We start from the raw sequence: 53,492 nt of genomic DNA, 5'->3' as shown, positions 1-53,492 counted from the left end.
TTCCTTTAGAGCTAAGCTTCTAGAAAGAATACAGATATCTACTATCTCCACTTTTTCACCTTTCATTTACTCCTCAATCTCCTGCCGATTCCTACCTTATCACCTCAATGTACTAATATCCCTGATCTGACCTCTCCAGTGCTATTCCTAGTGGGTATTAGTCAGGCCTTACTGACCATTCCTTTCAATGTCTCTCCTCATATGGATTTTTGTGATACTACTTTCTCTCTCTATAAATAAAATCTTTAAAAAAATAAAGCTCATAAATCTGATCACTACAGTGTGTTAACTTGTTTCTACATAGGAATACCACCCAATAGTGCAGGAGAATGTAAAAATACACTACCATGGATTTTTTTTTGGCCAACTTTTGGATACATAGGATCCTTTTTTTTTTCTTTTTTTGAGAAATTGGAATAATATAAAAACACTATTTTAAACTGCACTATTGGTAACAGTTAAATGAGGTTTGATTGCTAAAGACTCACCAGACTCAAAATTACAATGCATAAAATCTATAATTTACTGCAAGAAAAGGATACAGGATACAATATAGCAACAGCATTAAAGTAAGGACATGCATCACAGCCAAAGGCTACCTCAGAGCAAAGGGTTCAGGGCAGCCAAGTCCAAGCTCCACTTGTAATCCCTCTGTAAGGGGCCATCTACACACACTTTCTCTCAGATCAGGAACCACCAATGTGGACATGGACCATCTCAGAACCAAGAAGCTCAAGATGGAGTCATGACCGGGGTTTCTCAGCCCCTGTTGGTCATGTGGGCACATACTTGTTATGTAACTACCTCCAATGATAGGACCCTCTGGGTGTCTCAGACCAGGTGCAAATCATCGATATCACTGTTACCAATAAACAATGCCAACAGCTTGCCCTGAAACTCTTCCCATCTATGGTTACAAAGCAGCACTAATCATCTGTAGACTTTATGCCTTGACCAGATGTCAGGGTTATGTGGGTACATTTCTTATTTTAGTAAAGCAGTTCAGGCCAATTTTAGTCCTGCAGGAATTAACCCTCACAGTACAGTCTATCCCCCTGATCCATGCTCAGGGTTTTTTTTTTTTTTTTTTTTTAATTTATTTATTTGAGAGAGAAAGAGAGAGTGTGTGCATGTGAGTGGGGAAGGGGCAGGGGGAGAGAGAGAATCTCAAGCACACTCCCCACTGAGCGCAGAGTTGACATGGGGCTCAATCCCACGACACTGAGATCATGACCTGAGCCAAAACCAAGAGTCTGATGCTCAACCAACTATGCCACCCAGGTGCCCCAATAAGGCAACTTTTATTATGAGTTTCAGCTTCAGCAGGCGCCACATAACAGTAAGCAAATTCTTCTCAGAAAGCTCCATAGTCAATCCTACAGGAAAAGAGGCTACTTGCTTATGAACATAAGTTTCTCCCATGGCAACTCTTAGTAGCATGCTCCGTTTCCATATTAGGATGGGCATTGTCCTCCATGTTGGAGTGCTTTTCTGACGTTACCCGTGACATGCTGGGTATTTCAGGTCTTAACATAATCTTATATCCTTCAGTTTTTGGAGCTATTTCATAAATGGTCAGTAACAAGCCTATAACTGTCTTCTAGAAGGAGTATACTGGAGGATAGCAATTGGTGCTTTTCTAGTTCAAAAGCCCAGAGGTGACCATTGATCAGTGGCCATGGACTTTTGCCAGAGACTCCAGTTGACATGAGTGCGGGCAGAACACTTCTAATTTAATCTCATCTTTAGGATCTGATAGTCCTAATGCCATAATTTTAGTTACAGCTTTCTGCAGTTCTAAGAAGCCTTGTTGCTGTTCAGAGCCTAAATCAAATGCCTCTTCCCAGGTAATTTTAGATTTAAGTTAATAGTATCTATCCCTAAGTGAAGGATATGATTTTTCTAAAAGCCAAATAGGCCTACCACGTGTTGAGCTTCTAGTTTAGTCTGGGAGGTGGGAAGCAATGACATATTCCTCGTTGTCTGCGGTAGGCCACAGGTTGCTCCAGCTCGTGCAATCCCCCCAAATTTTACTGTCTGTGTGGGACCCTGGATTTTTTTGAGGTTAAACTGATCATCCCCAATCAGTCATATGATTTATGACCTTCGTAAGGTTGCTTTTAGCTTAATCCTCAGTTTCTAAGATAATCATAATATCCCCAAAATAGTGTACTGAAATGTTGTCCAGTTGTATTAGATCTCGGTCCCACCTGACCAGACTGACAGTACATGGAAGAGTTCAACATCCCTGAGGGGATCCCATATATGTGTGTTATAGACCATAACATGTGAATACAGATTGTTTTGCCTCTCCTTGGAGACTGATAATAAGAACAACATATTTTCTGTGGGGTTCTGTGGGGTGAATTGGCTCACTTCTCATTGTCTATCTCTGTAGACACTCAGGCTCTGCTTCCTGCACCCTGCTATTGGATCAGATATCACTCCCCCATCAACTGTCCTGTCTCTCAAAAATGTGTGGACAGCTCTCATTTACTATTTTCTCTTTTCCCTTCTCTTCATTCTGGTGAGTTTTGATCTTGTTATTCTGCAACTATCATTTTAGGGCAGTTTCAGGGGGAAAGTGAAGATAAATGTTTGTGTTTAATCCACTCCAGTCCCGAATTATGTGGAAGTCTTTAGACCATTAATCCTAAATTGCATGATAAAGGAGGAAATTGAGGGAATACCCCCAAAATCTTTATGAGATTTTATAGGAAGTTGGGGGGGACCCACAGCTTTGTCTCTTCAGATTTCTAGGATGTAAAAATCCCAAGGCTGGGAGTACAGTGAGGTAAGTGAAGTACTCACCTTGGACACAAAATTCAGGGGGCCCCAAAACTTACTAATCCATATAAATAATACTTCAATGCAGTATTATTAAAATTCATTAATAAAATAATGAAAAATCCATGATGAACAAAATATCAAATTTTATTTTATTTTATTTATTTATTTATTTTTTTAAGATTTTATTTATTTATTTGACAGAGAGAGGGACAGCGAGAGAGGGAACACAAGCAGGGGGAGTGGGAGGGGAAGAAGCAGGGAGCCCGACGCGGGGCTCAATCCCAGGACCCTGGGATCATGACCTGAGCCGAAGGCAGACGCTTAACGACTGAGCCACCCAGGCGCCCCCAAAATATCAAATTTTAAAATAAAGATAGGATCAGTATTACTGATGCTTCTTTTGCCTCGACTCCCATGTGGCTCAGCATGACACTGGTTATACACTAGGAATTAAGGTGAAGTAGAAGTAAACCAGCCCTTGCACTGTCTTCAGCCCAGCTTCCAATCATCTGTAGCCCAGAAAATCCTCCCATCATCTGTAGCCCAGAAAGCTCTTCAGATTTTCTGTAGCTCAGAAAATCTCGAGCCTCCTAATGGATTAAGATGGTACTTGATTGCTAGTACTCTGAGATGCATGAAAAAAAGCAATCAGAATTTTTTTGAAGAAATATAACATCCATTTGGCTTCAAATTATTTCTAAAAATAAAATTTCACAAAGTCCCACATACATCCAAAAATAGATGCAGGAGGAGAAAAGACCCCTTAAGCAAACAACATTCAATAGAAACATATCCACAGGGACTCCTGATATCAGATTGTCAGACATAGACTATAAAGTATCCTCCCACACAGAAACCCCATAGCCATTAGCAGTCACTCCCCATTTCCCTTCCAAGCCCCAGGCCATTACTAATCCACTTTCTGTCTCTAGAGATTTGTCTACTCTGGATATTTCACGTAAATGGAAGCATACACTATGTGATCTTTGTAATGGGCTTCTTTCACTTAGCAAAATGTTTTCAAGATCATACACTTTGTAGCACATATCAGTACTTCATTCTTTTTATAGCTAAGTAAAACTCCACTGTATGGATATTCCACATTTTATTTGTCCATTTCTACTTTTTTGGCAATTATGAATAATGCTGCTATGAACATCTGTGTACAAGTTTTTGTGAGGATATATTCATTTCCTTTGGGAATAGGGTTGGAATTCCTGGGTCATGTGGTCACTTCAAGTATGACTTACAGAAAAAAAAATCACACTAAGAAAACTAATAAGAATGAAAATAAGCTCACTAATATACCAAATCAGTGTATAATTTGTGTGATCCATTTGTACAATCATTTATAGGATTGTATTATGGTTTAAAAAAAAAAACGAAGGGGCACCCGGGTGGCTCAGTCGGTTAAGCATCTGCTTTTGGCTGGGGTCATGATCCCAGAGTCCTGGGATCAAGTCCTGTATGGGGCTCACTGCTCAACAAAGAGGCCTGCTTCTCCCTTTCCCTCTGCTGCTCGCCCTGCTTGTGCTCTCTCTCTCTCTGTCAAATAAAAAAATAAAATCTTTTTAAAAAAGACAATGATCTAAGGGAAAAAGTGGCTCCCATGTGAAGACAGACTAAGTAAGTTAGAACCCAGCAGAGGAGAAGGAAAGCTGAGGAAGTTACAAAATTAAAATTATTCAAGTTCTAAAATCTTTTTTTTTTTAAGATTTTATTTATTTATTTGACAGAGAGAGACACAGCGAGGGAGGAAACACAAGCAGGGGGAGTGGGAGAGGGAGAAGCAGGCTTCCCACTGAGCAGGGAGCCCGATGCGGGGCTCGATGCGGGGCCCGATCCCAGGACTCTGGGATCATGACCTGAGCCAAAGGCAGACGCTTAATGGCTGAGCCACCCAGGTGCCCCTCAAGTTCTAAAATCTTGATCAACTGGTTAACTTCTGATTTATTTAACAATTTTCAAAACACCTCAATAGGGGTACAATCTTGATTTTAATAAGTTAGTTGAAGAACCTAATAACAAAGTAACATGTGAAACACAAACTCTCTTGTTTTTTACCAAAAAAGTGGTGAACATACATGAATATTAATGCCTGTTATTAAGGGCCTACAATATGCTAGGCATCATCCTGGGTACAAAACATGCTTCATTTCATTGGACCCTTCCAACAAACTTCAGATAGGGATTATTTTCCTTATTAAAAAAGAAAATAAAGTGTTCATGCTCAAATCTCTATTTTAACCAAAAAAACTCTCTTAAATCACATCATTCCCCAGCTATATCTCATTTCTTTCCCCCTTTTTTATGAAAGAACTACTTGAGAAGAGCAATTAGCTAGATGATGAATCCAGTATTAGTGTAGGCTGACCCTCAGCTCATCCCAATGTTCTGACATGGACAGAATCCATGACAAGCAGCTTCTTCATTGAGCCAATGAGACAAGTAGAATACTTCCCTCCCCATAATGATAACTTAAAATGTTTAAATATATTCTAAAATATAGTATTACTATACTATGAAATGAAAAAGTCATATGATTTTTTTTTAATATTTGAAAGGGAGACTCCAAAAGAATGTTAGGATTTTATTGGCCACTTTGGCCATACCCCCATACTCTCCAGGTATGCATTTGCTGTCTCCTGCCCGTAAGGGGAATTGGTGGAAAATAATGAAAAGTTCTGACTGAACTGGTTTTCTCTTTGTAAGGAAAGCTAAGGAAGGGATCAATTCTTTAAAATTTCTTTAAAGCATATCTCTGGGGGAGAAATTTTTCTCGGTTATTTAAAAATTAGACTAATAGAATATTTTTACCTAAACAGCAATTTTATTATTTTCTAATGCAATAGTGTAGTAATTCAAAGTAGGCCAAGAAAACATTGATTAAAGGAGTACTTTGGTGAAATAAGAGAAAAAATGAACCGATTTGATATAAGAAAGCATGGGCTTACCACAAGGTGCTACTCAAATTGAAATTTATTATTTGCATATTCATTGAAGATAATGTCTGAAACCTTTAAAAAAATGATGCAAAATTTCCCATATAATTTTTTTAAGACTTATTTATTTATTTATTTGAGACAGAGAGAATGAGAGAGAGAGAGAGCACATGAGAGGGGAGAGGGTCAGAGGGAGAAGCAGACTCCCTGCCGAGCAGGGAGCCTGATCTGGGACTCGATCTGGGGACTCCAGGATCATGACCTGAGCCGAAGGCAGTCGCCCAACCAACTGAGCCACCCAGGCGCCCCTCCCATATTATTTTTTTAAACAGCCTTAATTTTCTATGAAAACAGTATCTCTGAGGTAAAAGGGAAAATTTTGATTTTGTCCCTTCAGATACCACAAATGGTATGAAATCTGTTTTCGTGAGGTCTTATTCTAACCTACACTATTTGGGTGGTATTTGTGTGGATGCCCAGAAATATGTAGCCTCAGGCCAAAGCTGAGCTACTGGTCATCATTTTCGTCCATACACCCTGTCCTTGGGCTCCAGGATACAGAGACGGAGGCTTTCAAATAGCTTTCTACTCTGTCCCTGCAGAAACTATTTCTGTAACCAGAGTTGCTGGCATTCATTGTGCATAGAATGAGAACAAACTTTGGCACAAGGTTCTGTGAGATATTCTGAGAACTGCTCCAGCAATTTCTCCCCTCTCTCCAATGCATTGATATTTTTTTCTTTCTCTACGAGACATTTCCATTAATATACAAATATGGTATTATGGCTTCCACTTAAACAACAACAACAACAGCACTCGACCTCACTTTTGCCTCTGGCTTCCTGCTCTATTTCTGTTCCCTCTGCAAAAAAATGCCTCACAATAATCATCTATCCCCATGCCTACAATTTCTCTCCCATTCTCTCCTGAACCTGAACCCATTCACTTGGGCCTCTTCCCCCACCTGTCCACATTGCCCTTGTTATGGTTACTAATGACTCCCAGTTTGTAAAATCCAAGGCACATCTCCATTATCCTGACTTGCCCATCAGCAGTGTTCTCAACAGTGGATCACTTTCTTTTTCTTCCTTGAAACATTTCCTTCCTCTGGCTTTCAGGATACCCTAGTCTCCTGGCTTATCCCTGCCCCCCGTGGCCGTTACTCCTCAATGTCCTCAGCTGGTTCCTCCTGTCTGTCTGACTCTAAAGGCAGGCGTGCTCCTGGGCTCAGTCTTGGCTCTTTGTCTTACACTCTATCCACGTTTTCTCCCTCAGGAGTCTCATGTGTGTAGATGGCTTCCATAGTTCTATTTCCAGCCCTGACTTGTCTACACTCGTAGATCCAACTGCCTCCTCAGTGTCTCTACTTGGATATCTAATAGGCATCTCGATTTTCACAGATACCAAACTGAACTCCTGATCTTTTCCCCAAAACTTGCTTTTCCCTGAGCGTCTGCCTCTGTTTAGTTCGTTAAAGTAACTCCATCCTTCCGGTGGCTCAAGTTAAAAACTTTGGACTCATCCCTGACTCCTCTCTTTCTCTGGAATAAAATGCTGAAAGAAAAAGTTGAAGTCTGTTAACATAATGCTTAAAGACAAAGGGACAGAATTCTCACCACTGTCTAAAAGTTGCAGAAGAGCTACTGCCACTTCTTCCTCTCCGGAAATGCCAAGCTTCCAATCCCCAGCTTTAATCACCCTTTGGACAGACAAGGAAACTTTTTTTCTTAAGATCTATTTACTGGGGAGCCTGGGTGGCTCAGTCATTAAGCTTCTGCCTTTGGCTCAGGTCATGATCCCGGGGTCCTGGGATGGAGCCCCGCATCGGGGTCCCTGCTCCGGAGGAAGCCTGCTTCTCCCTCTCTCGCTGTCAATCTCTCTCCCTCTCTGTCAAAAAATAAATAAAATCTTAAAAAATATATTTATTTACTTATTTTAGAGGGGGGTGGAGGGGACAGAGGGAGAGAGAATCTTTTTTTTTTTTTTTTGAAGACTTTATTTATTTGAGAGGGAGAGAGAGAGCGAGCACAAGAGCAGGCGGAGGGAGAAGCAGATTGCCTGCTGAGCAGGGAGCCTGACATGGAGCTAGATTCTAGGACCCAGGATCATGACCTGAGCCTAAGGCAGATGCTTAACCAACTGAGCTACGCAGGTGCCCCAGGAGAGAGAATCTTAAACAGGCTCCATGCCCAACTTGGGACTTGATCTCAAGACCCTGAGATCAGACCTAAGCCGAAACCAAGAGTGGGACACTTAACCGACTGTGCCACCCAGTTGCCCCCAGACAAGGAAACTTCTATTCAGATCTGCAAATTCTACTAATTGGATAACAAATACTCAAACTAGTTCCAGGAGGAAGAGGAAAGGAAAAACACAAGGCTGGACATCATATTCCCTTTTATACACTCTACTTATATACATTGAAGTATTTTCACACATTTCTTTTATTCTCTACTCTCAAATGGTTAACTTTCCTACCAAGTGCTAAGGGGAGCTCTGAGACACCAACCTCTGGAAAAGTTCTGTGTGGAGCACATAGTTGTCATAGGTGCTGTGGATACTTGTATGTTCCTCCTCTGAGGACAAAAGGATTCCTGAGAAATTATGGTAATGGGGAAAACTTCTGCCATAGGCTGAATGTAGAATCTAAGTCCCTCTGGGAGCTAGCTAGCCAGCTAGTTAGTTATTTATTTATTTATTTATTTATTTATTTATTTATTTATTCAGAGGCAAAGAGAGTGCAGGAGGGGGTGAGGGGCAGAGGGAGAGAGAGAATCCCAAACAGGCTCCACACTCAGCACAGAGCCCAAAGTGAGGCTCAGTTCCTCAACCCCGAGATCTCGACCTGAGTGGAAACCAAAAGTCACCCAGGCATCTCCCTCTGGGAGCTTTTTAAATGGTAAGTGTATCTTCTGCTTTTTAAAAATCAGCCCTCTGCAATTTCTTTGAAGATATGAGGTATGTTTTCTACTCTTCTGGGGGAGGGACCACACCCAAAAGCCTGAGTAAGGTGTTTTGTGTTTGATGGGTACTCAAAAAAATGTTGCTGATTTTTCTGAACTTTTTCTCCCCCTTAGGAACTGGATGAGTTCCTTTTTATTCTTTAAACACTAATCACATTTATATGTGTTTCTATCACCAAGGCCCAAAGAAGCACCTACTTGCCACACAAGCCCTAGGGAAGAAGGCGTTCATGACAGTCTTGGAAAGTTGCTCTTCCAGTGGGACGCCACTGAGGCTTCAGGCAACGAGAGACATTAGAAGGGAATTTAAGGTAGCCATGTATTCTATACGATACCAGCTTATCAAAATCCTTATAAGAGGATTGTTAATTTATCACTATTAATAGCACTACCTTCTCCCTTACAAATCAGCATTTGTACTCTGCTGTCATTCTTACTAACAATCTTGTACTCTTTGGTTTCTTAAATTCATGCAAATACACTTCTTCCCCTCCCATAATCCACCATCTATAACTAAGTATATTTTGACATAAAGGAAATGGACAGTATCTAATAGACATCCTAAAGACTTAAAATATTTTTAAAAGCTCCATCTGAAAAAAATTGTGATAGAGAAGTATGAAGAAAGCACTTTGTATCTATACTTTAACTTTACTTTCTATTAAATGTAATTTTGAAATGTTATTTTCTGGAAAAGACGAATGATAAAGTTCTTTTTTATTTTTTTAGTTATTTTTTTAAAAGATTTTATTTATTTATTTGAGAGAGAGAGACCACAAGATGGGGGAGGGTCAGAGGGAGAAGCAGACTCCCCGCTAAGCAGGGAGCCCAGTGTGGGACTCGATCCCAGGACTCCGGGATCATGACCTGAGCCGAAGGCAGTCGCTTAACCAACTGAGCCACCCAGGCACCCAATAAAGTTCTTTTTTTAAAAAAAATATTATTTATTTATTTATTTTAGAGAGAGAATGTAAGCAAGGGAGGAGGGGTGCCCATGCAGGGCTGGATCTCATGACCCTGAGATCATGACCTGAGTTGAAATCAAGAGTCAGACACCTAACCAACTGAGCCACCAGGCACCCCGAATGATAAAGTTCTGTTTAAAAAAAGAAGCTGCATAATAGAAATCTGTTAGAGCTATTACTAAAAAATGCCATGAACCCATGAAGAAATTCTTGCAAATAAATGCAAGTAATTGATGTAAATTAAAAACTCAATCCTAGTTTCAAAGAAAAAAATTGCTAAAAGTAGATGAATAACTTTCCTTCCCACCCCTGCATTTTATTGAGATATAATTGACATAGAACATTGTATTAATTTAAGGTATACAACATAATGATTTGATATATGTATATACTGCAAAATGATTATCACAATAAGTTTAGTTAACATCCATCACCTCACATAGTTACAAAATTTTTTTTCTTGTGATTAGAACTTTTCAGATCTACTCTTTTAGCAACTTTCAAATATACAACACAGTGTTGTTAACTATAGTCACCATGCTATATACATGACATCCCCAGAACTTATAACTGGAAGTTTGTACCTTTTGACCACCTTCACTCATTACCTGCCCCCCATCCCCAACCATTCTCTGCCTCTAGCAAACCAGCAATCTGTTCTCTGTTTCTATGAGTTCCTTTATTTTAGATTCCTCATATAAGTGAGATCATACAGTATGTCTTTTTCTGTCTGACTTATTTCACTAGGAATAACATTCTTATTAAAAAGTTTGTATTAGTCAGGGTTCTCCAGAGAAACAGAACCAATGAGATATATATATATATATATATATATCAAAAGAGAGAGAGAGAGGAGAGAATGAGATTGATTTTAAGGAGTTGGCTCACGCAATGTGGGGGCTGGCAAGTCTGAAATCTGTAGGGCAGGTGGGCAGGCTGGAAACAGGTTGAGTGTCTATGTTGCTGTCTTGAGGAGAATTCCTTCTCCTTCAGAAAACCTCAGTCTTTGTTTTCCCAAAGATTGATTAGATGAGGCCCTCCCACATTACGGAAGGTAAACTGCTTTTCTCAAAGTCTACTGATTTAGGGGCGCCTGGGTGGCTCAGTTGGTTGGGTGACTGCCTTCGGCTCAGGTCGTGATCCAGAAGTCCTGGGATCAAGACCCACGTCGGGCTCCCAGCTCAGCAGGGAGCCTGCTTCTCCCTCTGACCCTACCCCCTCTCATGCTGTTGCTCTCTCGCTCGCTCTCTAATAAATAAATAAATAAAATCTTAAAAAAAAAAAGTCTACTGATTTAAATGTTAATCACATCTAAAGAATATCTTCACAACAACATCTAGATTGGTGTTTGACCAAACAGCAGAGCACCATAGCCTAGCCAAGTTGACACACAGAATTAACCATCACAAAGGTCGTCAAGGAGTATTCTTCCTCTGTATCTTCTTCAGCTGAGGAAGGAAAACAACTCTGAGTATTCAGGGACGTGATCAAGTACACTAAGGTCACCAAATTTATTCAAGATTAGCAGACACCAGCCTGACGCTCTGAAAGTCTCAATGAAAGAAGTAAGCGGTTTGGGCACTTGACGAAGCTGCTAAAGGTCCCAGAACAATGGCCAGGGCAAAATAAATACAATAAAAATATATTCTCCTTTCTACTTAAATTAATCCCTAGAACTATACACTGGTACAGAATGGGCACTAGTTTTGCTTTGGCTTCAGTCAATCCCCTTGGAATTTTTACACAGGGTTCCTTCCCAGGTCCTACTTAAGGTTCCCCAGCACAGAGATGGCTACTTGCTTAGGGAAAACTGCTTCATTGCTATTAACATATAAAATTAACTCAATTTTCTACTTGCAGATATTCACCCTGAGGTCATTTATGAATTTAACTATCTAATCATATAGACTTTTTAATCTAACCACAGAGGCTGAATTAGTTTTTTCTAAGTTAATAGTTTTATTCCCCTATTGTAATGAAATCCAGGCCTCTTTGATGTATAATTATGATAGGAAATTATCGGTCTGCAGCAAGCATTCTAGAGAGTGAAGGAAGCACATGGTGTTAATGATTTCTCTAAATTGAGTCCACTGAAAGAATCAGAGAAACCTATTTACTTTCTTTTTTTTATTATAAAAAATGGCTTTCAATCACAATCAGTTGGATAGGCCTTCCCATCCACATCTCTAATAATATCCAACACCAGCTAAGGAATTGAAAAGAAGACAGTGGTTAACTATTTAGGATGATGAGTAACAAAGTCTGAATTCACCACCATTTCCCCCTAGGATTCTTTTTTTCAGAGCTTCTTCCATAACTCTCTTAAAACTCCATCTTTTTATTCTTGGAAGCCAGGAGACAGAGAAAACTCCTTGTGCCTTATACCATATAATTCTTGTTAATGCTCCTTCTACTAGAAAAGATAGTTGAAAGTTAACAGAATCCATGTGGGTCTATAGTCAAGAACACTCTATGGAAGATACAGAGAACAGTGGTGGTTGCCAGAAATGGGAGGAGGAGGGAGTGAAGGTACAAACTGCCAATTAGAAAATAAATAAGTCATGGGAATATTATGTACAACATGGCAACTAGAGTTAATAATACTGTATTGCATATTTGAAAGTTGCTAAGAGAATACAGCCTAAAAGTTTTCATCACAAGAAAAAAAATTCTGTAACTATGTATAGTGGACGGATGTTAACTAGACTTACTGTGGTGATCTTTCACAATATATACAAATATTGAATTATTATGTTGTACACCTGAAACTGATACAATGTATGTCAATTATACCTCAATAAAAAAAAGAAATTAAAAAAAGAATATTCTATGGACAATAATAACTTACATGTATAAATTACTTTGTAATTTACAAAGCACTTTCACAACCATTTTATTTGCTCCTCTTAATACCTCAATATGGCAGGAATTATTAGCTCAGATTTAAAGACAAGATTGAGGCTCAAGGAGATTAACTGACCTGTTCAAGATCACAAGGTCAAAAGGTGATAAAGACAAGAACCCAGGTCTTCCAATACCCAGTTCAATGCATCACCACTCTACGCTATACTGTCCTAATGAAATGAGCTCTCGGCTGCTAAATATACCTGCAGGATTAGCTACTGCATGAGGTCTATATCGTAGAGGGCAGATATCACACAGCTGAAGAAAATAATTATCGGTAAAGCGTGAAGAAAGAACCAGCAACAGAGTTCTATAATTTTCTCAGCGGGCTATTTCTTTCAAAAATAAAAAAGAGGTGCCATTATGCATACTATAATGAATTTTAAAGTGACTCTAGCACCCTTTCCTTTTCCCTATGACCTCATTCTTTTTCTTAATGAGTTCTGAGATTGAATTTGCAGTTCTGAGTTCAATTAGCCAGTCTGGATGGATATCTTAATACCTTGCTATTCAAGGGGTAGCATATGGATGATAGATGGGTAGCATGGGTATCATTTGGGAGCTTGTTAGAAATGCAGATTCTTAAGTCAGAGTCTCACCCCAAAGTTATTGAATCAGAATCTACATTTTAACAAGATTCCCCAAGTGATTCATGTGCACACTTAAGTTTGAGAAACATTGTTAATATATACTTGCAGATGTGTGTGTCGATATCATTCTGAAAAGACGTATCATACTAGCATGTTCATTAACAAACAAATAGAAAGGGGCTCCTGGGTGGCTTAGTGGTTAAGCGTCTGCCTTCAGCTCAGGTCACGATCCCAGGGTCCTGGGATCGAGCCCCGTATGGGGCTCCCTGCTCCGTGGGAAGCCTGCTTCTCTCTCTGACCCTCCCCCTGTTTGTGTTCCCTCTCTCGCTGTCTCTGTCTCCCTCTCTCTCTCTCTCTCTGTCAATTAAATAAATAAATAAAATCTTTAAAAAAAAAACAAATAGAAAGTCGCTTCAGTAAATGGGTAGTATGAAATGACAGATAATCGGTCTGTCAAAGATGGGTGAAAATCTATTTGACTTAGTTTCATGCTAAATCAGCAAGTCCAAATGACTGTGAGATATTAAATCATGCCGGTTATCATATTAAAATGTACAACTTTCAGTCCAAATAATTTTCTCAATTAGCATAAGCAAAAAATATGGGGCAACTTTCCATTTCCATATTCCCTTTACAAGCACAGAACAAGAAAATATTACCATCTGTAAAGGAGGCCACAGTCACCCAACCACCTATTTCTCTGCCCTGGCTATATATGAAAATTACCTGAGGAGCTTTTAAAACCTATGGGGGCCTGACCTCCAGACATTCTGATTTACTTATCTAAGATAAGGACCTGGGCCCCATGATTTGAATATGCAGCCAGGTTGAGAACCACTGACGACCCAACCCCTTCATTCCATAGATGAGGAAGTCAGAGTTAATTAAAATGGTACCAATAGAGCATATTTAAATAAAAATTTTTTCATAAATAAGTAAGTAGTGATTTCTAAAACCTGAAACTCATTGACCAAGTGAAGCTTAACTGTTCGGACAACTGTTTACCATCTCTCTCTCTCTCTCTCTCATTTTTTTTTTTTAAAGAACTAAAAGTCTTCTTTATCCTTGCATTAACTCTGTGAACATGGGTTAAATCAGCTATCCTTTCTTTGAAAAAATTACCAGCAAAATATTTACCCACAGGAGCTGACACAGGAAAATTTCAAAAGGATAAAACTTGAAATAACATGGTTGACTTCCACTTTTTAACTTATTCTCACAGAATTTCAGCACTCATTCGCATAGTGAGAAGAGCTATTTTAAGTAGTTTACAAAATTAAAAACCAAACAAAGATTAAAACCTAAGAGGTAACCTCTGAAACTAATAATACAGTATATGTTAATTAAATTGAATTTAAATAAAAAATTCTAAAAAATCATAAGAGAAAATAAATCTATAGTTCTGTACTGTAATACTGTGAGTATAATTGGACACATGCAGTTCAAACCTATGTTGTTCAAAGGTCAACTGTATTTAATGCCACTGAACTATACACCTAAATATGGTTAAAATGGCAAATTTTATGTTTTGTATATTTAACACAATAAAAGAAAAAATGGGGGTTATTTAAGGTTTAAGCACCTAAAATAGGATAAATCAAAGCCAGCCTTTGGAATACACTATTTTCTTTTTTTTTAATTAATTTATTTTTTTATTTTTTAAAGATTTTATTTATTTATTTGACAGAGAGAGACACAGCGAGAGCGGGAACACAAGCAGGGGGAGTGGCAGAGGGAGAAGCAGGCTTCCCGGGGAGGAGGGAGCCCGATGTGGGGCTCCATCCCAGGACCCTGGGATCATGACCTGAGCCGAAGGCAGACACTTAACGACTGAACCACCCATGCACCCTTGGAATACACTATTTTCATTATACTTTTCCCTTATGACAAAATGTCTATATAATGTACCAAAAAAATATTAGTATTCAGTTCTTGCAATAAATATATGACTTGTTGGAAGTTACATTCCCTTCCTCTTAATTCCCCCCCCATCAACTACTGAATAAAAGTATTTCTAAAAATACACATAAAAAAATCTGAGAGGTGGGCACCTGGGTGACTCAGTCAGTTGGGCATCTGCATTCAGCTTGGGTCGTGATCTCGGGGTCCTGGGATCGAGTCCCGCATTGGGTTCTCTGCTCCTTGGGGAGTCTGCTCCTGCCTCTCTCTCCCTCTGTGCTCTTCCTCTCCCCTCTCAAATAAATAAATAAAATCTTAAAAAAAATCTGAGAGGTAAACAGGTGCTATGGTAATTTTCCAAAAAGGCTGTACTTTGACTTATCTCCCACCAAGAGTGGGGTTCCCATTGACACTAAGAGGCTGTGATTGCTTTAGCTGACAGAGCAGGGCTCAGCAAACCATTTCTCTAAAGGGCCAGATAGTTAATATCGTAGGCTTCGCAGACCATACGGTCTCTGTTGCAACTACTCAACTCTGCATCATAGCATAAAAGCAGCCATAGACGAAATGCAAACGAATGGACATGGCTATGTTCCAATAACACTTGATTTACTAGGACAGGTGGCAGGCTGGATTTGGCAGGAGGTCACAGTTCACTGACCTCTGCAATAGAATATGGAAGAAATGCCATGTGACTTTTGAAAGTAGGTCATAAAAGGCCTTACAGCTTCCACTTGGGCCTTCTGGAACACTCACTCTCAAGAAGTTCCCTCTTGGAACTTAGCCACCACCCTGTAAGAAGCCCAAGCCAGAGAAAGAGATTGGCCCTAGGTAAGTGGTCTGGTCAACAGCCCTGGCTGAGCCCAGCCTTTGTGTCATCCCAGCCCAGGTGCTGGCATGTGAGTGAAGAAGTCTCCTGATGATTCCAGTTCCCAGCTGTTTAAGTCACCACTCAACACTGAGTCTTCCTGGCTGAGGCCCTGGACAGAGTGCAACAGAGACAAAAACATCCCCACCATGCCCTATCAGAATTCTTTGAGGATAGTAAAACTGCTGTTTCCCATGTTGCTAGATTTGGAAGTGGTTTGTTATGCAACAATAGATAACTAGAACAGAGGATGACTAAAAAAACTCTTAAGATCACAGGTGGAAGGCTAAAAATCTCAGAAAACTGGAGTTAACACACTCAATTGAAAATATTTATGCTTTTTAAAAAACAATTTATGCTTGTAAGTCATAAATCTAAAGACACTTGTAATATCTTTTGAAACATAGTTGTCAATCAGTTTGGATTGTCCTAGGACAATGGCTTTATGGCTGGTTGATAAAACAAATCTGGGACTAGTTACCAACTAATCATTAAACATTTATCTGGTGGAAAATAGTAAACAATTAGGATCAGCTAATTTAGTCCAACTGGCCAAACCAGTTTCTGTGTATGTGTAGAATGCTGAATGCTCAACTGAGCTATTGCAGACACCTTGTACATAATACTAAAACAAAATTTACGTAGCTAGTTGATACTAGAAAATCTTTCTAACTTTAAGTAATATAGTCTATGCTCTAGTTGCAGGTAAATTATTATAAAATCTAACCTACTAGATATTCACTAATGCTGAACTTTAGAGATACATGGATTAACAATTTGCTAAAAATTTGGTTATAAGTGTTTAAACTCCCCACCCCACTCTGAACAAGCAAGGCCCTAGAGATTGTGTTGGATATGGTATTGTGTCAAGATTGTCCTAAGAGGTACAGAGTTTAGGTTGAAGCCAACGTGAAAGCATTACTCTGAGGCACAAATGAAATCAAGTCTGGCACAGAAGAGACAAAAACCAGGGATAAGGTAAGGGTACAATCTCAAGCCACCAACATAGAACAAGCATTTATAAGAGAAGCTAAAAATTCATTGGGGATACTCCTAGAGTTTCTGGAGCATAGATGCAAGGACTTTTTCTAGGGGAGTAAAATGGTTCTAAGACTAATGCCAGCATGTGTGTGGAGGAGGTATCCCCCCCACACCACCAAGCAATGCTCAGGACACCAGGTAGGTGTTCTACAGTTCAACTCAGTTCTGAACAATCTACCTGGAGAGAGCATCAGATTCCAAAGGGACAGGGCTCAATCACAAAAGACCACCCTCCACTTCCGAAGCCAGTTACAAGCTCAGGTTAACACCCGTGCTTCGGCCCAACCAGCTATAGATTGGAGGTTCCAAAGATCCACTCACTGGATTTCAGATACCAGTTGTAAGTCTGGGTTGTTAGCTGTGCTTCTTCTTAGCAACTGGCTATAGATCAAAGGTTCTCCTGACCTCTACCCTTTCAGATTCAACTTACTAGCTGGAGTGGCTCACAGAACTCAGGGAAACATTTACATACATTTACCAGTTTATTATAAAAGGATATGATAAAGGATACAGACGAACATCCAGATGGAAGAGATGTTTAGGGCAAGGTATATGGCAAGGGACACGGAACTTCCGTGCCCAGCCTGTGTGTGCTCCTCTCCCAGAACCTCCTCATGTTCACCAACCTGGAATCTGTCCAAATTCTGTCCATTTCTAGGTTTTTATGGAGACTTCATTACATGGGCATGATTGATTAAATCATCAGCCTTTGGAGATCAATTCCACCACCAGCCCCTCTCATCTCCCAGGAAGTATGACCCCATTCTTGGGTCACCCAGGGGCATGCCAAAAGCTGCCTCATTAACATAACAAGAGGCACCTTTATCTCTCTCACCACTTAAGAAATTCCTCGGGTTTTAGAAGTTTTATCATGGGAGCAGGACAAAGACCAAATACATATTTCTTATTATAATTCATAATATCACAGGAAGGAAGCCATTAAAAGATGACATTGCTAATAAAAAAAAAAATACGATATTGCTTCCTTAAATTATGGATTCATTCTCGCACTCACTTGCTGTAGCTGACAGGTCTCATGCCCCGTATCCTTATTAGCCTCCCATGGTTAAATCCTTGCAACTAGTTGTTATCCAGCAATATTCTACACTTTGCCAGCCTTAACAAACAATAAGTATATAGGCAAACTACCCCTAGGTGGAACATCAACTGCAAGTTGAAGAATCAAACTATTAGGTTAGAACAAGATTTCTTACAACTTTGGCACTATTGACATTCAGATGGCACATTTGACATAATTCTTCGTTGTGGGGCTCTCCTCTGCACTGTAGGATGTTAGTAGCATCCCTGGTCTCTGCCCACTAGATGCCAGTACTGCCCCCCCACCTCAAGTTATGACAATCAAAAATGTCTCCAGATGTTGCTAAATGTCCTCTGGGGATAAAACTGCCCCCAGTTGAGAACCCTTGGATTAGAAATAGAATTATCCCTGTGGTGTTCTTTCTGCTTCCTTTCTTAGAAGACATACCAGGGGATTACTACTGGGGGACATCGTGGTTATTCTTTTTGGTAATAGACTTAAAGTGTTTCCTGTTGGACTGAGGTCCTCAGTTCCTTGTCACATTGACTTTTTCATGGCATGACTCATAAGAAGATAGTTGACTTCGTCAGGACAAGGAAGCAAGAGAACCAGAAAGATGGCAAGCAAGACCAAGTCAGTCTTTTGTAACCTAATCTCAAAAGTGATATCCATCACTTTTGCCTTATTGCATTCATTAAAAGCAAGCCACTAGGGCCAGCCCACACTCAAGCAGGACCATTGGGGGGCCAATTTAGAAGCCTGACTACACCAGGATGCAAGGGAGGTAAACTTCATTTTTTAATATTTGCATGTCGAAAAAGGTCTTTTTTTTTTCTACTCTCCTATTCAATCAATAGTTAGACATAGAACTCTAAGTTGAAGGTGCTGGGCTGGCTCTCCTCCCCAACCCTACTGATGGCAGGCTGCCCTGAGAAGACAGCAAGAGGAGAGCTGGGAATGCAGGGAAAGGACCCCTAACCCTTTCACAACGCCCACGGGCACGAGGAGGAGCCAGACCTGGTCTTCTTCAGTCTCCCCAGGGGATCCTGGCCAAATGCATCAGTAAGTGAAGAATTAAAGAAGAGCAGACTTAGAAGATAAAACTTAGAAGAGACAACATTATTGGTTATGCGCCAAACACTTGGAGGCCCCTACAATCTGCAGAACTTGTCCTTATAGGACAAATTTTTATCCGACAAGTCATCTGAACAACCTGCATAATAGACACAGAAAACAAATAAAAGAAATGAGTGAAGATGAAATCAGGACACTGAAACATAAAAACAAAACAAACAAGAAAAAAAATTGACAAAAACTTCTGTCCAGGAATATAACAATAAAGAGACAAACAACAGCGATGCTTAGAACCCCAAAGCAGGAGGTAAAGAACTGGATGAAGACATTGTACCTTTAACCCTTGAAGAGAAGGAAAACAATACCTAAAATCTTTATTTGAAGTTTTGATTCTTATATAAACAAAACCTACCTCCGGATGGACCCGAGGCTGATGAAATCCCAAGAACTCTCTAAGCTCCTGATAACTTTCAAGCATTGCTGACATGTGGGATAAATTCTGGTGGAGAGGTCCTGAGAAATTTTAATAGATTCCCTGCAAGCACTTGTTTTATGTTTAGATGGTATAAGTAGAGACACAAATATTAGATGGAATAACTATGGCTGGCTAAGAATCTGTCCCTCTGCCGTGCTATCAACAGATTTTTATTTTTGTCATTGTTGTTCTTAAAAATATCCTATCTTAACCTTTACAAAAAACGCCTATCTTTTCTAAGAGCCCTTGGACAAAGTTCCCTGCAGGACACATCTCAGATGTTTTCTTTGCAGCTTGACTGCAGTGTTACATTCACTAATGAGGTGACGGAAAACATTAAAGCTTACCATGGATTTTGCTATGAGGAAGCCATAAATTTGATAACCAACGTGATACTCAAATAAAACTCCCTGAGAAATTCCACAGAGCTCAGCAAGGTAACCTGGAATCTCAACCAACCTCTGAGAATCACTATAAAGGATCCCTGTGTTCCAACAGTGGAAGACATTACTCAGGAACTTAAAGATATATTCTCAGAACAATACCCCAAACCTTGTAAATGCTCATCTCGGGTACTGTCTGTCATGGGACAGCTCAAATTCAACATATCAGAGAAACACCATGCTAACTTGTACAGAAGTAACTTAGTCAATCCTGACACACTCTCAGCCCAGCTTCACTGGTAGAAAATAAAGTAGAAAAACAGAAGGAAAGAGGTAGAGTTCTCATCCACTATTTAGGAAGCCCGACATCTGCCTGACCCCAAATTTTCCCTAATGCTTATACATTGCTGAAAGTCTTATGTATTCTTCCTGTGATGAAGTTTGAGAATGACTGCTGTGAAAATGCTCAAAAGCATCTCAAAAACATTCCTGAGGAAGACTTTGACAGAATGAAGGTCAAGTAACTTGACTTTGCTGAACATAAACTTTTATATAAAACATGATCTGGATTTAATGGTAGATACACATATCAAACTCTACACAAACAAGTCAGTGCTTCCTACAGGTAATTCATAAACCATAAAAAGTACCTAAGAGAATGTTAAAAAATAGGTTGATACCCTTGTCAGTTACCTGCTCAGTGGGGAGTCTGCCTCTGCCCCTCCCCCTCCCTGCTTGTGCTCTCTCTCTCTCTCAAATAAGTAAAATCTTTTTTTTTAAAGATTTTTATTTATTTATTTGAGAGAGAGAGAGAACATGAGCATGGAGAAGGGGAAGAGGCAGAGGGAGAAGCAGACTCCCCACTGAGCGGGAGCCCAACATGCAGCTCCATCCCAGGACCCTGGGATCATGACCTGAGCCGAAGGCAGACATTCAACCAACCGAGCCACCCAGGTGTCCAGTAAGTAAAATCTTAAAAAAAAAAAAAAAGATTTTCTCCTATATTTAATATTTGGTGGAAAACCTGTAAGGTGTATGTAGGCCACTTAATCACTGTCACTGAATATCTTTGCCTATACACCTCTTATTGAATACATTAGCCATTGATAATCTGTGTAGACAACCACTGTTTTAATGCTCACACCTTGAAGATTTATCTGTTCTTCCAGAAGATAGTATTGCAAGTACGAAGTTTCATTTCTGCATGATCTCTGGTTCTGGCACTCTAGAAATGCTTAACGTCATTTTGGATATGGCATTTATTGTCACTGTGGATCCAACTGTATTGAGTTATCACTTCTTTGAAGGAATAAATTTTGAGGAGGTGTAAGAGGAAAGAAGAGATTTTATAAAGTGTTACAATGAATCTCACAACCGACCTTTGACTAGTTGGGGTTTTAAGTATATTGTTAAAGATTTGTAGCGTACAGTTAATGGAAGTATCAGAGAGAGAAACTGTGAGCTTATAAAACAAGGGGTCAGTACAGGTTTCCTCTTTATCGTGTGAATTTAGAGGAACACGTTACCATTGAAGTTCAGATGGGAGAGCCTGCCATTCTTGTTCCATATCTGGTTGTTGCTATTTATTACTTTGTTAAGCTACACCCTCCTGAGTCTTAACCTTTTCATCAAGTATATATTAAACACTTCTGTCTCATGATCAAACTGAAATCAGAGACCATGGATTCTGAGAATTGATCTATTTTCTTCTGTCTTTTTCTGTGACTGTAACTACTTCCTCATCTTGACCTGGAAAACTTACAAAAATAAGGGTTTTGTGGTTTATCTAGGATTAATATAGAAAATATGACCATTATTTTTAGTGAGGAAAATCAAATTTATTTAAATCTAAATAGTAAGTGAATTTTCATTTCATCTTATTTCAGTGAAATGTGGGTTTGTTCTTTTTTCAAATTTGTTTTAAAAAAAAACATTATGCCCAGATGGGTTCACTGGTGAATCCTACCAAACATTTAAGGCAGAAATTATACCAATTCTCCATAATCTCATCCTGAAAACAGAAGCAGAGAGAATACTTCCTAACTGATTCTGTGAGGCCAGAATTACCCCAATACCAAAATCAGAGACTACAAGAAAAGGAAATTATAGACAGACTCTCATGAACATGGCTGTAAAAATATTTAACAAAATATTAGTAAGTCAAATCAAATAATGTATAAAGAGAATTATCTGCCATGACCGAATGCAATTTACCCCAGGTATGCAAGGTTGGTTCAACATTTGAAAATCAGCTATGTAATCCATCACATCAACAGGCCAAAGAAAATCACATGATCATATCAATAGATGCAGAAAAAGCATTTGGCAAATCCCACACCCATTCCTGATCAAATCTATCAGAGAACTAGGAATAGAGGAAAGCTTCCTCAACTCGATAAAGAACATCTACAGAAACCTACAACTAACATCATACTTAATGGTGAGAACTAGAAGCTTTCTCACTAAGATCAGGAACAAGGCAAGGATGTCCCTTTTCACTACTCCTTTTCAACACCACTCTGGAAGTCCTTGCTAATGTACTAAGGCAAGAAAAGGAAAAAGAATGTAAACAAATTGGGAAGGAAGAAATAAAATTGTATCTGTTCACAAAGTGATTGCTATGTAGAAAATCTGAAAGAATCAACAGAAAAACTCCTGGAACTGTCAAGCAATTATATAGCAAGTATGCGGATACGAGATTTATATACAAAAGCCAATCACTTCCCTATATGCCAGCAATGAAGAAGTGGAATTTGAAGTAAAGCAAGGTTCTAAATGGCTAGGCAATTATCCCAATGTCATTTATTTACTTCTTATTTTTCACATTGATTTGGAATGATGCCTGCATCATACACAAAATTCTCATATACATTTTCAATTTTTAGACTCAATACCATTCCATGTAAGTGTAGATTTCTGCATAATATATACCAAACTGTTCTTATCATTATAACTTTATGATTAAATATCTAACTGGGTCAATGTAGTGGTTACCTATTGTTGCATAGCAAATTACCCCAAAATTAGCATTTTAAAACAACATTTATTATCTCACCCAATTTCTAAGGGCCAGGAATCTGGGAGAAGGGTAGCTAGATAGTTCTGGCTATCTCTCACCAGGTTGCTGTGGAGGTATTGGCTGGGGCTGCAGTCATTTCAAGGCTTAACTGGGGTTCAATTCACTTTTGAGCTCACTCACACTGTTGACAAGTATCAGCTCCTCATTTGATGTTGGCCAGATGTTTTAGTTCCTTGCCATGTAGGTCTCTCCACAGGGCTGCTCACAACATGGCAGCTTGCTTCCTCCAGAGGAGAGACTGGGGAGTAGGAGGTATCCAAGACAGAAGCCACAGTTTTTTATAACCTAATCTTTTTTTAAAAAATATTTTATTTATTTATTTGTTTGTTTGAGAGAGAGAGAGCGAGCGAGCGCATAAGTGGAGGCAGGGGCAGAGGGAGAGGAACAAGCAGACTCCCCACTGAGCAGGGAGCTGGACATGGGGTTCGACCCCAGGACCCTGGGATCATGACCTGAGCTGGAGGCAGATGCTTAACTGACTGAGCCACCCAGGCGCCCCTATAACCTAATCCTGAAAATGACATACCATTAGTTTTGTCATAAGCTACTGGTCAGACCAACACTGGTTTAATAGGGGTTCAGATTTAACAAATAAAAAAAAAAAAATCAGTATTCCCAGTTAAACTTGATTTTCAGGTAAACAACAAAACTTTTTATTATAACTATGTCCCATGCAATACTAAAGATACACTTATACTAAAAATATGCAATCTTTGTCTGAAATTCAAATTTAATTGGCCATTCTATATTTCATCTGTCAACCTTACCCTGGTACAGTGTGGGAGGGGCAACAGAAGGGTGTTAAAACCAGACGACAGAGATCATGAGAGCCCATCTTGGAGAGTGGCTACCAGAGTTAAGTCTTCCCTTGTAAGGTTTTTTTTGTTTTTTTTTTTTGCTGATCAATTTCATGCAATTACTCTTCTCGTTGAGCCAAAAATCAAGTTCCCCCCAAAAATGCAGTTATAGTTTTTATTGGGATTTCACTGAATCCATAGATCAATGCAGGAGAAATAGATATATTTATAGTACAGAATCTTCTGATTAAGACTTTTTATATCCTCTACTAATTTTTAGATTTTTCTTCATCTAGATCCTACATATTTCCTGTTAGGGTTTGCTGTTATTGCTGTTTTGATTTGCGATTGTCATAATTTTACCTATGATATTTTTGAACTTGTAGTTGAAACATAAAAATGCTGCTGATTTTTAAAAAAGATTTTATTTATTTATTTGACAGAGAGAGAGAGAACACAAGCAGGGGGAGCAGCAGGTAGAGGGAGAAACAGGCTCCCCACCAAGGAGGGAGCCCCATGCGGGGCTCAATCCCGACCCTGGGATCATGACCTGAGCCGAAGGCAGACGCTTAACGACTGAGCCACCCAGGGGTCCTTATCCATTTATTTTAGAGAGAGAGCATAAGCAGGGGGTGAGGTGGGGGCGGAAAGCAGAGGGAGAGGGAGAGAGAGAGAATCCCAAGCAGATTCCCGGCTGAGTGTGGAGCCCGACCAGGCGCTCGATCCCATAACCCCAAGATCACAACCCAAGCTGAAATCAAGTCAAATGCTCAACCGACTGAGCCACCCAGGTACGCCATTTTTTTTTTTTTTAATTAAATAGGCTCCACTTCCAGTGCAGAGCCCATTGCAGGGCTCAAACTCACAACTCTGAGATCAGGCCCTGAGCTGAAATCAAGAATTGGGTCACCCGGGCGCCTGGGTGGCTCAGATGGGTAAGCGTCTGCCTTCGGCTCAGGTCATGATCCCAGGGTCCTGGGATCGAGTCCCGCATCAGGCTCCCTGCTCCTTGGGAGCCTGCTTCTCCCTCTGCCTCTCTCTCTCTCTCTCTGTCTCTCATGAATAAATAAATAAAAAGTTTAAAAAAAAAAAAAAAAGAATTGGGTCACCCAACTGACTGAGCCACCCAGGTGCCCCAAGCAGTAATCATTTTTATGAGAAAAACTTGGGACTAGGAAGAGTCTTTTGTTTTGTTTTGTTTTGGTTAAGAGTTAATTATTTATTTGAGAGAGAGAGAAAATGAGAGTGGGGGAGGGGGAGAAGGGGCAGAGGGAGAGAGAGAACCTCAAGCAGACTCCCACTGAATGGGGAGCCCAATGTGGGGCTCCATCCCACGACCCCAAGATCATGACCTGAGCCGAAACCAAGAGTCAGACATTCAACCGACTGAGCCACCTAGGCACCCCTAGGAAAGTCTTCTGAACTGAGGGAAAGTAATATATAGCAAAACTATTCTCCACATTTTATTATTTAGATTGACATGTAAATGTGCTATGATGTTTCCAAACTACCCTCCCCAAATGCTTTGGACCAAAACTTGCTGCATAAAAAACTTCCTAGAATTTTAGTTTAAATATCCCATATCTGCACTGCTTTGAAAGAACTTGCAACAGAGTCTCACTTCCAGATGGCAGCCTGACTTTTTCCTTACCTACCATTTCAGACAAAATGTTCAAGGGGGACTTTTCATAGTACTTTAGACATATCACTTCCCAAAGAATTTACTACCTAACAAGCTTTGGATCAGAATCACACATGTAAAAGATAAATAAGAACAGAGTCCTCTGCAAATCCAGAATACAGGCCAAAGCACAAGACAATATAACCTAACGGGAGAAGGAAAGACAAGGAATGAGAGACTCAGCTCTCAGGGGAATGCCACATCCTTTGCCAGCCAAAGGCTGGCAAAGGATGGCGTCCAATCTTTTTTTTTTGGGGGGGGGGCGCTCATTCTTAAACAACAACTGTTACCAATCTCTTGAGCATTGGGATTGTCAGATTTCTTTCCCTGAGAAATGCTTAGGAGTAGCAATCAGATGGGGAGGGGAAGCTACGGGACTTGTCTTCACTTCATGTTACTTCTGCATAGGCAGCATGCTGTTTTTACTTAGATTGCACACTATGCAATGATAAAAATAATGTGTTTTCTAAAGATGCTTTTATTTGTAATTCATAAACTTTTTTCTTTTTATATAATAACTGTGATTCGGAAGGAGGGTTGTGGGGTTTGTGAAAACTGGTAGGGGAGAGCTAAAGCTCTCCTAAGCCATTCCTTTATATGTAGCATTACCAAAGCTGTAAAATAGCACTGTTCTACACTGTATAAAAGTTTAAAAAGGTAGAATTCTTATCTTCAAAAAAGCACAGTCCAAAGGTGCAAGCAAACAGGTGCAGAGAAAATGCAAAGAGTGAATCAAAGAAGGTGAGTGGGATAACTTGATTATAAGCACAGTACAGAATACTCAACCTCTGGGGTACAAAAGAAAACATTGATATTGAGGGCTGAGTTGATTTTAAACTTTGCCTTAACACTGTGTTAATGAGGGCAAAATATTCCTGTGCAGTGGGGCACATGCCTTTTTCTAACACACCGGGTGATACGGTCCCAAGCCATGATGAGTCTGGAGAGGCTGGGAGTACCCAGCCCATGGGCTATGTAACAACTTTTTGGGAAATAGGTAATATGAGGTATTTCAGGTCCTATGGAGAGTTCAACTGAGGGCTGAAGCCTGGAAAACGATCCAGATGGAGTGGCCTCATTTCAATACATATTTATTGAGTACCTATGTATCAGGCACTATGTTGGGGACAAAACATGGTCTCTGTTTCATCTATGTCATCTCAGAATCACACTCAGGATCTGACCTGTACATAGCAACTTGAGAAGATCCATCAAAATGAGTGGTCTTGCATTTTTAGAAGCTTCTTTAAGATTGTGTCCTCCTTCTGAAAGAGTACAAAAAATAAAATGTAAAAGGTGCTCTGTTCTGTTTTTTTTTTTTTTTAAGATTTTAATGTCTAAATAATCTCTACACCCAACATGGGGCTCAAACTCACAACCCCAAGATCAAGGGTTACATGTTCTACTGACTGAGCCAGCCAGGAACCCCCGTCCTGTTCTCTTTAACTCTCAAATGCCCAGCTGAGAAAAAAACACTGAAAATTTAAGCAGATTTTGCTATTGCTCAGTAGGAGTGAGTTAACAGCAATTTTTAACTAAATGAATGCCAACCGTAAGCTAATTTAAACCAAATATGCCAGTCTAAACCATTCTATTGGGCAGTACACTGGTGCAAATTCCATCCTAGCCTGGTTAAGTGATTTCCACCGGATTCCAAATGCCTGGGGAGGAGTAATTTAATTAACGTTTTTCACTGAGGGCGCCTGGTGGCTCAGTCGGTTAAGTGTCTGCCTTTGGCTCAGGTCATGATCCCAGGGTTCTGGGTTCAATCCCCAAGTCCGGCTCCCTGCTCAGTGGAGAGCCTGCTTCTCTCTTTCCCTCTGCTACTCCCCCTGCTTGTTCTCTCACTCTCTCTCTCTGTCAAATAAATAAATAAAATCTTCTAAACAAAACATTTTTCACTGAAATCTTGATTCTTATCTACCATCCTATCCTCCAAAACCTCTCTTTCCCCATGTCTTCTCCACCTGAGAAAATGCCAACCCATGCACCCAGGCACTTGCTCAACCCAGAGATGTTTATGCATTTGCTCTCTGACCTCCCACATCCAATGACCAAGCCCTGTCAATTCTACCGCCAATCCATCTTGAATTCATCTACTTCTCTTTCCCCTAACACTACCCTAATCCAAGTCATCTGTATCTCCCACCCACACAACTGGTCTGCTTACTTTCACCCTGACCTCTATCAAATTCCTCAGATAGATATGTGATTTAACTTAACTTTTTTTTTTTTTTTTTTTGGATATTTCTCCCCTCAGAATGTAAGCTCCTTGAAGACAAAGATCATGTCTGATTTTTTTCCCCTGGGTTATTGCTAATGCCTAGCATATAGTAGGCATCAGTAAAACTTGAGAGAATGAATGCATGAATGCTTTGTAGAATCCCTGCACAATAGGAGTCCTCCTCTGTAAAACAGACAGTTATAGCTCAGAGTCCATTCTCTTAAAAGTCTTTTTTCCCCTTGGGGCCTCATGAACCAGTTCCTCAAAGATAATTGAGTCTTTTTTCTTCCTTCAGGCAGATTGTATGGTGACCTTTCAGCAGAGCCTTTTACGAAGAAATCAGGAGTGAGAGCTCTGATAGAGCATGACTAAATGGAAATAATCCAATCCGAGCCTACCTCTTCTTTAAAGCTTTGGAAAGAAGCGGAGAAATTTTAAAAGAAAAACACCATCTTAGAAACAGAGCCTTGAGGCAATACTGCCATCTGGTGGCAATAATCTTAATCTGCAGGCAACCAAGAACGTTCCCCTTTGCCTTAATCTTTTTTTTTTTTTTAAGGATTTTATTTATTTATTTGACAGAGAGAGACACAGCGAGAGAGGGAACACAAGCAGGGGGAGTGGGAGAGGGAGAAGCAGGCTTCCCACTGAGCAGGGAACCCGATGCGGGGCTCCATCCCAGGACTCCAGGATCATGACCTGAGCTGAAGGCAGACGCTTAACGACTGAGCCACCTAGGCGCCCCTTGATATTCATTTAAATGGGCTTCCCGGGGAAGGAAACTCCCAGAGCAAAGTTATTTTTATCTTCATTGCCCTGTGAAAGAGTTCCCTGTAAGAGTAAAGTTATATTGGCGACAAGACTGAAATAGAATTTGTGCGAGTATAGCCGGTTTCAGTTCTCAGGGATTTTCTCACCTTATTTTCCTTCATTTTTGTTGAATTTTTCACTTCTACTGTACTATTTTCAACTTACAATCAACTTTTTTTCTTCCGAATGTTCCTTTTGAATGTGTTCTTTCCTTTCCTTTTGAAGCAAGTTTTCCTACCAACTTCATAGCCTCTATTTTCTGAGTTCCTTTTTGTTAATTTTGGTCTCTCTCATACCGGAGGCTTTCCTTGATTGTCTGAGGGCAAGCCTTGGCTGTCTTTTTAGGAGAGTAAGGCCAATCGTAGGGGTGAGGCAGGGTAGGACGTTGGGCTGCTCAGTGGAGGATGATCTTTTCAGGAGTGCAGGATTTTGCCCCTCTTGGGCTGGAAAGTTTTCCCAGTGAGGAATTATCCAATCACCTGTGGATGGAGGAGGGAATGGAGTAAGTCTGGTTGCTCGCACTCTGAGAGCTGAGTTGGAAGAGGGGGCTGATAGGTCTTGCCATCTAATATTGACTTTCATGTAATTCCCATTTTCAGTAGAGTATCTCTGTCTTCGGCTATGCCTCATATTTTTTTTCACACACACTCCCCCTTCCAGAGATATCTAGTACCTTCTGGGCCTAAGCTTTCCAGGGGTCCTGAGAATTGGCTTGCTCTGGTTTCCCTTACTAATAGCTTAGTTAGCTATTAGTCCACAAAGTCAGTTCCCACACTTGCACCTGCTTTACAACTTCCCATAGCTCACCACAAAATTATGCATTTTGAGCTTATTGTCTTTTAAGAGGACTTCAGATAAGCAGCAGAGATATATGAATGTGTCCATTGGATCATATTTAAGTAGGAGTCTGCATTATATTCATAAGGCCCCCTCTAATTCTAAATTGTTATTTTAAGTGCATTTTCATTAAAGCAAGAATAACATAGTTGGGAATGATATTGAAGCAAGTACAACTCAGGAATCTCATATCCAAATGCATTAGGAGAAAAGAGGTAATTGATTTTTTTTTCAGTAATCAATCTGGGGAAACTTCAAGGAAGAGACAAAATTTGCAGAACTATCTATATGATAGAAATGTACATCTTGATACAGAGCAGAAGAAAACACTTTTTAATAACTGAACCTAAAACTTTATGTATACATTTTAAGAGCAGCAGGGGTGGAACAAAAAAGAAGTTGAGGGAGCCTGCAGCAAGCTCATTCTTGATCCAGAGTGCAACAGGAACCTACCATCAGGCTTCAGGCAGTGAGATGGTATGAGAAAGGCAGTGAAAGGCAGGATATAGAAAACTGTGGTATCAGCTGGAAGGATAAACTGAAAGAGGAAGAGACGACACACACACACACACACACACACACACACACACACACACACACACAAACCCAAAAAACAAAAAACAAACAGAAGGTTTTTTATAGAAACGGAAAAGTCAATCTTCTAAAATTCGTAGGGAATTGTAAGGGGCCTTGATTAGACAAAACAATACCGAGAAAGAAGAACAAAGTTGGAGGACTCCCTTCCCAATTTCAAAACTTACAACATGGCTACAGTAGTTTAAAATCTGTGTGGTACTGGCATAAGGATAAACATATAGACCAATGAAATAGACCTGAGAATCCAGAAATAAATCCATACATCTCTGGCCAATTGATTTTCAACAAGGATGCCGAGACCATTCAATGAGGAAAGAATAGTTTCTTCAATAAATGATGCTGGCACAACTGGACATCCATACTCCGATCTCATACAATACACAAAAATTAACTCAAAATGGATCAACAACCTAAATATAAAAGCTAAAACTAGAAAACTCTTAGAAAAAAACTTATGGGTAAATCTTCATGACTTTGGATTCTGAATGGACTTTTAGATACGACATCAAAAGCACAAGCAATAACAACAACAAAAAGATAAATGAGACTTCATCAAAATTAAAATCTTTTGTGCATCAAAGGACATTATCAAGAAAATGAAAAGATAGGCCCTAATAGAGCTAAAGAACCAGGCCTGCCTTGTGCCTAAAGGACCTACTTTGGGGGCACTGTGTCCCAGGGGGACATGAGGTCTCCTTTGGGATTTCATTGCAAAATGTATGATTTACCTCCTCACAAAAATAAAAAAAGGAGGAGGAGGAAAGAAAGGAAAAAGAAAATAAAAAGATGACCCACAGAATAGGAGAAAAAAATTTGATGTATCTGATAAAAGGTCTAGTGTTCAGAATATATGAGTTACAACTCAACCACAAAAAGATAAGCAACCCAAAGTAAAAATGTGCAAAGAACTTGAATAGACATTTCTTCAGAGAAGTTATATCAATGGCCAACAAGCACAGGAAAAGATGCTCAACATCACTGGTCATTAGGGAAATGCAAATGAAAACCACAATGAGATACCACTCTAACCCACTAGTATGACTATTTTTAAAATGGAAAATAAATTCTGATGAGAATAGGGAGAAAATGTATACTGCTGGTGAAAATGTAACATAGGGCAACTGCTATGAAAAACAGTTTGATGGTTCCTCAAAAAGTTCAGCATAGACTTACCATACGACCCAGCAATCCCATTCTTAGGTATATAGGCAGGGGAATTGAAAACAGGGACTCAAACAAGTACACGTACATGCATATATTCATACCAGCATTACTCACAATAGCCAGAAGGTAGAATCAGTCCAAATGTCCTTTAATAGATGAATGGATAAACAAATTGTGGTGTACACATACGATGGAATTCTATTCAGCCATAGAAGGAATGAAGCATTGATACATGCTACAACGCGGAGGAACCTCAAAAACACTAGGCTTAGTGGAGAAACCAGACCCAAAAGGCCACTTATTATATGATTTTACTTACATGAAATATCCAGAATAGGTAAATCTATAGAGACAGAAAGCGACTGGTAGTAGCCAGGGACTTGAGGGAGGGAAAAGTGAGGAGTGACAATGGGTACAGGGTTTTCTTTGCGGGTAATGAAAATGTTTTAGAACTTGATAGAGGTGGTGATTTAACATCATGAATGTTCTAAATGTCACTGAATTGTATACTTTAAAATGGTTAATTTTATGTTATGTGAATCTCACCTCAATTTTTAAAAAATAGAGGAGATGCTGAAGGACCCAACAGCAAAGCCTTAGGAGTAAGACAGAAAAACAAACAAAAAATAGTGAAACAAATACAAATACAAAGCAAAAACAAAACAAGGAGGCATAAAACAGAGAATTTCTGCTTGAAGCAATGACGGATGTGAACATTCTTAGCTCAAAAAAAGGGGGCAGAATGTACATAATCAGAAAAAAAGCAAATGAAATAATTTTCTAATTAGCAGAGCTCTGGGAATGCTGGTTGGACAGGTGAGACGTGCTTATCACTTTAAGTTCACTAAGATTCCAAAGGGCAATAAAAAAACTAAGTGGAATAGAGACAGGGAAGAACTCTGCTTTTCTGAGAACCTAGGAAATTTGAAAGAGATAGCTCAGATTGGTTTGAAAGTGGTTACAGAGTAGACTAGAAAAGAAAAACCATTGCAGTAAGGATTAAGATTTACAGAGATATAATGTAAGATAAGAAGATCATGAATACCTAACAGAGACTAGTAAAGCTTTAAGACCTACACTAATCTAAGTAATTTTTTTAAAGATTTTATTTATTTATTTGACAGAGAGAGGGAGAGCACAAACAGGGGGAGCAGCAGAGGGAGAGGGAGAAGCAGGCTCCCCGCTGAGCAAGGAGCCTGACACGGGGCTCGATCCCAGGACTCTGGGATCATGACCTGAGCCAAAGGCAGACACTTAACCAACTGAGCCACCGAGGCACCCCAACTGAGCCACCGAGGTACCCCTAATCTAAGTAATTTGAGAGGAAAGCTGAATTGTATTACAACTATACATTTGTGTATACAGTAATACAGTATGTACATATACTGTAGTATACGTGCTTTCAAGCCCTATGAGTTGAACAACAGACAGGAAAATCTGAGGATTTATGAAGCAATAATCTAACCTTTTTTTAAAGATTTATTTTATTTTACATAGAGAGAGAAAGTGCACGTATGCACTAGCAGGGGGAGGGGCAGAGGGAGAGGGAGAGAATCTCAAGCAGATTCCATGCTGAAAGCAGAGCCCAATGTGGGGATTGATCTCAGGACCCTGAGATCATAACCTGAGGCAAAATCAAGAGCTATATGCTTGGGGCGCCTGGGTGGCTCAGTCGTTAAGCGTCTGCCTTCGGCTCAGGTCATGATCCCAGGGTCCTGGGATGGAGCCCCACATCGGGCTCCTTGCTCGGCAGGAAGCCTGCTTCTCCCTCTGCCACTCTCCCTGCTTGTGTTCCTCCTCTCACTGTGTCTCTCTCTGTCAGATAAATAAATAAAAATCTTTAAAAAAAAAAAAAAGAGCTGTATGCTTAACCAAATGAGCCACCCAGGCACCCCAGCAGTAATCTGACATTTTATTCTCAGAAAAGGTTGAAAGGTTAAATTAATGAGTGTATAAAGGTATGCTTACAAATGTTCATTGCAGCATTATCTTAGCAAAATAACTGATTCAAAGTAAATATTCACTAGTATGGTATGAAATTTTATGGAGACATTAAAAAGGGTGAGGTAGATTTTTATACATTGGTTTAGAAAGAGGTCCAAAACATAACTAAGGGGGGGTGAATGGGAAGCATATTGTAGAGCAAGATATGGGAAAGGGTCTCCATTTTTGTGAAACCAAAGAAAACAAAAAGCCTCAAAGAACAAAATTCTATAAATATTTGTGTTAGCCTAGAAAAAATCTAGAAGATTGCACACCCAACTATAAACAGCAGTTACCTCAGTTGGTAATGGCTGGGAGACTGCTTAAGTTAACATTAAGTAAAGCCCTTAGAACAGTGCCTGGCACAAAACTGGTGTTCATTATGTGTTAACCACCATCATTTTTCCTTTATGCGCTTTGACACTGAATTATTACAAAAATTACTTTTGTAATTAAAAAAAACATTTACAGAATGACAGAAAAACAAATGGCTAAAAACATATGAAATATGCTTAGTTTCATTAAGAATCAAGAAGATACAAATTAAAATTACAGTATCATTTTCTGCCCATCAGATTGGCAAAAAAGGAAAGGGTTTATAATATCAATTTTGGTGAAAATTTGACTAAACCATCATTATCCCACATAAGAAAATCATACCTACCAAAGTTTAAAACATGTATATCTTGTGACCCAGCAACCTCACTCCTAGAAATCAATCTGAAAGATATAGCTGCCATACATACAAAGTGATATGTATAAGGATATTCACCATTTAGCAGTGAAAAACTGGAAATAACCTAATGTCCACCAGTGAAGAACACGTGGAATTCGGCAATCATCAGAAAGAATAAGATCTATATGTATCAATATGGAAAATTCTCTAAGAAGTAAAAAAAAGTTAGTTGTGTATCTGTGCCAGTTACTGATTTATTGCCCCTCAGCTCCAACTCTATCCTTCATAGCCCTGTTTTGTGATACTAGATATTTTCCTTTGTCAGCTGATACAATTTTAAGCTCTATCAGTAGGGGGTGCTAGAGGGATACTGCAGGAGGAAGGGGGAGTCTCTTCCTGGTTCTTAGGTGCTATCCTCATTTTTTTTCTTTGTATTGGGGAAATACCCAGTGATGCTTGCCTACCACTTAGGTTCAAGAGCACCCCAGCCAGGCAGCTTCCCAGTGAGTTTCAACAGCATCCCTGTGTCTTTCCATTTAATTCTGCCAGCATCCTTGTGAGCGGCCTTCCAGAACCTCAGTAGTTTCCAAGTGAGTTTCTCAGCACTCCCAACTCAGCAGTCCAGCCTGCAGTTTCCTGCATGCCAGTCCCAAGTGGCAGCAATTCATCAAACTTCATCATCCAGTGACATCATCTGTCATACGCTCTCCCATAAAGTCCAATCATCAGTCTTGGAGAAAAGAGGCCTCTTCCAAATTTGTTCCTTCCTTGAGCCCTTTGCCTCAACCTTAGACATAGTGGCTGCTCCCTAAATCGGCTATTGTATTGTTTTAGAATTCTTTTTACCCCCTTCATAGTTAATTCCATTACTAGTTAATAATTCTTTATATTAAACTTTCTCTATTTAACATGTGGTTTCTGTCTCCTGACTGAGACTGTAGCTGATACATCTCATTTACATTTTTAAAAAACTGTGTGTGTGTGTGCATGCATACACATTTATGTAAATATATAGATGACATGGAATATACCAAATCATTAACAGTGATTATTTCAGGAAAATTAGTGGGACTGCAGGAATAGGGTAAAAGAGGATTTTATCGGGGCGCCTGGGTGGCTCAGTTGGTTAGGCGACTGCCTTCGGCTCAGGTCATGATCCTGGAGTCCCGGGATCGAGTCCCGCATCGGGCTCCCTGCTCAGCAGGGAGTCTGCTTCTCCCTCTGACGATCTTCCCTCTCGTGCTCTCTATCTCCCATTCTCTCTCTCTCTCAAATAAATAAATAAATAAAATCTTTAAAAAATAAAAGAGGATTTTATCATTTACTCCATATACTTGTCATTTTAATTTTTTACAATAAACATTAATTCAAGCATTATATAATTCAAAACAAATATATATATAATATAGATACATATATAATGCCAATTTCTGGGGATTAAAATACAGTATGAGGGGACTGAGGGTTGCTCTTGGAAATATAAACTAATTATAAATAGAAGAAAAAATGATAAATTGGGGCACCTGGCTGGCTCAGTCGGTAGAACATGTGACTCTTGATCTCAGGGTTGTTAAGTTCTAGCCCCATGTTGGGTGTAAAGATTACTTAAAAATAAAATCTTTGAGGGGTGCCTGGGTGGCTCTGTTGGTTAAGTGTCTGCCTTTGGCTCAGGCCATGATCTCAGGGTCCTGGGATAGCACTCTGTGTCAGGCTCCCTGCTCAGTGGAGAGTCTGCATCTCCCTCTCTCTCTGCCTGCTGCTCCCCCTGCTTATGCTCGCTCTCTCTCTTGATCTCTTTAAAAATAAAAAATAAATAAATAAAATAAAAATAAAATAAAATCTTTGAAAAAAAGGAAAAAATGGTAAATTATTTTTTGAGGCAATGAATAGGGGTGCCTGGGTGGCTCAGTTAAGCGTCTGCCTTTGGCTCAGATCATGATCCCAGGGTCCTGGGATCATGCCCCACATCCGGCCCAGCATTGTCTTGTCTGGTTCCCTGCTCAGTGGGGAGTCTGCTTCTTCCTCTCCCTCTGCCTCCCCCCACCCCTCACCCTCCCCTCCTGCTCTCTCACTCTCTCTCAAACAAATAAAGTCTAAAAAAAAAAAAAAGGCAATGAATCGTGTGGAAAAGACAAATTCTATGTGATAAGGATGCCTGAAATTATGGCACTGCTCGTTATGTCAGGAGTTGCACATGCAGGAAAAATGGTGATAGGAAGATGACTAGCTCCAGCCTCATATTAGTAAGCAGAAGTTAGTACCTATAGTATAAGATGATTATTTATAGATTTAGAGCTTGCGCAAGCCATTCCTAAAACTTGGAGGCCTTGAGCTGAGGGGAAGGCAACAGAGTAAGTCCTGAAGTGCTAACAAGTGTCATTCCAGTAATTTCCGGCTGTATTTTTCAAATTCCTCCCACCCCTGCCTAATTGCCTATTCCACAGTAGCCGTGGCAAAATCCAGTACTACAGTCAGAGCTGTAAAGTAAGCATTCCCTAACTTAGCAGGGACCCCAGAATATAAATTTTTCTTGAAACTGAAGTGTTTTATAGAACCAATCTGAGGGAATGAACTCAAGGTAGTGAAGTAGATTTATATGCCATTCACATACAGTACAGATAACTGAACTTACAAAAAATATAAAGAGTGTTAGACTTAAATGTAAACTGTGTTGTGGTTGAAGGAAAAAAAAGCATTCAACTGAATTGGAATCACACAGTCCTAGCACTATTTAGTATTTCTTTTTACTCAATTAGTTAAGCAGATGGGTTTAAAGTCAGATTTCCTGGGATCAAATCACAGCTCTAGCACATATTAGAAGGTTAATCATTCTTAGCCTATTTTTTCATTTGTAAAAAGGGGAAAAGCACCTACAGCCTTGGTTTTTGAAGAACATATAAGACATGCACAGTATCTGGTACTTACTAAGGTCTCAATACATGTGACTTTCACTCACTTTATGAGTCTCAGGGTTTTTTTACCTAAAAATGAGGGGTCCCTACTAGATTATCTCAAAAGCCCCATTCCTGCTTTACCAGTCTACAAGTTGAGAGATCAAGGATAGGCTTTTTAGGTGGAGGTGGGATGGAAGGAGGTACTACTAGAGAAAATAGTCTAACATGAAACTCAATGAAAGAAATGTTATCAGAAAGGCAGAAAATTCAGTAGAAACTGCCTTCAGGGAGTTCACATCAAGAGAATGTGTCACAGGAGTCAAGGTGCCAGGGACCCTGTAAAGGCAGAAGTAAGATGAGAGATGCCCTTCTCAAAACCGGAGGATGTGCAGGTGATCTTGCAGTAATTTAGAGGATGAATCTGCTGATCTGGTTGTCTAGACCCCGTCCTTTGAGAAGAATGACAGTCTCACTCAGTGGGGCTAAGGAAAACTCCCTGTATCAGTCACCTCTTCAAGGACCAGATCTCACCTCGGCACTCAAAATAATTTGCACGCGTCAGTTTGATGCAAAAGGAGCGGCTAACTCGGTGATCAGACGGGCCCAGGCGATAGCGGACTCCCAACACACTCCCAGTCTTTGCTTTACTGCCCCACTCGGATTGAACCCCTAGGCCATCCCATACTCGGGTGGGTTATCCCATTCTTCCCTTTACCCATTCAGTGTCCCTCTTGCACTCTCCTTAAGTCCTCTCACCGCGCCGCTCCCCTCACATCTCTCCCTGTCCCCATTTCTGCAGGCCCTCTCAAGCTCCCACCCTTTCTTCCCCATTGCTTCCTATCTCTCATCTCCGACGTTTATAATTCACCTCTTTCCCGTTTCTACCCCCGCCCGGTTCACGCCCTTTCCCACTCTCACCCTCGTCTAGCTGACGGTGGCTCGCCTACCCAAGCAGGATTGAAGGTGCAAAGGCCCCGCCCAGGGTGCGTGACGTCCAGATTCTCCCGCCCACCTGAAGGCGGAGCTCGAGAGCGATTGGTCCCCATGGTGCACCTCCCAGGACTGGGACCTCTCCCCTACCAACCTGGGCGTGTCGGACCACTTCCGCCACCGCTGGGCACCGCTTCTGCAAGCAAGTCTGGCGGCAAGGGGTTTGTCTCGTTCTTGCTGGGATTGTGCGCGGTTTCGCTGTACTTCCTCCAACTTTTCAGTCGGTTTTGCAGGCGGCGTTTCTAGGCTCTGCCCTGTTTCTTGACTGCACCCAGATGTGCTTTAAATAGGAGACCCAATTCGAAAGCCGGCCCTTCCTCTCCAAACTTCCTCCTTGTTCATTGTGTGTTGGCCAGATTTCTGAAGTCCAACAAACTCATTCGTAGCCATAGACTGAGCTCCATGATAGTACTAATAGTGGCTAATACTCCAAACTTATTGTGCGACAGCTATTATTCTCAGATGCTTTGTAAGAATTAGCTTATTTCTCTGTAAGGTAGACATATATTATCCTCGTTTTACATGAGGAAACTAAGTTACAGAGAACTTAAGTATTTTTCTCAAGATCAGCTATTACTGCAGCTATTAAGTGGCAGTTAGGATTAGAACCAGGTGGTTGGATTCCACTAAACCAAACCGTAACAACTGCCTTTGGGACCCTAGGTTTTGAGGCTTACCTCTTCCTGAGTCCGATTTAGAAGACATGAAGGAGGAAGGGTGAGGATGGGAAAGAAGACCAAGAGATTCTTCGTTTTGGCGCTATGTTCTCTGAGCTTGGTGAATTGAAGGATAGGTGGATTGATTATGTGTATATACAGTATATGGATATCCTTTTGAAATCATTCTTTAAAGGCAACTTGGTAAAATATTAAGAGGAAAAAACTATTAAATGATCTCTTATTAAAATGGGGAAGAAAGTTAGGGTGGTATGTAGTATTATGCTTATTTCAAGAGAATGTGTCACAAGAGTCAAAGTGCCAGGTGTCCTCAAAAGGAGCCTGGATATTCCTTAGGGGCTTGTAAATAGACAGTATTTTTGCTTCTGTATTAATATTTAAGGAGATATATAGCAGCTATGCAAATAATGTGGGGGGGAGGGGAAAAAACCTTGCCCATTAACTTTTCAAATGACTAGTAGCCACATAAATCTCAGCTCACTGTCAAAATTTCCAGAAACAGAGCTTTTCTCCACAAGTGCTATTACTCACCATACCACATTACATCATATAACGTATAGAATGACCAGGAACAAAAATGTTAAAAATTTATTTGATATGGTATTTATCATTTCAAATATAAGTTCAGGTAAGATCCATGGATAGTTTCCAATATTATTGTTTAATAAGTTTTCGTTATTAGGATACAGTGAACAAGACTAAACATTTTCTAATAAAGATCTTGGTAAATTGTAGAGCAGGAACTCAGCTAGTTTTGCCAATAAAAAGGTAGTCTGAATAAGGAATGGTACAGAAATGAATCGGTCTTAGGCACAGTGGCCTACTTTAAACACTGAACCCATTTCCACTTAAGGACCAGAAAATGATGGTGCCCTTTAGAGAATGCTGAAATGAAAATACAGAGGAACATATAGTGGTTCAATTAATACAGAGCAACAAAACTGTCAATATGTTATGTAGCCAGTGGGGAAGCCTTCAGCAATGGCTGAGTTAAAAAAAAATGTATTTTCCCTTTCCTACCTCAAATTATACCAGTAAGGAACTCTGGAAGATGTGTTAGGTGAATTAGTTTCTTTCCTGTCTTCTCCAATGCTTCATACTTAACTCTGCCCCTGTTGGGAAACTCACTCCTCAGGCTTTGTTGCAATGCAGTTCATCCTTTGCCAAGTAATTTCTTTGGCGGGCCTCCATCCTACAAGTTGAGTTAGGTATCCTCACGTCTCTTTACTTTTGGGGGAGAGAGGTTAGAGACTGAGGCTTAATGTCTACTAGTGATTGGCAAAAATCGTTCTTCCTTCAGATTCAGGGTATTAATGGCCTTCATTACAGAAACTTGGGCAAACAGTTAATTCTGGCTCTGAAAAAAGTGACTAAGAAACACTCTGCATTTTGTTCATTTGGGCATAATACACATCAGTGATATGACTATAACTCACAGTGAATAAAAGAGTTATTTTTATATTATTCTTTTATCACATTTGGCCCTAATGATGACCCAGAGCCACAATAGGAACAAAAGAATTTAAAAAAAAAGTCAGGTCAAGATTATCCAGCTAGGAATTCTAACAATGGACCAAAAGGACGCTATCGGAAAACTAGATTGCCTTCCCTGATGTTAAATTGGAAATTCAATCGGATAGCATCCTATAACTTTCCCAGTATGGACTCAGGATAGTGAACATAATACCTCTATTGTGACTGTCATTTATTTGCTGACTCCCAAATCTACATCTCCAGCTCTAATTTCCTGTTCTGAACTCTAAACTCCAATGGCCTTCTTTATCTCTGCCTGGATGTCCTGGGTGTCCCACAGTATCTCTAACCCAGCCTGTCCAAAACTGAATTATTTTTCTCTACCCTCACCCACCTCAGAACTATTCCCTTATATTTTGGTGAATGAATAGTACCCCCTTAGACTCAAGCCAGAATTAGAGAACATTCCAGATCTTTTCCTCCCCTCACGCTTCCTTCTCATTCATCTAATTAGTGGTCAATCATGCTAATTCTACTTGGTTCAGTATATCAGGCATCTCCATCCTTATAAACAGTTAATGCTTGCTGTCTTAGGTCTGGTTCCCTAGAAGAAGAGTCCAAAAGAGGATTTGGGGTGTACTTGATCTCTTGAGGGAATGAGTTTTAAGAAAAACCTATAAGGGAAGGAGAGAAGCAACTAGGGAAAGGAAAAGAACCTAATAATCACGTAGTCTCAGGTGAAGTATAGCCTGGCCTGATCCCCAGTTAAGGACTTGAAGCATTAATCACACAGCAGAATTAAGGCAAGAGGGCCAATCTCTTGTACCCCCCCTAGCAGTCATTGACCAAGGGCAGTTGTTGGCAGGGGGGCATCACAGACTGTTTTCTGGGTAAGGTAGCTGCAGTCAGTGGTGGACGAGTCTCTGGAGAAAGGGGCAGCTGTGAGTTACCAGCATCCACAGTCACTGCCACTTGGTGAAAGGAGATCTTGGCAGCACACCGCGGTTTCTACCACACCAGCCCTCATCATCTCTCACATGAACTACTACAGTAGCCTTCTTGCTGGAATTTCTACTTCTAGACTCGACTACCTTTAATTCACCATCCACACTGCAACCAAGATGATCTTTCCAAAAAGAAAATCTGACCATGCAGCTATTCAAAACTATATAGAGAAAAGAGCGAAACTCATTAACATTTCACATCAACCCTTCATGTTAAAACCTTAAACCACCCTCCCAACCTTATTTCCTAGAACTCCTCACCCACCTACACTTCATGACTGTCTCACACTCACACACACATACATGTGCATGACTTGCACACATGCACACACCTTTGCTCTAGAAATATCAAAGGCAAATTTCATACTCTCTCATATTGCCATGTTTTTATACTCCTGTTTGATCTGCCTAGAAGATCTTTCTCTCCCTGCTGCCACTTACCTATCTGAGAAATTCTTGTTCCTTCTCTGGAATTTAAGTGTAGCATCACCTATAAAGCCCGACCTGATTTCTTTAGCCAGACTCACCCCAAAGCTCTCATTGTACCAAATTACAGCACATGTCACAATGTATTGTAATTGTGTACTTAAGCACATGTCTCTCCATTTAAACCATAAATTCTTCCTTTTACTTCCTGGGACTGGCTTGGAGCTAAGGCCCAATAAATGTCAGTTGCTGATCTTTCAGGTTTATCACACCTTGAATAACATGCCCTATTAATTTAACACTCACTGTTCCATGTGATCCTTCCTTACATGCCCTCAAACTGTCTTTTTGAAGTTCTATGACATAACCCCTTCTTTTTAATGTTGTAGAATTTGGTAAACAAGTCCACGTTCCTTCATGATTTTACTAACCTCAGTGTTATTTTTCCTGAGTCTTTTGCAGTTCTAACTCATGCAATAATTTATATTTGAGCTGAATAAGCTTTAAAAACGGAGTGAGATTTCTATAGATGACAATTGAGACTTAAGAAGTAGCATGGACAAAGGTGGAGGAATAGAGTGCTGGTGAATTAGAGCACTAATTACAGTATCAGGAGGACAGAGGGGTGTGGTGGGGAAGAGACTAGAAACCAACGAGTGTGGAGCCTTGAACGCCTCACTGATTGAGATGCAGGGCACAACTTGTGTAGTCAGAGGGTGTGTAAGTCCTGGCTCCACCATGTCTTCACTTGTTGATCTTAGGTAAGCATCTTAACCTCTCTAAGCATCGCTTTCCTCACTTGTAAATTGAGAATGCTATGAAAACTTAAAAAATATATATAACCTAATAAAAAGGTGCTGACTGAATGCTAGTGGGGAGATGACTGGCAGAGGGGCAAGGGGGAAAGACCAATTCCAAAGGAGAAGAGCTGGCTGGGATCTGGGAGGACTCCCCTAGCAGCTCTTGGTGGCCCAGCATGGGCAGATGGAGGCAGAAAGATGGAACCAATTTCCTGGTCTGACAGCAACATCAAAAAATGACTCAGGAGCTGCTACAGACTAAAGCCCAGCTATGGCCCGAGCAGATTAACTTCCTGGGAGAGGTTTCCCATGTGGGCTGAGAAATAGGAAAGAAGTAGGCCTTTCCCAGGTGGGAACTGGTTTGGGGAAGATGACCCGGTGGTTCTGACTCTGAACCTGGCACAGAGTTGCTCACCTGAGAGTTGACAGCGCATGCAGACAGTAAAGAAGCAGCATCAACTGTAAGAGCATTCACACCCATGGTAAGGACAACACCATTGTTCTCAGTGGGTGGTAGGACTAGAGAAGAGAATTCCCAGGCACCTGCATGGCTCCATGCACACCAGGATAATTGAGGAGCTCCTGGGGAACCCACCAACACCTGAAAAACAGGAGGTTCCTCAAAACAAGGCTTTTGAGGGATAACGCTTATGTTCAGTCTTTGTGTTTCTAAGTAGAGAGACTTAAGCTAGAAAGAGGTTTCCTCCCTCATTCCTCTTGGGGTATTTGTATTTGGGATGTGCTGGGCAGAGACTCATGTGAACGGTGAGTTTGGGAGAAGGGACTTCACCCTCTTTGGGATTCAACCTGATCTCAGGATGCAAATATTTTAGTCTGTATAGTAAAGAGACTGTTCCTACAGGAAATGGCCTGAGGTTGTCCTCAGCTGTTTGTCCTGGGTGGAAAAGTGCTCTATGTACTTCAACTTAGCTCTCATCAGTTAAAAAAAAAAAAAAAGGAAGGAAAGAAAAGAAAAAAGCTGACATTCCTTTTAGTTAATTTTTTAAATTTGTTTTGAAATTGATAAACTTTGTTGAAAATAAATTTGAGGGCGCCTGGGTGGCTCAGATGGTTAAGTGTCTGCCTTCGGCTCAGGTCATGATCCCGGGGTCCTGGGATCGAGTCCCGCATCGGGCTCCCTGCTCAGCGGGAAGCCTGCTTCTCCCTCTGCCTCTGTCTCTCTCTCTCTCTGTCTCTCATGAATAAATAAATTGAAAAAATCTTTAAAAAAAAAAGAAAAGAAATTTGATTTTATTTTCAAACTATAAGAATACTTCTCCTCACCCAGATTCCTAACTGTAAACATCTTATTACATTTGCTCCATCTCTGTGTGTGTACGTGCTATATATATTATATGTAATTATATACTTGTATAAAACAATTAGTTGTTTTCTGAGCCTTTTGAGAACAAGTTGCATCCATGAAGCCCTATTACCCCTAAATACTTCAGTGTGTATTTCCCCCAAATCAAGGACACTTTGCTACTTACTTACCATATAACTTCCAACATTAATACAATGGCATCATCCAATTCACAGATTCGTGCACTCCCCCACCCCCATTCAAATCTCACAAACTTCCCCAACAACTCTTCTTCCTTTCTGGCACACTGTCCCTTCCAGAAACACACACGGCTATTGTCAAGTCTCTTCAGCCTCTTCCAGTCTGAAACTGTTCTCCCTTTTTCTCTGCCTTTCATGTCCTCGCGAGTACCACCTCTTACGTCTGTGACAGTTTTAAAGAATACAGGCCTTATACTCCAGAGAGATGATCCTTAGCCTTAGTCAGTTCAATGTTTCCTCACTTCCACGCTTGGGTCTTGCTTTCTTGGCAGGAACTCCTCAGAATTTATGTTGTGCACTGTGTAGGGTTGAGACGGGGCATGTGTTGTTAATCCATCTCACCTCTGGTGATGGTGATGTGAATCATCTGCTCCTGTTGGCACCTGCAGTTTTCCCTACTGTAATATCACCTTTTCCTTTTGCAGTTGATTAGCACTTTGTGAAGATGTGTTGCAAAATTATGCCATCGAATCTCCCATTAACAAGCCTAGCCATCCCTGACAATGAACTACTATTTGACCTGATTGTTGGCCTGACTGTTCCTACTACCTGTACTCCCACTGCATTTATTAGTGATATTCTACTGTGAGGAAGAATTTTCCCTCTTCCCTGTTTATTCTTTCATTTACTGATGTATATTAGTATGGATTCATGGCTTCCTATTTTATTCACGGGTTATAATAAATTGCTATCATTATTTTCATGCATAAATTGATCCAGGTTTGGCCGATGGGACTTCCATTAGGGGGCTGCTGTGATCTTCTGACAGGTCTTCATCATTTTGTGAATACTTTCTTGCTTTCTAAAACAAGATATTTCAGGATTTTTTTGTCTGTTCCTTTCCCCAGCCCTGGAATCAGCCATTTCTCCAAGGAGTCCCGTATTTTAGAGAAGGACGGTATTTGAAAACCAAGATCTGGCTACTAGATGTGCTCATTGCTACTACAGTGTCATGGCTTCTAGACTTTTTTCAGTGGACACACTTAGGAAGTGTATGTATGTATGTATATACATATCCCTGAATTTATATCAATACTTCTAATACCAATAATACATTTCAGGTTTCTTTCAAACTTTGCCTCTTTCCATGTTTTACCTTCTCCAATGGTGAGAAACCTGGCTCTCTCATCCTAAATGTATTTAATTATTTGCTCAGTTTTCTTATTTGCTCACTGTAAACAGTCTCCCAGCCATGTTGATTGTCTCCTCTGTTTAACTGCTATGTATACCATCTCTTCGTTCTTGGGCACCAGTGGGCACAACATCAATGTGCTTCCACGCAGCTTCTTCCTCTCCACTTTAGTGTTCTGTGTCCTTGGGTGTAGGTGGGCATGCTGCCAAATCACCTCCATGCCTCTCACTGCCACTCCCCCTACCCCCTGCCCCTCTGCCTCTCTGCCAGGGAGGAAAGAGAATGAAAAGGAAGAGAAGATGGGGCCGGGGGTAGGGAAAATTGAAAGAGAATGGCAGATTTTCTCTCATGTTAAAAATATCCATCTGACCAACTCCTTTGCCTTTCAATTGCTTCTGAACTGGGTCAGGGAAGGAGGTGTTTTATTGACACTCTCCTTTCACTGCATGCAAAACTCCAACAATGGAATTTAATTCCCTGAGAAGCAAAGATTTATTTATTTTATATTTGGCTATTACCCCAGAGAGACCAGGTGCATTTTCACAAACTGCTTGAAATTCAAACAGTGTGTAAATTCATTCATTCTGCTGCTGGCTGTATGTAGTTCACTTCCTCACCTTAGGAAGCGCTATCTATCCTTATGAACCTACTAGCCAAATTATGTCTCTCTAACCTGGGATGGTGCTTGGGGAAATATCTTGAAGTGAGCAATTGTTGAAGTGACTCTGCTGTGGCATCATAATCCTCCAAGGGATTTTTTTTTGAACCCAGACTGTGGCTTGGGGGGCTACCTTCCAAGCAAAGTATAAGGGAAGCAGGGATTTAAAAACCAGCCCATGGTCCTGCCTTTTTGGACACACATTTTTTTAAAGTGTTTATTTGAGCTGAAGTGACATCCCTGACAGATAGGATTGGGTTGGTCAGAAGGCCAATGGGAGTTGGAAAACCAGGGAAGGTCAGGGAGAGGAGTAGGGCGTGGGCATGGGCAAACAGCAGACAGTCTGGACTAAATCTGGAGGTGAGGCTGGGTGCGGCTGGAGGTACTGAGTACTGAGATCACCAGCCAGTGCTGTGAATGAAGAGGAAGGCTGAGCCACAGCTAGAAGCTTTGTGCCCTGCTGTGAGGCTCTGGAAAAGGACCCCCAGGCCTTCACACACACAGTACTCAGCTTTCTGTGTAATGCTTGCTTCAGAACTATAGCAAACCCCTGTCCTTGCAAGCTAGCAGTGGAGTTCATTGTCAAAGGCCAGAAGGTACTTCTGGTAGTAGGCCTCTCTCAGCCGGCCCCTCCATCCACTTCGCCTCCTCACTGCTAGAGCAGAGCTGCCCTTGTCTCTCCAAGGTAGGGAGTGGTGGTGGAGTGAGCCAGGGAGTTTTGCCACTTGCTTTCTAGGTAAGCTGTCCTCCCTCAAGAAGGAGGATGGGACTCAGCCTTTGCTGGCTCTTTCAATCCAAGTCTATGGTTTTTTTTTTTTTTAAGATTTTATTTATTTATTTGAAAGAGAGAATGAGAGAGAGAGCACATGAGAGGGGGGAGGGTCAGAGGGAGAAGCAGACTCCCCGCTGAGCAGGGAGCCCGATGTGGGACTCGATCCCCGGACTCCAGGATCATGACCTGAGCCGAAGGCAGTCGCTTAACCAACTGAGCCACCCAGGCGCCCCAAGCCTATGGTTATTGCTAGGAGAAATTCTTCCGGATTTGTAGCTTGTAGATGACTGATTCCAACCTTAGTTTTCAGTAGTGATAAATTATTTCTCCTTATATCCATGCTCTATTGATTATTTCAGTGGACTTTGGGGAGGGAATTGAGAGGCTTCCATACTCTACCACCGTCCTGCTCAGAAGAGTCATACATAGGAGCAGGCAGAAGACTCTTAGGAAAAGCTGTCAGAGAAGTAAGACGAGATGAGTAGAAGTCAATGCCACAAAGGTCAACATGAAGACTAGTGCTCAGCAGTTTCAAAGACATAAAGAATAGACTGGGGGCGCCTGGGTGGCTCAGTCCTTGGGCATCTGCCTTCGGCTCAGGTCATGATCCCAGGGTCCTGGGATGGAGCCCCGCATCAGGCTCCCTGCTCTGCGGGAAGCCTGCTTCTCCCTCTCTCACTCCCCCTGCTTGTGTTCCCTCTCTCGCTGTGTCTCTCTCTGTCAAATAAATAAAATCTTAAAAAAAAAAGAGAATAGACTGAATCTGGCAATCAGGAGGTGACCAAAGACAGTTGAAAGTACTATTTCAAAAGACTAGAGTGTAAGCTGAGCCTTATGGAGAAATGAAAAGAGCAAACACGACTACTTTTTAAAGACATTTGGCAATAAGTAGGGGCACCTGGGTGGCTCAGTCGTTAAACGTCTGCCTTCGGCTCAGGTCATGATCCCAGGGTCCTGGGATAGAGTCCTGCATCGGGCTCCCTGCTCAGTAAGCAGCCTGCTTCTCCCTCTCCCTCTGCCTGCCGCTCCCCCTGCTTGTGCTCTCTCTCTCTGTCAAATAAATGAATAAAATATATTTTAAAAAGTAACTTAAAAAAAATAAAGACATTTGGCAATAAATAAACAGACAAGGAAAGTGACGGGATATAGGTTGACAGGGAGTAAGGTGAAAAGAGGAGGTTTTGTCGGGTTGAGCCAGTAGAGGCCGGCATGGCGCCCAGTGTTGGCAAGCCCCCTCAGCTCCCTGACCCCAGATCCCCACTGCTGTACAGCTTGCTTCATTCCTACTGCGAGGCACAGAGTATGACTTGGGAAGGCAGGTGACCCAGGAGAGATCTCCCTGACTTCCACGCCAGCCTCTGTGACTTTCAATTTAACCTACACCACATTGCTTCTTGCAAATCATGGCCAACAGTACAACTGAGGGCCCAAAGAGCTGACGAAGTTCTGTTCTACATAAGCCCTAGCGACAATGACAATGAACTAACATGTTGAATACACATAGTAGACCTCCACTGTCCTATGTTTGCATAGCTCCTCCAGTCCTCTCAAACTCTCTCTCCTGTGGGGGTATTAGCACTCACATACAGATGAGAAAACTGAGATTAGGAAAGTTCAATTAGTTGTCTAAGTCATAGGGTTGGTAGCAAGAAAGCTGAGGTTCAAAAGTAGATCTTTCTGATTCTAAAGTTTCTTCTCCTTGGGCACCTGAGGCCAAAATACAAACTACAAGCAACATGAAACTTAAGGAGAGACCATGAGTGGCCTAGATTCATAGAGAGAAGTGAGTTATAGGACCAAAGAGAGACAAGTTAGGACCAGATGGGTTTGCCAGATAAAGTACAGAACACCCAGTTAAACTGGAATTTCAGATAAACAACAAATAAATTATTAGTATAATTACATCCCAAATATCGCATGTGATATACTTACACACACAAAAATTGTTGTTTACCTAAAATTCGAAAGTAATTGGGCACCCTGTATTTTATTTGCTAAATCTGGTAACTATGTGGCCAGACGTGGAAGGTTCCAGAATATACTAAGGAATTTAGACTTTATTTCATAGCTAATATGGACCCACTGAGGATTTTGGCACAAGGGCAGTGACACTGGTAGAGTGGTATTTAGGACCAGCCAGGAGACAATGAAATTCTGAACTATAAGACCAGGATGGTGGAGGAAGAAAAGAAAAATGGCAGAATCTAGTAGCCGGTTAAATATGGACAGATGAAGAATAAGGAGAAATCCAGGATGATAGATTTTCAGGCTGGATGACTGAAAGAATGACAGCTACTGATGGAAAGAGACATGTCTAGAGGAGGAACTGCTTTGAAAATAAAAAGGGACTTTGAGGTGATGCTTGTATATCGAGGTGAATTTTGCAAAAGGAAAGGTAATTTACCTTTTCTTTGGCACTTTCCCCGCGGTACTGCAGAGATGGGATGTTATTACTCCTCAGCCTCATAGCCACCCGGCCAGGTCGGTTGAGGACGGAAATTTTCCAACAGATAAAACCGGCATCACCAGCAGATGGCAGTGTCAGGACTTGAAGTCCCAGGCCGCCGGAAACAAGTCTGGGCTTGTTTCCGCTACTCCACACTGCTTCCGATTAGAGATCTAGAAGCCGATCTCCAGGGAAGGCGTGGCGGAAGCTTTGGCTGCGGAGAGTTGGGAAGAAGGAGCTGAAGGGGAGGAAGAGTTTGCTAAAAGGACAAGGAGGAGGAGGACGGGAGAGAACTTGGGAGCATCTCTGGCAAAGAAAACGGCATGGGGAATGGCTAGGAACTTTCAGCGAGGCTAGCATTTTGAAAACAGCAGCATAATGTGATGTTCCTAGCAAACAGGTAGAATAGGATGATGAAAGGACATACAGAAAAGGAATACGGGGCACCTGGGTGGCTCAGTGGGTTAAGTGTCTGCCTTCGGCTCAGGTCATGATCGCAGGGCCCTGGGATCAAGCCTCGTATCAGGCTCCCTGCTCATCGGGGAATCTGCCCCTCCCTCTCCATCTGCCTCTCCCTCAGCTCATGCTCGCTCGCTTTCAAATAAAAAAATCTTTTAAAAAAGGAAAAGGAAAGGATACAGGCACCTTGTCCTCCCGGACCACGCCCACGAGCTCAGAATTACCCTATAGGCAAAGGAGTGTTACCAACCGACCATTGTAAGCAAGACCCACATGACCAGATTTGTGTTTCAGAAGGGTCATGCTGGTGGCAGTGATGTGACAGCTGGTCGGAAGGCCAATTAGGAAGCAGCTGTGATGATCTAGGGGTGAAAGAATGAGAAAGGGAGGCAGAGGAAGTAGAAGTTTGGGAGAATCAATAGGAGGTGGAGCGGAAAGAGATGTGAGGTGACCAAGAGGCCTTTCCCAGGGTGACTGGGAATGGTGATGGTATTTACAAAACAGAGAGAGTGCAGGAGGAGAAGCATATTTGGGAAGGAAGTGTAAAGTTATTCCTCTTTGCATACCTACAACATAACTTAGAGCTGACAGAGTAGAAAAGCCCTAAATGCATGTTAATTTGCATTTGATTTTGGACCTATTTAGTTTGAGATATCACTGGAACACGCAGGGGGAAATGTTTGGCAAACTTAGAAATATAGTTCTAGAAGCTTAGAAGAACAAGAAAGCCTGTGAATTAGCTTTTTATTTTTTTTTTAATTTTTATTTATTTATTTAGAGGGGAAGCTGGGGAAGGGGCAGAGGGAGAGAGAGAGAGAATCTCAAACAGACTTCCCACTGAGCGGGGAGCCCAACGTCCTGGGCTCATCTCACCACCCTGAGAATGACCTGAGCTGAAATCAAGAGTCAGTTGCCTGACTGAGCCACCCAGGCTCCCCTGAATTATCTTTTGAATCAAGACATAAATAAGGGAGTAAAAAAAGTCCATTGACAAAATCCCTGAAAGTACTTAGCATACAAAGAGCAAGTGGTGGGGGGGTGGGGAAGCTAATGAAGCAAACAGAGAAGGCAGCCAGAGAGGTAGGTAAACAAGGAAGTTTGGTGTAATGAAAACAAAGAGATGAATTTCAAGGAAGGGATTTGCACTTCCATGCTCAAGGCAGCATTTTTAATAATAGCCAGGTGGCAGCAACCTAAAGGTCCATGGATAGATGAATGAATTAAGAAAATATGGTAAATACAACATAGAAAGGAATATTATTCAACCTTAAAGAAGGAGCAATACTGTTATATGTCACAACATGGGTGAATCTTGAGGACATTGTGCTAAGTGAAATAAGCCAGCCACAGAAAGACAAATACTGCATGATTCTACTTATGAGGTATCTAAAATAGTCAAATTCATAGAACCAGAAAGTAGAATGGTGGTTGCCAGGGTCTTGGGGGAGGAGGAGAGAGGAGTTGTTATTCCGTGGGTATGAGTTTCAATTTTGCAAGATGAAAAAATTCTAGAGAACCTTTTTAACAATGAGCATACGGTTAACACTACCGTACTGTACACTTAAAAATGGTTAAGATGATTTTTTTTTTTAAAGGGAAAGGGTTGTTTCAAGGGTCTTGCTGCAGAGATGCCCGATGAAATAAGGACTGGTACGCATGTGAGAGCATTTAATAAGGTGGTTGTGATGACGATTCAGTTGCACTTGGCTGTGGAATGAATGGAAGGTGAGGAAGTAGAAAGAGCAAGTGAACTTTGCTTCTCCAAGAAGTTTGGCCACAGAGGATATGGATCTTTCCTGGGGAGCACGACATTAAGGGAGGATAGATTTAGGGCTCACCTTACTTGCATCCATTCTCTCAGGGGTCACAGTTCTTCACTGACTATTGTCTAATGTCCAAAAACAGTAATTTAATATTTTGTCCAGGTTCCTAATTATTTACTGTAGGAGGACATTTTTCATACCAGTTAATCATTTGTGGGCAGAGGTGAGACTCTCTTTTATGAATTAAAAAAATTTTTCAATCATTTTAAATATAAAGTGGGGAATGAAATCAGGGTAAAAAAGTCAATTACCTTCCAGATCCTCCCTTTTTCAGTATCTCCCTGGGGATTCCAGAAAGGTCAACTTTTATTAGCTCTAGTAGGTAACATTCCCATTCTGCATCCTCATGAACAGGGTCCTGACAGCACCTTCCTGTCTAATAATTTGGCATCCTCCAAACCAGTATTTTAAAAATATTCTTGGTGGGAGGCTCACCTGTGGGGAGGAAGGCAGCAAGGACTGCTGCTGCTGCTGGGGAACAAGGATGCTTGGAGTCCAGAGCTCAGGCCACCTACACCTCCTCCTGCAGCAGAGACTGCCCTGCTTAGGCGATTCTATGCACGGGCAAATGGAAACTGAAACCACCCCTCAAGCAACAGGGCCTGCCCTGCAGGACCTCCAGCCAGCCCAGACCACCCACATCGCTTTGAGTATAACCCCCGACTTATGCCTGAGAAGACAGACCATGGTGTAACCTCTAGAATGATTGACAAGTATATTTACTTTATTATCATTCTAAAATCTCGTCCAAGGAGGAGCACAAGCCTCATTTACATAACCTACAATGTATGTATAGGCATATTTCCTTAAGGCACATACATGGCTTATGCCCGCCTCTACATACGATGACAAGGCTTCCCTATCTAAATATTCATCTTAACCCTAAATAAAAGGAACCCATTCACCCTTGCTTGGGGAGTCATGGCTTTGGAAGTTATTCCCCATGATCTCCTTATTTGCTGCAAATAAAGTTTCCTTTGTGGGACCACTCCCCTGGGCATAGTTTCTATCTGTGACTCACCAAGGAGCCAGCTCACATTGGTTTGATTGCACTATGTCATTATCTTTGTTGATTCTTTCTTCATCTGTGAGCTGGTCTTTAATTGGGCATAACCCTTCATTGTCAAAAGTTTTGTGTAATATTATCACATTTATTTCTAGAAATTCTATCATATATAAGAATTTTAATTTCAATTTGCAGATGATTTGTATTTGCATAGAGACTGAAGTATTAAAAAATTATTGGGAGAGGATAGAAATTAGTCTTAAGAGGAAAGGCCCACTTCCTACAGTCACATAGGTCATGAACTGAAAAACTTCAAGGGATGTCTGGAGAGAGAGATGAGTGGTAAATGTTTTAATTTTATTTGTGGTTGGTTCCTAAGTGATTGTTTTGATATTATAATAACACTTTTTCTTACATAAGCATGTTACTACAGGAACTCAGAAATTCACTAATGTGGTCATGAGAAGCTGCTTCCCCCATGATTGGTGATTAATAAAAATTGTTGATTGGTGCACCTGGGTGGCTCAGTCAGTTGAGTGTCCAACTTTTGATTTTGGCTCAGGTCATGATCCTGAGATCATGGGATCGAGCTCCACGCCAGGCTCCACGCTTAGTGGGGAGTCTGCCTGAGAGTCTCCTTCTCCCTCTGCCCCTCCCCCACCTTCTCTATAAAATAAGTAAATAAAATCTTTAAAAAAATAAAAATTGTAGATTGAATGACAGAAAAAAATTAAAATATTTTTAATATTATGCAGTGAATATAGAAGAAGCTTATTTTCTTTTAAAAAATTGAATGCCTCTTTCTTTATGCTGGTATGTCAGCTGACCCCATCGGCCTTTCTTTTGAGCTTTCCCAAGGGAAACTGCACTTACAAAAGAACATTATTAAGTGATGTAGAAGTACCAGCTTCCTGAAATACACCCTTCATTTGCTCCTTCAGGGATAGATGAATGAAAAATCATCAGTCTTCCTTTGTCTGAAAATATCTTTAGTTCTCCTTTAGTTTAGCTAGGGACAGAAGTCTAGTTTGACCATTATTTCCCTCAGTACTTTGAAGAATTGATCCCATTATGATTTGGTCTTTAATTATGCTGATGAGAAATTCATTGTCCAATTGCTGTGTCTTTGTAGTTAATCTGTCTTTTCTCTCTTCTGTTGAAATTTTGTTCTTTGTATTTGGAGACCTAAAGTTTTACTCCAATGTGTCTTGTTATACATTTATTTTGAGTCATCTTGCTCAGGAGCTGAGAATCCTTGCCTTTCATCACACTGACATTGATCCCAATTATGAGATCTCTTATCCACTACGTCAATTGTCTTGTATATTTGTTTTCTATTGATGCCGTAACAAATTACCACAAACTTAGTAGCTTAAAACAACACAAACTGATTAGCTTACAATTCTGTAAGTGCAACACAATTCAGAAGTGCAACACAGGTCTCTTTGGACTAAAATCAAGGTGTCAGCATGGCTATCCTTCTTTCTGGTGGCTCTAGGAAGGGAATCCCTCTCTTTACTTTTTACAGCTTCCTTTGTTCATACCCTCTTCCTGCATCTTCAAAACCAGCAATGTAGAATCTCATTGA

At 40.8% G+C, this 53,492-nt stretch overlaps 1 long non-coding RNA gene across 1 annotated transcript; it reads right to left on the bottom strand.

The window, feature by feature from the left end:
- Positions 1-26,497: 26,497 nt before the first annotated feature.
- LOC113909415 lies at positions 26,498-37,638 on the bottom strand. The gene is made up of 3 exons (XR_003515726.1): positions 37,594-37,638; positions 28,632-29,003; positions 26,498-26,755 (listed from the first exon to the last, which is right to left on the bottom strand). It is a non-coding gene; the product is annotated as an uncharacterized LOC113909415 (long non-coding RNA).
- Between the last annotated feature and the right edge of the window lie 15,854 nt (positions 37,639-53,492).

Source organism: Zalophus californianus, chromosome 6, assembly GCF_009762305.2.
Source record: "Zalophus californianus isolate mZalCal1 chromosome 6, mZalCal1.pri.v2, whole genome shotgun sequence".
Lineage (NCBI taxonomy): Eukaryota > Metazoa > Chordata > Mammalia > Carnivora > Otariidae > Zalophus > Zalophus californianus.
This window is presented reverse-complemented; position numbering and strand designations above follow the sequence as displayed.